This window comes from Rhamphochromis sp. 'chilingali', assembly GCF_963969265.1.
Source record: "Rhamphochromis sp. 'chilingali' genome assembly, chromosome: 20".
Classification (NCBI taxonomy): Eukaryota; Metazoa; Chordata; class Actinopteri; order Cichliformes; family Cichlidae; genus Rhamphochromis; species Rhamphochromis sp. 'chilingali'.
Window position 1 is genome coordinate 30,122,625 of NC_137947.1, and position 68,297 is coordinate 30,190,921.

The 68,297-nt window shown below is 44.0% G+C and overlaps 9 protein-coding genes and 1 long non-coding RNA gene across 17 annotated transcripts in view; all 10 read right to left on the reverse strand.

The window, feature by feature from the left end:
• The window catches only part of LOC308388615 (centrosomal protein of 170 kDa protein B-like), a 12,142-nt gene extending 10,385 nt beyond the window's left edge, over positions 1-1,757 (reverse strand). For all 3 annotated transcript variants that reach the window (XM_080869451.1, XM_080869453.1, XM_080869452.1), the window contains exon 1: positions 1-1,757. This exon is cut by the window's left edge. The gene's annotated coding sequence lies outside the window, so the exon portion shown is untranslated.
• Positions 1,758-11,845: 10,088 nt separating this feature from the next.
• LOC308388696 (uncharacterized protein) lies at positions 11,846-14,731 on the reverse strand. Its single transcript, XM_080869551.1, has 10 exons — positions 14,610-14,731; positions 14,457-14,527; positions 14,220-14,340; positions 13,921-14,085; positions 13,594-13,684; positions 13,097-13,219; positions 12,681-13,025; positions 12,512-12,580; positions 12,210-12,266; positions 11,846-12,050 (listed from the first exon to the last, which is right to left on the reverse strand). The coding sequence occupies exons 3-9, from the start codon at positions 14,247-14,249 to the stop codon at positions 12,211-12,213; spliced, it is 879 nt and encodes a 292-aa protein (XP_080725677.1). The 5' UTR covers positions 14,250-14,340; positions 14,457-14,527; positions 14,610-14,731; the 3' UTR covers positions 11,846-12,050; position 12,210.
• Positions 14,732-15,123: 392 nt separating this feature from the next.
• LOC308388801 (inverted formin-2-like) lies at positions 15,124-18,566 on the reverse strand (the record flags this gene model as incomplete). The annotated part of the gene is made up of 11 exons (XM_080869727.1): positions 15,124-15,323; positions 15,483-15,539; positions 15,785-15,853; positions 15,954-16,298; positions 16,370-16,492; positions 16,867-16,957; positions 17,194-17,358; positions 17,493-17,613; positions 17,730-17,800; positions 17,883-17,963; positions 18,549-18,566. 10 exons carry the CDS (start codon positions 18,564-18,566, stop codon positions 15,484-15,486), a joined length of 1,140 nt encoding a protein of 379 aa, XP_080725853.1. The 3' UTR covers positions 15,124-15,323; position 15,483.
• Positions 18,361-21,112, reverse strand: LOC308388802 (inverted formin-2-like; the record flags this gene model as incomplete). The annotated part of the gene is made up of 11 exons (XM_080869728.1): positions 18,361-18,556; positions 18,716-18,772; positions 19,018-19,086; positions 19,187-19,531; positions 19,603-19,725; positions 19,979-20,043; positions 20,096-20,190; positions 20,427-20,591; positions 20,726-20,846; positions 20,963-21,033; positions 21,077-21,112. The coding sequence occupies 10 exons, from the start codon at positions 21,110-21,112 to the stop codon at positions 18,717-18,719; spliced, it is 1,146 nt and encodes a 381-aa protein (XP_080725854.1). The 3' UTR covers positions 18,361-18,556; position 18,716.
• Positions 21,113-21,459: 347 nt separating this feature from the next.
• Positions 21,460-22,334, reverse strand: LOC308388445. The gene is made up of 3 exons (XR_013970094.1): positions 22,283-22,334; positions 21,812-21,868; positions 21,460-21,652 (listed from the first exon to the last, which is right to left on the reverse strand). It is a non-coding gene; the product is annotated as an uncharacterized lncRNA (long non-coding RNA).
• Positions 22,335-22,336: 2 nt separating this feature from the next.
• LOC308388444 (inverted formin-2-like) lies at positions 22,337-24,328 on the reverse strand. 4 transcript variants are annotated; one of them, XM_080869199.1, is made up of 7 exons: positions 24,212-24,328; positions 24,059-24,129; positions 23,822-23,942; positions 23,523-23,687; positions 23,075-23,286; positions 22,699-22,821; positions 22,337-22,627 (listed from the first exon to the last, which is right to left on the reverse strand). In XM_080869199.1, the coding sequence occupies exons 3-5, from the start codon at positions 23,849-23,851 to the stop codon at positions 23,167-23,169; spliced, it is 315 nt and encodes a 104-aa protein (XP_080725325.1). In that variant the 5' UTR covers positions 23,852-23,942; positions 24,059-24,129; positions 24,212-24,328; the 3' UTR covers positions 22,337-22,627; positions 22,699-22,821; positions 23,075-23,166. The 4 variants fall into 4 exon arrangements, with proteins under 4 accessions (XP_080725325.1, XP_080725324.1, XP_080725322.1 ...); XM_080869198.1 differs by having other exon boundaries at positions 22,337-22,607; positions 23,822-24,129; XM_080869196.1 differs by having other exon boundaries at positions 23,822-24,129.
• A 223-nt stretch (positions 24,329-24,551) lies between these two features.
• LOC308388803 (inverted formin-2-like) lies at positions 24,552-27,856 on the reverse strand (the record flags this gene model as incomplete). The annotated part of the gene is made up of 11 exons (XM_080869729.1): positions 24,552-24,749; positions 24,909-24,965; positions 25,211-25,279; positions 25,380-25,724; positions 25,796-25,918; positions 26,172-26,236; positions 26,289-26,383; positions 26,620-26,784; positions 26,919-27,039; positions 27,156-27,226; positions 27,839-27,856. The coding sequence occupies 10 exons, from the start codon at positions 27,854-27,856 to the stop codon at positions 24,910-24,912; spliced, it is 1,128 nt and encodes a 375-aa protein (XP_080725855.1). The 3' UTR covers positions 24,552-24,749; position 24,909.
• On the reverse strand, positions 27,648-31,031 carry LOC308388804 (inverted formin-2-like; the record flags this gene model as incomplete). The annotated part of the gene is made up of 11 exons (XM_080869730.1): positions 27,648-27,846; positions 28,006-28,062; positions 28,308-28,376; positions 28,477-28,821; positions 28,893-29,015; positions 29,269-29,333; positions 29,386-29,480; positions 29,717-29,881; positions 30,016-30,136; positions 30,253-30,323; positions 31,014-31,031. The coding sequence occupies 10 exons, from the start codon at positions 31,029-31,031 to the stop codon at positions 28,007-28,009; spliced, it is 1,128 nt and encodes a 375-aa protein (XP_080725856.1). The 3' UTR covers positions 27,648-27,846; position 28,006.
• Positions 31,032-34,002: 2,971 nt separating this feature from the next.
• LOC308388805 (protein diaphanous homolog 3-like) lies at positions 34,003-38,571 on the reverse strand (the record flags this gene model as incomplete). The annotated part of the gene is made up of 11 exons (XM_080869731.1): positions 34,003-34,196; positions 34,356-34,412; positions 34,827-35,171; positions 35,243-35,365; positions 35,619-35,830; positions 36,067-36,231; positions 36,366-36,486; positions 36,603-36,673; positions 36,756-36,847; positions 38,044-38,388; positions 38,460-38,571. The coding sequence occupies 7 exons, from the start codon at positions 38,569-38,571 to the stop codon at positions 35,711-35,713; spliced, it is 1,026 nt and encodes a 341-aa protein (XP_080725857.1). The 3' UTR covers positions 34,003-34,196; positions 34,356-34,412; positions 34,827-35,171; positions 35,243-35,365; positions 35,619-35,710.
• On the reverse strand, positions 37,201-43,522 carry LOC308387886 (inverted formin-2-like). 3 transcript variants are annotated; one of them, XM_080868230.1, is made up of 12 exons: positions 43,474-43,522; positions 43,251-43,308; positions 39,973-40,080; positions 39,820-39,890; positions 39,583-39,703; positions 39,284-39,448; positions 38,836-39,047; positions 38,460-38,582; positions 38,044-38,388; positions 37,875-37,943; positions 37,573-37,629; positions 37,211-37,413 (listed from the first exon to the last, which is right to left on the reverse strand). In XM_080868230.1, the coding sequence occupies exons 2-7, from the start codon at positions 43,278-43,280 to the stop codon at positions 38,928-38,930; spliced, it is 615 nt and encodes a 204-aa protein (XP_080724356.1). In that variant the 5' UTR covers positions 43,281-43,308; positions 43,474-43,522; the 3' UTR covers positions 37,211-37,413; positions 37,573-37,629; positions 37,875-37,943; positions 38,044-38,388; positions 38,460-38,582; positions 38,836-38,927. The 3 variants fall into 3 exon arrangements, with proteins under 3 accessions (XP_080724357.1, XP_080724356.1, XP_080724355.1); XM_080868231.1 differs by lacking the exon at positions 37,875-37,943 and having other exon boundaries at positions 37,201-37,413; positions 38,044-38,368; XM_080868229.1 differs by lacking the exon at positions 37,875-37,943 and having other exon boundaries at positions 37,213-37,413.
• Positions 43,523-68,297: the final 24,775 nt, after the last annotated feature.

A 68,297-nucleotide genomic window follows, 5' to 3' on the forward strand; every position in this document is an offset into this window, starting at 1 on the left:
TTTCTTTTTTTGAAATGATACATATGAAATTATCTGGCCTCTAAGATAGGCCTTTAATGCCTCCCATACAACAGTCATTTTCATCCCTTGGGTTTGATTTGTCTCTAAGAAAAACTGTATTTGCTCAGAGACCTTTTTTTTTTAAAATGAGTCTTTAGTTAGGAGTAAAGGATCAAGTCGCCAGGCCGGTTTTTGACTTAAGCGTTCATAAAAATTTACATCTAATTGTACTGGACTGTGGTCTGAGATAACAATAGAGTTGTATTGGCAATCTAAAACCTTGGGAAGAATTCTACTATCTACAACAAAAAAAATCGATCCGTGAGTATGACCGGTGCACTGGTGAGAAAAATGAGAATTGTTTAGATGTAGGATTTTTGTCCCTCCAGGGGTCAAAAAAAGCATAAGATTGCATAAAGGATTTAAGAACATTACCCGCTTTTGAAATTTTGCTATCAGGTTTTGGGTTTGATCTGTCAAGTTGAGGATTAAGTACGCAGTTAAAGTCACCACCCAGTATCAAATGGGACTCTGTTAAATCTGGCAGGTGTTTTAAAAAGGTACAATAAAAATTTGGGTCGTCCCAGTTTGGTCCATATACATTAGCAAGAATGACTTGTTTCCCATACAACCTGCCCTGTATAATAATATATCTCCCTCTGGTATCCGCCACAGTTGATAGTGGAATAAATGGAATCCCCTTCCTAATTAGAATAGCCACACCCCGTGATCTATCCTCAAATTTTGAGCTAAATATTTGGCTTACCCATGTTTTTTTTAGTTTAATTTGTTCACTTGATCGGAGGTGTGTTTCCTGCAGATATACAACATCGGATCTCAATGATTTTAAATGAGTAAAAACCCTTGTGCGTTTAACCGGATTATTTATACCTTTAACATTCCATGTTATAAAACGAAGAGGCAGATGACTTTGCGAGCTTGCCATTCAGGTACCAAAATGCAGGTGCAGAAAAAATATGTCCCAACCTCTGGAACCCCCCCCAAAAGAAAGAGGGGGAGAAGGAAAAAAAAAAAAGGGAAAAAAAAAAATAAATAAAACGAGCCTCAAAACCCCATGCTGATCTACTATTATCCCTGAGATCGCAACCCTCCAGGCTAGGATAGCACAGTGACTAAACGTACTGTTAACCCTCAAACAGCCCCTCAACTGGGCAAATATATAACATTTAATAACTAAACAAAACTCCAAAACTTATATTTTCCACTTTCCCCGTGTTTATTCTAATCAAATGCCCCAGAATAACAGCAATATCTCGAACATATCAAAAATCGGAACGAAGAAGGAAGGCAGAGTATTCATAATCAATTAAATCAAAAATCATTCTACCTTCCGGCCTTTTATGACTATGGCCCAATTATTTACTTGACATCTCCCCAGCACCGACGTATAACTATGTCCCTTGAGTTCAAGCAATCACACATGTGGAGTCCAACTTATCTTTTCTCACACGGCTGTACCTCTCACGGCCGTCGTAAGTCTTTTTTGATAAAGTCTATTGCAGCCGCTGGGTCGGTGAAACGATTGTCCTGTCCCGTCGGTGAAGTGATGCGGAGAACAGCTGGAAACAAAAGTCCAAACTTAACGCCAGCCTCGGAGCAAACGTTTAGCCTCCATAAAAGCAGCTCGTTTCTTTGCCACCATTGCTGTAAAATCAGGAAAAATGCTTATCTTCATGTCCTGCAGCAGCAACGGCTGCAACTTGGCGGCCCTTCGGAACACCTCTTCCTTGTCTTGGTCAGTGTTGGTCAAGTTACTTGAAAAAAGTAATTAGTTACTGATTACTGATTACTTCTCAAAAAAAGTAATCCCGTTACTTTACTGATTACTTGTTTTCAAAAGTAATTAATTACTTAGTTACTTAGTTACTTTTAAAAAACATGATACACTACCTGAATGCTTGATAAAGCAATAGACCTTTTGGGCCAATGCTATTTTTTCTGCATAATCCATCATATAAAAGTGAATCAAATGGAAAAGTGTCTTTTTAAAAAATTGTTTATTACTTTTAATCTTAACTTTATAAACAGTGCATCAAACAAAAATTAAATTAAATTCAACAGTCTTTGACTTTAATAAATTTGTTTAACATTTGTTAATTTGTTTAACAAATGTTTGTTAAACATATTTCTGCACATTACACCATATTTTAAGAAAATAAAGGCTTAAACTGTATTTCTGCATACTCCAGCATATAACATAAATTATTTTTGTGTCTACACACATCTTTTCATATAAATAAAGCAAAAAATAAATAAATAAAATAAATAAAATTAACAAAAACATCTTTTAACAGTTGGTAAAGTGCAGAGAGGCATAATATTGAGATTACAAAAACAGAAAATGCTATTGCATGCTACATTCAGGCTGTTAATCCAGTCTCAGTTTGTGGCAACCCTGAAAAAGACCTATGTTTTATTGTTTTCTTTTGGACTGAAACAGTGGTTATATCGCATCAGCAGAAGCTTCTCAAACCTTCTATCAGACATTCTGTTCCTTTTTGGGGAAAGCACCAATCCACCTAAACTGAACAGCCGTTCCACTGGTGCACTGGATGGAGTTGGACTGTTGTATTTCATGTACATCTTTTTGAGATTTGGGAACTGATTCAGAATCTCAAGCTCATAGCCTGACCTTAAAAAGTCAGTTATTTCTTTTTCTGCTGAGAAGCTTTCTGTGGGCTGATTCTGAAATTCAAAAAAGTCCATTTCGGCTGGGCTGGCTGGGATTTGGGACACATTAGTGTTCTCAGTTGCAGGAGCAGCTTTACGACACTCTGTTATCAGGAGCTCCTTCACATACTCTCTCCTACGCTCATCTCTCAGCCAACGAAGTTTAAACTTGGGACAAGTGGCCGCTGCGAGAAGTACTTCTTGGCTGTCCAGAACAGCATCAAAACGAGTCTTGATGGCCTGTAACATACAATATGATGCAACTAAGAATAAAATTATTTTACTGTATAATTACCTATTGTCAATATTTTGTGGGCTTTACAGCTCTAAACCATCTATATTTTCTATTATCAATACTGTATGAGATTTAATTTTGGCTGAGGCTTTTGTTGATATTATGATTAATATTCATGATTAATGATGATCAATGTCCCTGATATTTAACAAGGGGTGAATACTTGGTCTTTTATTCTATCATTTTAATAATTGTACCCACTGCTTAAAACAAAGTATAACATCCACCCACTGTGAATGGTATAATAAATTTAACAAATCCACCCAAAGCAATTAATAATAATCTTACCTTTACAATGACATCTGGAAGGCTGGCTGTCATTCTAGAGAGGTCATCTTTCAGGGCAAGGGTCTTTGACATCAGGCTTGTGAGTGTTGGCAGTAAAGCCCAGTAGGTGCACTCATCCCCTTGTAAGATGTCCAGAGCCACTGTCAGGGGCTTCATCACAGTACAGTACTCTTTCAAGAACTGGTACTCCCTTTCATTAAGGCACTTGATTCCCAGTTTTACACACAGGGGATTAAGTTCATTCAAGGGAATTGTGATGATTCTAGAAATGGCCTCATACAGGGAATTCCACCTTGTGGATGTCGGTACCATTAGTTTCCTCCGACTGACTTCCTCCACCTGTTCAGAGGCTAATGTTGATCGACTTGCTTTAGTCCAAAGAGCAGAACATTTTGCAATGCTACTCCTATATACAGCCTTGGTGTCTGCACATGAATTTAGATGTTTGTCAACATCGCTTGTTGAAATCAAGTTAATTGTGTGCGATGCACATCTGTAGTGTGGAGGGAGGCTGAACTGTGCATCACCAGATGCAGCTGAAAGAGCTTCTATGACATCAGTAAAGGTCGGTTCCTCGTCATCACCTTCTTCATTTTCAGATTCAGACTCCAAATGACAGGGCTGACATACTCTGAATGCTTTGGCAAAATTGGATGCATTATCCGTTACAGTGGCAATAACTTTGCCTTGTAGTCCATATGATGAATGGATTTCTTCAATCTCTGCTCCAATTACATCATAGGTATGGCTGCCTCTAATTCTCTTGCATGCTAGAGCGGCCTTGTTGTGTTGTAATGTGGAATTAATCCAGTGAACTGTTACACCCATAAAACTTTTATTATTTACCGTCCAGATGTCAGCAGTGGTGGAAACAAACTCTGCCTCTTCGAGTGTAGCCTTCAAGTTAGAGTTCATTTTGTCATATTCTCTCTCAAGGTATCCTACAAATGACTTTCTCTGGGGCAGCTTGACACCACTTTTAGTTGGTATTTTTTCTACGATGCGTCGGAATGATTCAGAGTCAACAGTGGAAATCGGCAACATGTCCTCGACGATATAGGCAGCGACAAGCTTCTTCAGTTCAGCGGCACTAAGTCCTGTCGCTCTTACGTCTAGTTTAACCTGTTTAGCAGGAGTGGGTCCATCTCAGGTTTGCCCGGTGGAAGTAGATGTGGTAGCCAAAGCGGTCACGTCAGTGAGGGGATCCTGGGGGTTTTCTGTCAATTTAACATTCTTGTGGCAGCGTGCTAGGTGCTTGCTCAGGTTGGAAGTGGAATTTTTCGACGTAGAAAGAAGTTTTCTTCCGATGCAGAGTGTACAACGTACGCTTATGTTTTTGTCGCTTTTTAAAGAGTCAAATTCAAAATAATGTCGGTATTTCCAAGTATTAAATGCTGCACGATCGTACTCTATCCCTCGCTCCATGTTTTCTATTGTTGACACACGAGCTACCATAGCCGTCGCACTCGCTTGCGTCATTGTCATGAGACATTCTCGCAAAAAGTTCACGGTTTTAGTAACGCAGTAACGCAGCGTTCCTACGGGAAAGTAAAGGTAATCTAATTACCATTTTTGCAATAGTAATCCCTTACATTACTCGTTACTTGAAAAAAGTAATCCGATTACAGTAACGCGTTACAAGTAACGCGTTACTGCCCATCTCTGGTCTTGGTAATAGTGAAACTTCACCACGATTGCCCTGGGGGAGTTTCCCTGTTGACCCAAGCTTCGATGAGCGCGGTCCAGCATCGGAGTAAAGTCGAGGCCCAGTATGTCTTTCAGCATTGTAGCAATAGCTGCCGTAGGTTTCCCGGTGTTTTCAAAGCCCTCCTTCACCCCTACAATGCGTGCATTGCACCGGCGTTGTCGCCCCTCGATGTCGTCCAACTTGCTGGTCAACTTAGCAACGTCCGATTTCAGCTTGCTAACCTCGTTTTCCAACTCCACTGAAGAAGTATTCAAGTCAAGTCAAGTCAACTTTATTTGTCAATTCTGCCACATGTACAGGACATACAGAGAATAGAAATTTCGTTACTCTCAAACCCTAGTGATTAAAAAATGCAAATAAAATAATTAAAAAGTAAAAATTTAAATAAATACAATACAATTTTACGTATAACAAAAAAAAAGCTATACAATATACAACATTCAAAGCAAACTCAACACTTTCCAAACGGGTCTCTTGCTTCTCCAGATCTTCTTTGATTGTGTCTATTTTATCATTTAAATCTTTCGTGCTTGAATCGATACGGTCCAATATCCTCTTTTCAGAGCTAGCAATAGCTCTCATAATCTCACTCATGTCATGGGGTGGTGCCTCCGGTCTGTCCTCAGCATGGTCCGAGGCTTTTGCGGCCTGCTCTTTCCCCGATCTAGTTTTGCTCATATTTCGTACACCGTAGCCTTGAAGATGTAAAAAGTGCCTCAGAGCAGCACACGGGCGTGTTATCGTACTGTTGTTAAAAGTTCGTTAGTTTTGGAGCAATGGAATTATGAAAAAAGTTAGTCCATTGAGGAGCCCTGTACAACACGTCTTCACATGGCTACCAGACACGCCCCCCGTCATTTTGTTATTATTCAATTCAGAACTGCCCAGACCAGACACAGTGACGTTTCACCAGAATCCCTTTGATCTCTGATCTTCTTTATGACATCAGCACCCGAAAACCTATAAATAGGGGAGAGGTTCTCACTCTTGTCAGTCTTTCAAAGAGAGTGGAAGAATTCACTAGGCAGGAAAACACTTAAACTACTCGAAACTTCCGTTTCTGACACAGTTGACCGTCTTTTTAAAAAATCTTTTAGTTAGTACAGAGATTTAGCATCAACTTCAATTTGAAATATGAGTCTGTCAAATCCTGTTGTATGCAACATGAGAGCCGAGAACGAAAAACTTCAACAGCAAATCAAAGAGCTGAAAAATGAGAATAAAACTCTCAAACAACAAAACTCTACCATACGTGACCTTAAAGTCGAGAACGCCGACCTTAAGGAGCAAAAAAGAGAGCTCATAAATGAGAACAAGATTCTCCAAAAAAACATTGAAGTTCTCTTCAAACGAAGTGGGTTCTCTAAAAACAAGAGGAAAAGAGACCTGCAACTAGAGAATGAAACAATTCACTTCAAAATTCAAGAGCTGGAATATTGTAACCAAATTCTAAAGGATTTAAACAGCTCCAAAACCAAAGAGATCCAGCAACAGAAAGAGGTGATGCAGGAAATGGAGGCAGAAATCAGAGAGTTGCAAAGCAGCAAGACAGGCTTGGTTATAAAAGTGGGAGACATGGAAAAGGACAACCCGTCTTTAAGAGAGGAAAATGATGTGACGGTAAAACGCATGTGTGAGCTGAAAAGGGACTTTGAAAAGGAAAAAGATGACATGCAACAGGAAATACAGGCTGTTAAAACTGAGCTCCATCAGGCAAACACAGCCTTTAAAGAGTTACAAGAGAGTGAAGAAAGAAAAAGGATCATGAATGAGGAAAACAAAACAACGGACAGTGAACAGCTCAGACAGACCCTGGAACTCCAATGCTTTGCACATGAAATTGACATATTGAGGCATAACGAACTTCTTGAACAGGACCTCCAGGAGCTTTCCAAAAGGAGTGGTGATTCTCAAAAAGAACTGAAACCACACGATGAGGGTGTGAAAGGAGAATCACGGATCTCCAAAGCCACTGAGAAAGACTCCCAACATGATTTTAACGTGACCAACAGAGAAAAGGAGTTTTTGTACCATCAATTTGAGGCAGTGAAAAGAGAGCTCCTAATTGAGAACAAAATTCTCCAAAGAAACGCTGAAGTTCTCTTCAAACGACGTGGGTTCTCTAAAAACAAGAGGAAAAGAGACCTGCAACAGAAAGAGGTGATGCAGGAAATGGAGGCAGAAATCGGAGAGATGCAAAGCAGCAAGACAGGCTCGGTTATAAAAGTGGGAGACATGGAAAAGGACAACCAACATGATTTTAACAAGACCAACAGAGAAAAGGAGTTGTTGTGCCATGAATGTGAGGCACTGAAAAGAGAGCTTGTCAAGAAAAATCTGTGTAATGTACAGGAAGCCTTGAAAACAAGACATGGCGTTGGGAGTCTGAGCTTGGGTTTGCAAAGTTTCACAGGAAGCACATAACAATCTGATAAACAACTACGATGTCCAAGTTGACATACTCAAACAACAAAATAAGGCCTTAGAAAATACGGTTAGCGACCTTACCAAAAAGATGTGGAATGGACGGGAAGCGATGAGACAAATGGAAAAGAACTTTCAAGAACAAAGGAAGCTACTCGAAAATCTCCGAGGAGAATTCGAGGAAATTTAGCACAACTAGGACTTTGGCCCTCCCTATTAAACCTGGTTAACGCAGGTTCAATAGGGCTATAACTCAGACAATGGAAGTTCATTTGATTTAATTGGCCCAAAATGAGTGACTGCACCCAGACACTCAGTAGCAAAAGAATTACAGAGATTCAAGAGAGAAAACTGTTTCTGCATAGACTCCTATAGTACTGCAAGTTGTGTCATCGCTTGGTGTCCTGCATAGAGTGCAGGTTTAAGGTATCTACGTATCTTTCAGAATTAGAAGCTATGCTGCGTCAGGGGTTATAACAGCTGTGCCCCCCCCCCCCAACCGGTCGAGGCAGATGGCCGCCCCTCACTGAGCCTGGTTCTGCCGAAAGTTTCTTCCTGTTAAAAGGGAGTTTTTCTTTCCCACCGTCACCAATGGCCTTGATGACTGATAACCTTCACAGACACTGTCATCAAGGGTTTGCTCACAGGGGATCATCTGATTGTTGGGGGGTTTTCTCTCTTATATTGTATGGTCTTTACCTTACAATATAAACAGCCGAGAAGCGGCTATTTTTGCGATCCGGTGCTTTAGAAATACATCTTAGCTGAACTGAACTCCATAACATCTGGACCGAAATGCCTACACACAACGGTAGGCATTTCAATCAAGAGCTCTGTCCAAAACGTTCAGTGACAAGCATCAGCACCAGGATTGTTTTTTTAGCTCACCAACAGTTCATGTTCCATACCCAGTTTTTATTGTGACTGCAACTTTGTAAGACTGGGTTGGGAGATGTTCTTGTGGTGAGCTTTTATTCACATAATTGGTTTCTTTAATAGTGAAATAAAATATATTTGTATAACTGGAAACAGCGTTCTCATGTGTGATTATCACATTGTATTCTTTAAACCATGTAACAGAATATATAATATATATATAATTTACTCATAGTAATATTAATATCTAATGTGACTGAGTTTCCTCATCTCTACTTATGTGCCGATGTGTTCACTGAGGCCATTGTATGGTCCATTTTGGCTGCATTTCCATGTTTTAAACATGAAATTTGCTTATTTAAAGGGTGTCTCATGTATCTCTTATGCAGAAATATGTGTTGCCTAGCTGGACAAATGTAGCACAGGTCTACTATTATTGGCCTAATGTATTTTACCAATCATTTCAGCATCCAGATAATCTCTTTCATACTCCCTTAGATGAATTTAGCCTGGTTGTCATGAAATAGGCATTTGAAACAATAACTACCAGTATCTTCGAATGTGTGTGATTTCACTAATCCTACACATTCTTTGCAAGACAACTGGGTGCTTTTATGTAAAGAATGATCTGAGAACACTGAGGCTAATGAAGTAACAAGAGAAACATAGTAAGTAGTCTTTCAGTTTGCATGATCAATTTGGATTATTGTTCATTTTCATTTACCATGTCAACATGTTTTAGAGCAACGTTTTCTGATTTTGAGCTCTTTTAGGTGTAAGTCATCGTCAGTGATTACCCTAAGCCCAAAGCAACACCAAACATGGGCAACCAAAATGCATCATTTTGTTAGCATGTAATTGTTCTCCCAATTCTTAGAAATCAGGAAACAACAAAAATAACAATTTTAACTTACAGACATGAAACACTCCCCCACCCTGGAAAAAAGTCCATTTTGCCTTTTACAAAAATATAAGGTTAGTGTAATGTTAGATTTTGCATTAATACCTATGACTGAGACCTCAAAGGTAATTCCTCGACTGCTTCAGTAACAGCCTGGTTGATTTTAACAAGTTAAGTAAATTTGCGGTCAATTTAGACTCAATTCAAAATCTCCTACTTGGGACGAACACTAAATGTAAATAGCTGACTTTCTAAATAAACCTATCCATCTTTGCAAGGTCCATTTTTGCTTTCACTAAATTCCAAATGTTTAGCCATAATTAGCTTAGCTGTCCTACTCTTGTTACTGCTCTTTCCTACTGCTGTTACAATCAAATGAACATCTCTGCAAAGATAAATTAGCTGAGACCTTAGGTTGATGGTAGTTACTAGCAAACATACAAACTTACATACACTATATAGTACAGTTCTATGATACATCACCAAATAGAACAATTTGTGGCAATGCAGACAAGCAGAGAAACATGCACAACATTGCTTCAGTCTCATAGCTACATGCAGCACAGTCAGTCCACCAAATCATCAAGCACTTAAAGTACCATTACTCATTAAAGACAGAAGGAAAATCACACTGCAACTCGATACACCTGGACAAGAAGCAAACTGGTAAGAGGGCTGATTTTACATTGACAGTTTACATTCAGGACTACGCTGCTATTGCTTTTCTTTGTTGTAACTTTTAAACTTTTTAAAATTTCTCTTCCCATTCAAATGAATGGCAAAATCTTCAAATCTCTTCAAACCTACCCTACTCTGAAACTTAACTACTTCAGAGTATGCAATAAGGTTGATTGTGTTCATCTGGACGTTGTGTTTTCAGTGGGAGAAACGCTACGTCATTCATCCAAGTGACTTCTTCACTTTTAGTCTCATTCACATTGCATTTTTGCTCGCAAATAATTTTCTAGTTCATGTTAGTATGTTATGTTTACAATGTCCACTGCCTTTTTTAAGCAAGCTACTGGAAAGCACACAAAATATTCATGAATTGTATGTAAAATTATTTTGTGAAAAATAATTATTGTTTTTTCCATCTCCCTTCACTCTTTGGCTCACCTTGTTCTTCCTGATCTTGTACAATCTCTTTGTCCTCTCCCTCTGATTTGAATTGATTAGGTAAATTAATAGTGAATTTAGACAAAATTAAACATCTGCTACTCTAACAGCCATCTTTCTATACACACACATCCCTCTTTACAATTTAGTCACAACAAAAAGTTACTTTGACGAGATTTAAGCATTAAAAGCTCGCTGGTCAGTCATCTCCATGTGTTCTGTCCTTGGTCTTTCTCCCATTGCTCATCTTCTTAGCTTGGCCTGGATTTACTGAAGGGCTCCTAAATGTGGATTCCATTTATGTAAAATCATACTAACTCTTCACCACAATTATATATTTTAACTGTAGGCAACACTAACTAACTGTCAGAGAGCCTGACAGATGCTTACGGCACATCAGTTGACCAATCTAGTATTTGCCAAAGCTTCACAATGACATGTTTTTGTTTTTTTTGGTTTGTTTGTATAAAAGTCAACCCGACACACTGTTATGTTGATCACTCTGGACGAGTGTTTGTTGAAGCACCACACATATGGCTTTCATGGTTTGCCAACCTGTTCACCAACTCTCCGGTTGGTCTTCTGCACATGCTCCTGCTCTCCAGGCGGCAAATGCTGCTCCTCTAGGCCGAAAAAAGTGCATCTTCCCGGGGTACGATCACCGGGGACTCCTTTTTCCAGCACACACGTGACAACAAATACGTCATTTCCTGTTGACTAAAAAAAAAAAAAAAAAAAAAAAAATGCACCCTCTCACGGTCCTAGGGACCGAAAATGGTCCCGCCCGATCAGCGGGCGAAGCCGCTGCTGCACGCCGGGAATCAGGCTTCCTTTCCCGCAGGTCTGTTTAAGCAGCCCGCTGTTTTCCAGCAGGGGTCAAATGTGAAGCAAGGGCGCCACCCGGTGGACAAATAAAAAAATTACAACTCTAAGGCCTCCTCCAAAATGAAAATGAAACTTAAACATCGACGATCCCTTTGACCGTAATTAATTTGCAGTGAAAAATAGCGTTTATAATGGGTTTCAAGGGGCAGAAATCGGCCACGAGGTTCGATAGTGGATGTATGCCTTTTATTCAGCCATTTAAGCTCATTTAAAAAACTCAGACTGAAATTTTAAAATAAAATGGGAAAAAAAATACATGTTTGAAAATTTGGCTATACTCCATTAAACACTACGGAAGAGGATTAGGGCCACTGGAAAAAAACCAAACAATTCTGACTTTAATCTCAGAATTCTGAGATTAAAGTCAGAATTCTGAGAAAAAAGTCAGAATTCTGAGATTAAAGTCAGAATTCTGAGAAAAAAGTCAGAATTCTGAGAAAAAAGTCAGAATTCTGAGATTAAAGTCAGAATTCTGAGATTAAAGTCAGAATTCTGACTTTTTTTTTTTTCTGAGATTAAAGTCAGAATTCTGACTTTAATCTCAGAATTCTGACTTTAATCTCAGAATTCTGACTTTTTTCTCAGAATTCTGAAAAAAGTCAGAATTCTGACTTTAATCTCAGAATTCTGACTTCTTTTTTTCAGAATTCTGAGATTAAAGTCAGAATTCTGACTTTAAAGTCAGAATTCTTTCCTTTTTTTTTTCCCAGTGGCCCTAATCCTCTTCCGTAAAACACAGTGGAAATGGTGTGGAATTAAAAAACGCAAAGGCCACGAAATGGTCCCAGGTTCTACAGAGGGTTAAACACTTTGTTCTCCTGCAGGTCCAGTCCTGTCGCCACAGAAACAAGTCCTGACCCATGTACCTGGAACCATAGAAGAAGAATAAAATAATAAATGATATTTAAAAAAAGACCTTAAATCCCACAACATAAAAACATTTCGACCAATGAAATGCTTTAGAGTGAAGGACAGCAGTGAATCGCCGCTGACGTGGATTTATGCACAGCTGCAGGTGAGCTCACCTCACTGAAGGATGCATTTTTTCTTTTTCTTCAAACGCTTTCTTCCTGTGTGGCCTTCTGGAGATCAAAGAGAGGATACGATTGGTCGGTTTCTAGATATAAAGCTTATTTCATCATCAACACTAAAGGATGTTCTATCATCGTCTTGATGAGACCTTACAGCCTGAGCCTCAGCTCACCATGTCACAGGAAACACTAATGTTCAGGAACAGGAAGTGACCTCATAGACTCAGAGCTACATCACAACAGCCAGACTGACCCGGCTACATCACCATGGTATGGCAATCTCGACTCCACTCAACTGTAATCTGCGGCCGAGTCTCCGTCACTCTGCTGCAAACACTGAACACAACTTGATCTGTGTGGGTGGGCTGTGGGACAGGAAGCATTAAAATTTCCATGTTTCAGAAACAAACAGCAGCACTGAGCGTGCTCAAAGCCTGAAGCAGAGAGCACAGCGCCTCACTCTACCTGCTGGGCTGGTGTCTAAGGTGTTTGATGCGTTCCGGGGAGCAGAATCTTCCGGGTTAGGATCTTTGCTCCTGTTGACCTGGGTCACATCCTGCTGACTAGCTGTGTGCTGGACTTCCTGCTGCGCCGGTCTGGTGTCCACTTCAGACTCCGGACCCTGGACCTCAGCTGCGGGGCGTTCACAGAGGGCCTGGAGCTCTGAGGCAGCTCTGTCTGGCTCTGCTGGCTCCGGTTCTGGTCTGGTTCCAGCAGGTGGATGTGTGGGAGTCCGGACCTCCTCCCGAGGCTTCTCGGGAAAATCTGGCTTATCTTGGGCCGGTGACATCTGCGTGACCCCGGGGTGACCTGAAAAGGAGAACTTGATCAAACGAGCAGTAGTGACAAGAAAGTCTGCAGAAGTCCTGCCGGGCTCTCACCTTCGACCCCACCGTCCGGCTCTGCCCGTGGGCTTGTCTTCCTCAGCCTGCAGCCCTTCCTGATCTCGGCCAGCAGGTTGTCGACGGTGCATCCTTCGTCCCAATTGGCCATGTCTGTCCTAACTGCAGCACAGACACACGTTCCCCTGTGAGCTTAGCGCACGTGTCACAAACAACAGGTGAAAGCTGTCACTGCATCACCTGACAGCCTCACAGGTACAGCAGCATTTAATCTTTACAAACTTTCTTCTCGTCCTGATGCTGTCACATCATTTCCTTTAAATATTCAGCTGCTGATAAACTGTTGCAGAAAAATGTTGCTGATGTCAGCTATTGATTCTCGACCTGTCCGTCACCGGCCCTTCACATGTCTCACCTGTTCTCCACTTGCACTTGACCTGTCCTTCACCTGCCACACCTGGAGAGACAGGTGAGGGACACCTGTCTCTCCATTTAAGGAGGGAGGATTTAAGGTGAAATAATGGTGTCTGACTTGCTGATCTTTCTGGTGGGGGCTTCTTCTCTCAGTTTCCTCCCTTCCTCCAACCTCTTCCTCCTCTTCTCCTGCTCCCTGTGACCTTCGTTCTCCTGATCGAAGAATAAAAGGAACACACAGTTCAAACTTCAGCAGGCTAACCGGCCCCCCAGAGAGGGCGGAGCTTAACATTTACAGGGAAACAGGACTAATGTGTGGCAGCTACCACACTTTGTCACGGTTCAAGTCAGAGCCGATTGGCTGGCTGAGACATAGTTTAAATGACACATGCAAACGTGCGGCAGGGTATGAGTCCTGCAGACTGAGCCGCACTGCGATTGGCGCTGACCTTGAGGGTTCGAAGGAAGAGGTCTCTGAATGCCTTGATGGTGCTGAAGAGCTCTTCGAGGGAGAAGCTGCTGCTGTCCTCACAGAGGTAGGCGGACAGGTGCTTCCTCTGCTCCTCCACAGATGACAGCAGGAGTTGCAGCTGCTCAACAGCCTGCAGGCTCTCCTGGTAACACCACATAAGAACAACAGGTAAGTTCACCTGGAACAGCAGGTCTGTCCCACTAAAACGGTGTCAGTGAGTGTACAGACTGGATTTATCTGCCCGTAAAGGTGACAGCCTCATCCTGAGTGACTCACCTGTATGGTGGACAGGTACTGCTCCTTCATGTCGTCAGATGAGGAGGAAACGCTCCTCTCTGAGTTTTTCAGCCGTTTGTTTAGAGTCTTTGTTTCAGACTGAATAGAGTCCAAGCTGAGCCTGCAGGTGGAGTCAGAGGGCAACATTTAACACCGCTGCAGGCGAAACACCTGAGCTACCACGTCACAGACTCCACCCAGCAGTCTGTACGTGACTGAACTCCTATATGTGTTTACCCAGCAGTCTTTGCACAGATCTCCAGGTCATCGGGCAGGTTGAGCAGGTCGGGGTGATTCTCTTCAGCCTCCTAAGGGTCACAAACAGCAGCAACTGAATTATTATGAGAATACTGCAGTATTCCCCAGTATTCGTAGTATTCCCAGCATTACCTGCAGGATGTGGTGCAGCAGCGTGACTCTCGACTTGTTGGCTTTGGTTTCGGTCAGAATTCTGACTTTAATCTCAGAATTCTGACTTTTTTTTTTTCTGAGATTAAAGTCAGAATTCTGAATTTAATCTCAGAATTCTGACTTTTTTCTCAGAATTCTGAAAAAAGTCAGAATTCTGACTTTAATCTCAGAATTCTGACTTCTTTTTTTCAGAATTCTGAGATTAAAGTCAGAATTCTGACTTTAATCTCAGAATTCTGACTTTTTTCTCAGAATTCTGAAAAAAGTCAGAATTCTGACTTTAATCTCAGAATTCTGACTTCTTTTTTTCAGAATTCTGAGATTAAAGTCAGAATTCTGACTTTAATCTCAGAATTCTGACTTTAATCTCAGAATTCTGACTTTTTTCTCAGAATTCTGAAAAAAGTCAGAATTCTGACTTTAATCTCAGAATTCTGACTTCTTTTTTTCAGGATTCTGACTTTAATCTCAGAATTCTGACTTCTTTTTTTCAGAATTCTGAGATTAAAGTCAGAATTCTTTCCTTTTTTTTTCCAGTGGCCCTAATCCTCTTCCGTAAAACACAGTGGAAATGGTGTGGAATTAAAAAACGCAAAGGCCACGAAATGGTCCCAGGTTCTACAGAGGGTTAAACACTTTGTTCTCCTGCAGGTCCAGTCCTGTCGCCACAGAAACAAGTCCTGACCCATGTACCTGGAACCATAGAAGAAGAATAAAATAATAAATGATATTTAAAAAAAGACCTTAAATCCCACAACATAAAAACATTTCGACCAATGAAATGCTTTAGAGTGAAGGACAGCAGTGAATCGCCGCTGACGTGGATTTATGCACAGCTGCAGGTGAGCTCACCTCACTGAAGGATGCATTTTTTCTTTTTCTTCAAACGCTTTCTTCCTGTGTGGCCTTCTGGAGATCAAAGAGAGGATACGATTGGTCGGTTTCTAGATATAAAGCTTATTTCATCATCAACACTAAAGGATGTTCTATCATCGTCTTGATGAGACCTTACAGCCTGAGCCTCAGCTCACCATGTCACAGGAAACACTAATGTTCAGGAACAGGAAGTGACCTCATAGACTCAGAGCTACATCACAACAGCCAGACTGACCCGGCTACATCACCATGGTATGGCAATCTCGACTCCACTCAACTGTAATCTGCGGCCGAGTCTCCGTCACTCTGCTGCAAACACTGAACACAACTTGATCTGTGTGGGTGGGCTGTGGGACAGGAAGCATTAAAATTTCCATGTTTCAGAAACAAACAGCAGCACTGAGCGTGCTCAAAGCCTGAAGCAGAGAGCACAGCGCCTCACTCTACCTGCTGGGCTGGTGTCTAAGGTGTTTGATGCGTTCCGGGGAGCAGAATCTTCCGGGTTAGGATCTTTGCTCCTGTTGACCTGGGTCACATCCTGCTGACTAGCTGTGTGCTGGACTTCCTGCTGCGCCGGTCTGGTGTCCACTTCAGACTCCGGACCCTGGACCTCAGCTGCGGGGCGTTCACAGAGGGCCTGGAGCTCTGAGGCAGCTCTGTCTGGCTCTGCTGGCTCCGGTTCTGGTCTGGTTCCAGCAGGTGGATGTGTGGGAGTCCGGACCTCCTCCCGAGGCTTCTCGGGAAAATCTGGCTTATCTTGGGCCGGTGACATCTGCGTGACCCCGGGGTGACCTGAAAAGGAGAACTTGATCAAACGAGCAGTAGTGACAAGAAAGTCTGCAGAAGTCCTGCCGGGCTCTCACCTTCGACCCCACCGTCCGGCTCTGCCCGTGGGCTTGTCTTCCTCAGCCTGCAGCCCTTCCTGATCTCGGCCAGCAGGTTGTCGACGGTGCATCCTTCGTCCCAATTGGCCATGTCTGTCCTAACTGCAGCACAGACACACGTTCCCCTGTGAGCTTAGCGCACGTGTCACAAACAACAGGTGAAAGCTGTCACTGCATCACCTGACAGCCTCACAGGTACAGCAGCATTTAATCTTTACAAACTTTCTTCTCGTCCTGATGCTGTCACATCATTTCCTTTAAATATTCAGCTGCTGATAAACTGTTGCAGAAAAATGTTGCTGATGTCAGCTATTGATTCTCGACCTGTCCGTCACCGGCCCTTCACATGTCTCACCTGTTCTCCACTTGCACTTGACCTGTCCTTCACCTGCCACACCTGGAGAGACAGGTGAGGGACACCTGTCTCTCCATTTAAGGAGGGAGGATTTAAGGTGAAATAATGGTGTCTGACTTGCTGATCTTTCTGGTGGGGGCTTCTTCTCTCAGTTTCCTCCCTTCCTCCAACCTCTTCCTCCTCTTCTCCTGCTCCCTGTGACCTTCGTTCTCCTGATCGAAGAATAAAAGGAACACACAGTTCAAACTTCAGCAGGCTAACCGGCCCCCCAGAGAGGGCGGAGCTTAACATTTACAGGGAAACAGGACTAATGTGTGGCAGCTACCACACTTTGTCACGGTTCAAGTCAGAGCCGATTGGCTGGCTGAGACATAGTTTAAATGACACATGCAAACGTGCGGCAGGGTATGAGTCCTGCAGACTGAGCCGCACTGCGATTGGCGCTGACCTTGAGGGTTCGAAGGAAGAGGTCTCTGAATGCCTTGATGGTGCTGAAGAGCTCTTCGAGGGAGAAGCTGCTGCTGTCCTCACAGAGGTAGGCGGACAGGTGCTTCCTCTGCTCCTCCACAGATGACAGCAGGAGTTGCAGCTGCTCAACAGCCTGCAGGCTCTCCTGGTAACACCACATAAGAACAACAGGTAAGTTCACCTGGAACAGCAGGTCTGTCCCACTAAAACGGTGTCAGTGAGTGTACAGACTGGATTTATCTGCCCGTAAAGGTGACAGCCTCATCCTGAGTGACTCACCTGTATGGTGGACAGGTACTGCTCCTTCATGTCGTCAGATGAGGAGGAAACGCTCCTCTCTGAGTTTTTCAGCCGTTTGTTTAGAGTCTTTGTTTCAGACTGAATAGAGTCCAAGCTGAGCCTGCAGGTGGAGTCAGAGGGCAACATTTAACACCGCTGCAGGCGAAACACCTGAGCTACCACGTCACAGACTCCACCCAGCAGTCTGTACGTGACTGAACTCCTATATGTGTTTACCCAGCAGTCTTTGCACAGATCTCCAGGTCATCGGGCAGGTTGAGCAGGTCGGGGTGATTCTCTTCAGCCTCCTAAGGGTCACAAACAGCAGCAACTGAATTATTATGAGAATACTGCAGTATTCCCCAGTATTCGTAGTATTCCCAGCATTACCTGCAGGATGTGGTGCAGCAGCGTGACTCTCGACTTGTTGGCTTTGGTTTCGGTCAGAATTCTGACTTTAATCTCAGAATTCTGACTTTAATCTCAGAATTCTGACTTTTTTCTCAGAATTCTGAAAAAAGTCAGAATTCTGACTTTAATCTCAGAATTCTGACTTCTTTTTTTCAGAATTCTGAGATTAAAGTCAGAATTCTGACTTTAATCTCAGAATTCTGACTTTAATCTCAGAATTCTGACTTTAATCTCAGAATTCTGAAAAAAGTCAGAATTCTGACTTTAATCTCAGAATTCTGACTTTTTTCTCAGAATTCTGAAAAAAGTCAGAATTCTGACTTTAATCTCAGAATTCTGACTTTTTTCTCAGAATTCTGAAAAAAGTCAGAATTCTGACTTTAATCTCAGAATTCTGACTTCTTTTTTTCAGGATTCTGACTTTAATCTCAGAATTCTGACTTCTTTTTTTCAGAATTCTGAGATTAAAGTCAGAATTCTTTCCTTTTTTTTTCCAGTGGCCCTAATCCTCTTCCGTAAAACACAGTGGAAATGGTGTGGAATTAAAAAACGCAAAGGCCACGAAATGGTCCCAGGTTCTACAGAGGGTTAAACACTTTGTTCTCCTGCAGGTCCAGTCCTGTCGCCACAGAAACAAGTCCTGACCCATGTACCTGGAACCATAGAAGAAGAATAAAATAATAAATGATATTTAAAAAAAGACCTTAAATCCCACAACATAAAAACATTTCGACCAATGAAATGCTTTAGAGTGAAGGACAGCAGTGAATCGCCGCTGACGTGGATTTATGCACAGCTGCAGGTGAGCTCACCTCACTGAAGGATGCATTTTTTCTTTTTCTTCAAACGCTTTCTTCCTGTGTGGCCTTCTGGAGATCAAAGAGAGGATACGATTGGTCGGTTTCTAGATATAAAGCTTATTTCATCATCAACACTAAAGGATGTTCTATCATCGTCTTGATGAGACCTTACAGCCTGAGCCTCAGCTCACCATGTCACAGGAAACACTAATGTTCAGGAACAGGAAGTGACCTCATAGACTCAGAGCTACATCACAACAGCCAGACTGACCCGGCTACATCACCATGGTATGGCAATCTCGACTCCACTCAACTGTAATCTGCGGCCGAGTCTCCGTCACTCTGCTGCAAACACTGAACACAACTTGATCTGTGTGGGTGGGCTGTGGGACAGGAAGCATTAAAATTTCCATGTTTCAGAAACAAACAGCAGCACTGAGCGTGCTCAAAGCCTGAAGCAGAGAGCACAGCGCCTCACTCTACCTGCTGGGCTGGTGTCTAAGGTGTTTGATGCGTTCCGGGGAGCAGAATCTTCCGGGTTAGGATCTTTGCTCCTGTTGACCTGGGTCACATCCTGCTGACTAGCTGTGTGCTGGACTTCCTGCTGCGCCGGTCTGGTGTCCACTTCAGACTCCGGACCCTGGACCTCAGCTGCGGGGCGTTCACAGAGGGCCTGGAGCTCTGAGGCAGCTCTGTCTGGCTCTGCTGGCTCCGGTTCTGGTCTGGTTCCAGCAGGTGGATGTGTGGGAGTCCGGACCTCCTCCCGAGGCTTCTCGGGAAAATCTGGCTTATCTTGGGCCGGTGACATCTGCGTGACCCCGGGGTGACCTGAAAAGGAGAACTTGATCAAACGAGCAGTAGTGACAAGAAAGTCTGCAGAAGTCCTGCCGGGCTCTCACCTTCGACCCCACCGTCCGGCTCTGCCCGTGGGCTTGTCTTCCTCAGCCTGCAGCCCTTCCTGATCTCGGCCAGCAGGTTGTCGACGGTGCATCCTTCGTCCCAATTGGCCATGTCTGTCCTAACTGCAGCACAGACACACGTTCCCCTGTGAGCTTAGCGCACGTGTCACAAACAACAGGTGAAAGCTGTCACTGCATCACCTGACAGCCTCACAGGTACAGCAGCATTTAATCTTTACAAACTTTCTTCTCGTCCTGATGCTGTCACATCATTTCCTTTAAATATTCAGCTGCTGATAAACTGTTGCAGAAAAATGTTGCTGATGTCAGCTATTGATTCTCGACCTGTCCGTCACCGGCCCTTCACATGTCTCACCTGTTCTCCACTTGCACTTGACCTGTCCTTCACCTGCCACACCTGGAGAGACAGGTGAGGGACACCTGTCTCTCCATTTAAGGAGGGAGGATTTAAGGTGAAATAATGGTGTCTGACTTGCTGATCTTTCTGGTGGGGGCTTCTTCTCTCAGTTTCCTCCCTTCCTCCAACCTCTTCCTCCTCTTCTCCTGCTCCCTGTGACCTTCGTTCTCCTGATCGAAGAATAAAAGGAACACACAGTTCAAACTTCAGCAGGCTAACCGGCCCCCCAGAGAGGGCGGAGCTTAACATTTACAGGGAAACAGGACTAATGTGTGGCAGCTACCACACTTTGTCACGGTTCAAGTCAGAGCCGATTGGCTGGCTGAGACATAGTTTAAATGACACATGCAAACGTGCGGCAGGGTATGAGTCCTGCAGACTGAGCCGCACTGCGATTGGCGCTGACCTTGAGGGTTCGAAGGAAGAGGTCTCTGAATGCCTTGATGGTGCTGAAGAGCTCTTCGAGGGAGAAGCTGCTGCTGTCCTCACAGAGGTAGGCGGACAGGTGCTTCCTCTGCTCCTCCACAGATGACAGCAGGAGTTGCAGCTGCTCAACAGCCTGCAGGCTCTCCTGGTAACACCACATAAGAACAACAGGTAAGTTCACCTGGAACAGCAGGTCTGTCCCACTAAAACGATGTCAGTGAGTGTACAGACTGGATTTATCTGCCCGTAAAGGTGACAGCCTCATCCTGAGTGACTCACCTGTATGGTGGACAGGTAATGCTCCTTCATGTCGTCAGATGAGGAGGAAACGCTCCTCTCTGAGTTTTTCAGCCGTTTGTTTAGAGTCTTTGTTTCAGACTGAATAGAGTCCAAGCTGAGCCTGCAGGTGGAGTCAGAGGGTAACATTTAACACCGCTGCAGGCGAAACACCTGAGCTACCACGTCACAGACTCCACCCAGCAGTCTGTACGTGACTGAACTCCTATATGTGTTTACCCAGCAGCCTTTGCACAGATCTCCAGGTCATCGGGCAGGTTGAGCAGGTCGGGGTGATTCTCTTCAGCCTCCTAAGGGTCACAAACAGCAGCAACTGAATTATTATGAGAATACTGCAGTATTCCCCAGTATTCGTAGTATTCCCAGCATTACCTGCAGGATGTGGTGCAGCAGCGTGACTCTCGACTTGTTGGCTTTGGTTTCGGTCAGAATTCTGACTTTAATCTCAGAATTCTGACTTTAATCTCAGAATTCTGACTTTTTTCTCAGAATTCTGACTTTTTTCTCAGAATTCTGAAAAAAGTCAGAATTCTGACTTTAATCTCAGAATTCTGACTTCTTTTTTTTCAGAATTCTGAGATTAAAGTCAGAATTCTGACTTTAATCTCAGAATTCTGACTTTAATCTCAGAATTCTGACTTTTTTCTCAGAATTCTGAAAAAAGTCAGAATTCTGACTTTAATCTCAGAATTCTGACTTCTTTTTTTCAGAATTCTGAGATTAAAGTCAGAATTCTTTCCTTTTTTTTTCCAGTGGCCCTAATCCTCTTCCGTAAAACACAGTGGAAATGGTGTGGAATTAAAAAACGCAAAGGCCACGAAATGGTCCCAGGTTCTACAGAGGGTTAAACACTTTGTTCTCCTGCAGGTCCAGTCCTGTCGCCACAGAAACAAGTCCTGACCCATGTACCTGGAACCATAGAAGAAGAATAAAATAATAAATGATATTTAAAAAAAGACCTTAAATCCCACAACATAAAAACATTTCGACCAATGAAATGCTTTAGAGTGAAGGACAGCAGTGAATCGCCGCTGACGTGGATTTATGCACAGCTGCAGGTGAGCTCACCTCACTGAAGGATGCATTTTTTCTTTTTCTTCAAACGCTTTCTTCCTGTGTGGCCTTCTGGAGATCAAAGAGAGGATACGATTGGTCGGTTTCTAGATATAAAGCTTATTTCATCATCAACACTAAAGGATGTTCTATCATCGTCTTGATGAGACCTTACAGCCTGAGCCTCAGCTCACCATGTCACAGGAAACACTAATGTTCAGGAACAGGAAGTGACCTCATAGACTCAGAGCTACATCACAACAGCCAGACTGACCCGGCTACATCACCATGGTATGGCAATCTCGACTCCACTCAACTGTAATCTGCGGCCGAGTCTCCGTCACTCTGCTGCAAACACTGAACACAACTTGATCTGTGTGGGTGGGCTGTGGGACAGGAAGCATTAAAATTTCCATGTTTCAGAAACAAACAGCAGCACTGAGCGTGCTCAAAGCCTGAAGCAGAGAGCACAGCGCCTCACTCTACCTGCTGGGCTGGTGTCTAAGGTGTTTGATGCGTTCCGGGGAGCAGAATCTTCTGGGTTAGGATCTTTGCTCCTGTTGACCTGGGTCACATCCTGCTGACTAGCTGTGTGCTGGACTTCCTGCTGCGCCGGTCTGGTGTCCACTTCAGACTCCGGACCCTGGACCTCAGCTGCGGGGCGTTCACAGAGGGCCTGGAGCTCTGAGGCAGCTCTGTCTGGCTCTGCTGGCTCCGGTTCTGGTCTGGTTCCAGCAGGTGGATGTGTGGGAGTCCGGACCTCCTCCCGAGGCTTCTCGGGAAAATCTGGCTTATCTTGGGCCGGTGACATCTGCGTGACCCCGGGGTGACCTGAAAAGGAGAACTTGATCAAACGAGCAGTAGTGACAAGAAAGTCTGCAGAAGTCCTGCCGGGCTCTCACCTTCGACCCCACCGTCCGGCTCTGCCCGTGGGCTTGTCTTCCTCAGCCTGCAGCCCTTCCTGATCTCGGCCAGCAGGTTGTCGACGGTGCATCCTTCGTCCCAATTGGCCATGTCTGTCCTAACTGCAGCACAGACACACGTTCCCCTGTGAGCTTAGCGCACGTGTCACAAACAACAGGTGAAAGCTGTCACTGCATCACCTGACAGCCTCACAGGTACAGCAGCATTTAATCTTTACAAACTTTCTTCTCGTCCTGATGCTGTCACATCATTTCCTTTAAATATTCAGCTGCTGATAAACTGTTGCAGAAAAATGTTGCTGATGTCAGCTATTGATTCTCGACCTGTCCGTCACCGGCCCTTCACATGTCTCACCTGTTCTCCACTTGCACTTGACCTGTCCTTCACCTGCCACACCTGGAGAGACAGGTGAGGGACACCTGTCTCTCCATTTAAGGAGGGAGGATTTAAGGTGAAATAATGGTGTCTGACTTGCTGATCTTTCTGGTGGGGGCTTCTTCTCTCAGTTTCCTCCCTTCCTCCAACCTCTTCCTCCTCTTCTCCTGCTCCCTGTGACCTTCGTTCTCCTGATCGAAGAATAAAAGGAACACACAGTTCAAACTTCAGCAGGCTAACCGGCCCCCCAGAGAGGGCGGAGCTTAACATTTACAGGGAAACAGGACTAATGTGTGGCAGCTACCACACTTTGTCACGGTTCAAGTCAGAGCCGATTGGCTGGCTGAGACATAGTTTAAATGACACATGCAAACGTGCGGCAGGGTATGAGTCCTGCAGACTGAGCCGCACTGCGATTGGCGCTGACCTTGAGGGTTCGAAGGAAGAGGTCTCTGAATGCCTTGATGGTGCTGAAGAGCTCTTCGAGGGAGAAGCTGCTGCTGTCCTCACAGAGGTAGGCGGACAGGTGCTTCCTCTGCTCCTCCACAGATGACAGCAGGAGTTGCAGCTGCTCAACAGCCTGCAGGCTCTCCTGGTAACACCACATAAGAACAACAGGTAAGTTCACCTGGAACAGCAGGTCTGTCCCACTAAAACGGTGTCAGTGAGTGTACAGACTGGATTTATCTGCCCGTAAAGGTGACAGCCTCATCCTGAGTGACTCACCTGTATGGTGGACAGGTAATGCTCCTTCATGTCGTCAGATGAGGAGGAAACGCTCCTCTCTGAGTTTTTCAGCCGTTTGTTTAGAGTCTTTGTTTCAGACTGAATAGAGTCCAAGCTGAGCCTGCAGGTGGAGTCAGAGGGCAACATTTAACACCGCTGCAGGCGAAACACCTGAGCTACCACGTCACAGACTCCACCCAGCAGTCTGTACGTGACTGAACTCCTATATGTGTTTACCCAGCAGCCTTTGCACAGATCTCCAGGTCATCGGGCAGGTTGAGCAGGTCGGGGTGATTCTCTTCAGCCTCCTAAGGGTCACAAACAGCAGCAACTGAATTATTATGAGAATACTGCAGTATTCCCCAGTATTCGTAGTATTCCCAGCATTACCTGCAGGATGTGGTGCAGCAGCGTGACTCTCGACTTGTTGGCTTTGGTTTCGGTCAGAATTCTGACTTTAATCTCAGAATTCTGACTTTTTTCTCAGAATTCTGAAAAAAGTCAGAATTCTGACTTTAATCTCAGAATTCTGACTTCTTTTTTTCAGAATTCTGAGATTAAAGTCAGAATTCTGACTTTAATCTCAGAATTCTGACTTTAATCTCAGAATTCTGACTTTAATCTCAGAATTCTGAAAAAAGTCAGAATTCTGACTTTAATCTCAGAATTCTGACTTCTTTTTTTCAGGATTCTGACTTTAATCTCAGAATTCTGACTTCTTTTTTTCAGAATTCTGAGATTAAAGTCAGAATTCTTTCCTTTTTTTTTCCAGTGGCCCTAATCCTCTTCCGTAAAACACAGTGGAAATGGTGTGGAATTAAAAAACGCAAAGGCCACGAAATGGTCCCAGGTTCTACAGAGGGTTAAACACTTTGTTCTCCTGCAGGTCCAGTCCTGTCGCCACAGAAACAAGTCCTGACCCATGTACCTGGAACCATAGAAGAAGAATAAAATAATAAATGATATTTAAAAAAAGACCTTAAATCCCACAACATAAAAACATTTCGACCAATGAAATGCTTTAGAGTGAAGGACAGCAGTGAATCGCCGCTGACGTGGATTTATGCACAGCTGCAGGTGAGCTCACCTCACTGAAGGATGCATTTTTTCTTTTTCTTCAAACGCTTTCTTCCTGTGTGGCCTTCTGGAGATCAAAGAGAGGATACGATTGGTCGGTTTCTAGATATAAAGCTTATTTCATCATCAACACTAAAGGATGTTCTATCATCGTCTTGATGAGACCTTACAGCCTGAGCCTCAGCTCACCATGTCACAGGAAACACTAATGTTCAGGAACAGGAAGTGACCTCATAGACTCAGAGCTACATCACAACAGCCAGACTGACCCGGCTACATCACCATGGTATGGCAATCTCGACTCCACTCAACTGTAATCTGCGGCCGAGTCTCCGTCACTCTGCTGCAAACACTGAACACAACTTGATCTGTGTGGGTGGGCTGTGGGACAGGAAGCATTAAAATTTCCATGTTTCAGAAACAAACAGCAGCACTGAGCGTGCTCAAAGCCTGAAGCAGAGAGCACAGCGCCTCACTCTACCTGCTGGGCTGGTGTCTAAGGTGTTTGATGCGTTCCGGGGAGCAGAATCTTCCGGGTTAGGATCTTTGCTCCTGTTGACCTGGGTCACATCCTGCTGACTAGCTGTGTGCTGGACTTCCTGCTGCGCCGGTCTGGTGTCCACTTCAGACTCCGGACCCTGGACCTCAGCTGCGGGGCGTTCACAGAGGGCCTGGAGCTCTGAGGCAGCTCTGTCTGGCTCTGCTGGCTCCGGTTCTGGTCTGGTTCCAGCAGGTGGATGTGTGGGAGTCCGGACCTCCTCCCGAGGCTTCTCGGGAAAATCTGGCTTATCTTGGGCCGGTGACATCTGCGTGACCCCGGGGTGACCTGAAAAGGAGAACTTGATCAAACGAGCAGTAGTGACAAGAAAGTCTGCAGAAGTCCTGCCGGGCTCTCACCTTCGACCCCACCGTCCGGCTCTGCCCGTGGGCTTGTCTTCCTCAGCCTGCAGCCCTTCCTGATCTCGGCCAGCAGGTTGTCGACGGTGCATCCTTCGTCCCAATTGGCCATGTCTGTCCTAACTGCAGCACAGACACACGTTCCCCTGTGAGCTTAGCGCACGTGTCACAAACAACAGGTGAAAGCTGTCACTGCATCACCTGACAGCCTCACAGGTACAGCAGCATTTAATCTTTACAAACTTTCTTCTCGTCCTGATGCTGTCACATCATTTCCTTTAAATATTCAGCTGCTGATAAACTGTTGCAGAAAAATGTTGCTGATGTCAGCTATTGATTCTCGACCTGTCCGTCACCGGCCCTTCACATGTCTCACCTGTTCTCCACTTGCACTTGACCTGTCCTTCACCTGCCACACCTGGAGAGACAGGTGAGGGACACCTGTCTCTCCATTTAAGGAGGGAGGATTTAAGGTGAAATAATGGTGTCTGACTTGCTGATCTTTCTGGTGGGGGCTTCTTCTCTCAGTTTCCTCCCTTCCTCCAACCTCTTCCTCCTCTTCTCCTGCTCCCTGTGACCTTCGTTCTCCTGATCGAAGAATAAAAGGAACACACAGTTCAAACTTCAGCAGGCTAACCGGCCCCCCAGAGAGGGCGGAGCTTAACATTTACAGGGAAACAGGACTAATGTGTGGCAGCTACCACACTTTGTCACGGTTCAAGTCAGAGCCGATTGGCTGGCTGAGACATAGTTTAAATGACACATGCAAACGTGCGGCAGGGTATGAGTCCTGCAGACTGAGCCGCACTGCGATTGGCGCTGACCTTGAGGGTTCGAAGGAAGAGGTCTCTGAATGCCTTGATGGTGCTGAAGAGCTCTTCGAGGGAGAAGCTGCTGCTGTCCTCACAGAGGTAGGCGGACAGGTGCTTCCTCTGCTCCTCCACAGATGACAGCAGGAGTTGCAGCTGCTCAACAGCCTGCAGGCTCTCCTGGTAACACCACATAAGAACAACAGGTAAGTTCACCTGGAACAGCAGGTCTGTCCCACTAAAACGATGTCAGTGAGTGTACAGACTGGATTTATCTGCCCGTAAAGGTGACAGCCTCATCCTGAGTGACTCACCTGTATGGTGGACAGGTAATGCTCCTTCATGTCGTCAGATGAGGAGGAAACGCTCCTCTCTGAGTTTTTCAGCCGTTTGTTTAGAGTCTTTGTTTCAGACTGAATAGAGTCCAAGCTGAGCCTGCAGGTGGAGTCAGAGGGTAACATTTAACACCGCTGCAGGCGAAACACCTGAGCTACCACGTCACAGACTCCACCCAGCAGTCTGTACGTGACTGAACTCCTATATGTGTTTACCCAGCAGCCTTTGCACAGATCTCCAGGTCATCGGGCAGGTTGAGCAGGTCGGGGTGATTCTCTTCAGCCTCCTAAGGGTCACAAACAGCAGCAACTGAATTATTATGAGAATACTGCAGTATTCCCCAGTATTCGTAGTATTCCCAGCATTACCTGCAGGATGTGGTGCAGCAGCGTGACTCTCGACTTGTTGGCTTTGGTTTCGGTCAGAATTCTGACTTTAATCTCAGAATTCTGACTTTAATCTCAGAATTCTGACTTTTTTCTCAGAATTCTGACTTTTTTCTCAGAATTCTGAAAAAAGTCAGAATTCTGACTTTAATCTCAGAATTCTGACTTCTTTTTTTTCAGAATTCTGAGATTAAAGTCAGAATTCTGACTTTAATCTCAGAATTCTGACTTTAATCTCAGAATTCTGACTTTTTTCTCAGAATTCTGAAAAAAGTCAGAATTCTGACTTTAATCTCAGAATTCTGACTTCTTTTTTTCAGAATTCTGAGATTAAAGTCAGAATTCTTTCCTTTTTTTTTTCCAGTGGCCCTAATCCTCTTCCGTAAAACACAGTGGAAATGGTGTGGAATTAAAAAACGCAAAGGCCACGAAATGGTCCCAGGTTCTACAGAGGGTTAAACACTTTGTTCTCCTGCAGGTCCAGTCCTGTCGCCACAGAAACAAGTCCTGACCCATGTACCTGGAACCATAGAAGAAGAATAAAATAATAAATGATATTTAAAAAAAGACCTTAAATCCCACAACATAAAAACATTTCGACCAATGAAATGCTTTAGAGTGAAGGACAGCAGTGAATCGCCGCTGACGTGGATTTATGCACAGCTGCAGGTGAGCTCACCTCACTGAAGGATGCATTTTTTCTTTTTCTTCAAACGCTTTCTTCCTGTGTGGCCTTCTGGAGATCAAAGAGAGGATACGATTGGTCGGTTTCTAGATATAAAGCTTATTTCATCATCAACACTAAAGGATGTTCTATCATCGTCTTGATGAGACCTTACAGCCTGAGCCTCAGCTCACCATGTCACAGGAAACACTAATGTTCAGGAACAGGAAGTGACCTCATAGACTCAGAGCTACATCACAACAGCCAGACTGACCCGGCTACATCACCATGGTATGGCAATCTCGACTCCACTCAACTGTAATCTGCGGCCGAGTCTCCGTCACTCTGCTGCAAACACTGAACACAACTTGATCTGTGTGGGTGGGCTGTGGGACAGGAAGCATTAAAATTTCCATGTTTCAGAAACAAACAGCAGCACTGAGCGTGCTCAAAGCCTGAAGCAGAGAGCACAGCGCCTCACTCTACCTGCTGGGCTGGTGTCTAAGGTGTTTGATGCGTTCCGGGGAGCAGAATCTTCCGGGTTAGGATCTTTGCTCCTGTTGACCTGGGTCACATCCTGCTGACTAGCTGTGTGCTGGACTTCCTGCTGCGCCGGTCTGGTGTCCACTTCAGACTCCGGACCCTGGACCTCAGCTGCGGGGCGTTCACAGAGGGCCTGGAGCTCTGAGGCAGCTCTGTCTGGCTCTGCTGGCTCCGGTTCTGGTCTGGTTCCAGCAGGTGGATGTGTGGGAGTCCGGACCTCCTCCCGAGGCTTCTCGGGAAAATCTGGCTTATCTTGGGCCGGTGACATCTGCGTGACCCCGGGGTGACCTGAAAAGGAGAACTTGATCAAACGAGCAGTAGTGACAAGAAAGTCTGCAGAAGTCCTGCCGGGCTCTCACCTTCGACCCCACCGTCCGGCTCTGCCCGTGGGCTTGTCTTCCTCAGCCTGCAGCCCTTCCTGATCTCGGCCAGCAGGTTGTCGACGGTGCATCCTTCGTCCCAATTGGCCATGTCTGTCCTAACTGCAGCACAGACACACGTTCCCCTGTGAGCTTAGCGCACGTGTCACAAACAACAGGTGAAAGCTGTCACTGCATCACCTGACAGCCTCACAGGTACAGCAGCATTTAATCTTTACAAACTTTCTTCTCGTCCTGATGCTGTCACATCATTTCCTTTAAATATTCAGCTGCTGATAAACTGTTGCAGAAAAATGTTGCTGATGTCAGCTATTGATTCTCGACCTGTCCGTCACCGGCCCTTCACATGTCTCACCTGTTCTCCACTTGCACTTGACCTGTCCTTCACCTGCCACACCTGGAGAGACAGGTGAGGGACACCTGTCTCTCCATTTAAGGAGGGAGGATTTAAGGTGAAATAATGGTGTCTGACTTGCTGATCTTTCTGGTGGGGGCTTCTTCTCTCAGTTTCCTCCCTTCCTCCAACCTCTTCCTCCTCTTCTCCTGCTCCCTGTGACCTTCGTTCTCCTGATCGAAGAATAAAAGGAACACACAGTTCAAACTTCAGCAGGCTAACCGGCCCCCCAGAGAGGGCGGAGCTTAACATTTACAGGGAAACAGGACTAATGTGTGGCAGCTACCACACTTTGTCACGGTTCAAGTCAGAGCCGATTGGCTGGCTGAGACATAGTTTAAATGACACATGCAAACGTGCGGCAGGGTATGAGTCCTGCAGACTGAGCCGCACTGCGATTGGCGCTGACCTTGAGGGTTCGAAGGAAGAGGTCTCTGAATGCCTTGATGGTGCTGAAGAGCTCTTCGAGGGAGAAGCTGCTGCTGTCCTCACAGAGGTAGGCGGACAGGTGCTTCCTCTGCTCCTCCACAGATGACAGCAGGAGTTGCAGCTGCTCAACAGCCTGCAGGCTCTCCTGGTAACACCACATAAGAACAACAGGTAAGTTCACCTGGAACAGCAGGTCTGTCCCACTAAAACGGTGTCAGTGAGTGTACAGACTGGATTTATCTGCCCGTAAAGGTGACAGCCTCATCCTGAGTGACTCACCTGTATGGTGGACAGGTAATGCTCCTTCATGTCGTCAGATGAGGAGGAAACGCTCCTCTCTGAGTTTTTCAGCCGTTTGTTTAGAGTCTTTGTTTCAGACTGAATAGAGTCCAAGCTGAGCCTGCAGGTGGAGTCAGAGGGCAACATTTAACACCGCTGCAGGCGAAACACCTGAGCTACCACGTCACAGACTCCACCCAGCAGTCTGTACGTGACTGAACTCCTATATGTGTTTACCCAGCAGCCTTTGCACAGATCTCCAGGTCATCGGGCAGGTTGAGCAGGTCGGGGTGATTCTCTTCAGCCTCCTAAGGGTCACAAACAGCAGCAACTGAATTATTATGAGAATACTGCAGTATTCCCCAGTATTCGTAGTATTCCCAGCATTACCTGCAGGATGTGGTGCAGCAGCGTGACTCTCGACTTGTTGGCTTTGGTTTCGGTCAGAATTCTGACTTTAATCTCAGAATTCTGACTTTAATCTCAGAATTCTGACTTTTTTCTCAGAATTCTGAAAAAAGTCAGAATTCTGACTTTAATCTCAGAATTCTGACTTCTTTTTTTCAGAATTCTGAGATTAAAGTCAGAATTCTGACTTTAATCTCAGAATTCTGACTTTAATCTCAGAATTCTGACTTTAATCTCAGAATTCTGAAAAAAGTCAGAATTCTGACTTTAATCTCAGAATTCTGACTTTTTTCTCAGAATTCTGAAAAAAGTCAGAATTCTGACTTTAATCTCAGAATTCTGACTTCTTTTTTTCAGGATTCTGACTTTAATCTCAGAATTCTGACTTCTTTTTTTCAGAATTCTGAGATTAAAGTCAGAATTCTTTCCTTTTTTTTTCCAGTGGCCCTAATCCTCTTCCGTAAAACACAGTGGAAATGGTGTGGAATTAAAAAACGCAAAGGCCACGAAATGGTCCCAGGTTCTACAGAGGGTTAAACACTTTGTTCTCCTGCAGGTCCAGTCCTGTCGCCACAGAAACAAGTCCTGACCCATGTACCTGGAACCATAGAAGAAGAATAAAATAATAAATGATATTTAAAAAAAGACCTTAAATCCCACAACATAAAAACATTTCGACCAATGAAATGCTTTAGAGTGAAGGACAGCAGTGAATCGCCGCTGACGTGGATTTATGCACAGCTGCAGGTGAGCTCACCTCACTGAAGGATGCATTTTTTCTTTTTCTTCAAACGCTTTCTTCCTGTGTGGCCTTCTGGAGATCAAAGAGAGGATACGATTGGTCGGTTTCTAGATATAAAGCTTATTTCATCATCAACACTAAAGGATGTTCTATCATCGTCTTGATGAGACCTTACAGCCTGAGCCTCAGCTCACCATGTCACAGGAAACACTAATGTTCAGGAACAGGAAGTGACCTCATAGACTCAGAGCTACATCACAACAGCCAGACTGACCCGGCTACATCACCATGGTATGGCAATCTCGACTCCACTCAACTGTAATCTGCGGCCGAGTCTCCGTCACTCTGCTGCAAACACTGAACACAACTTGATCTGTGTGGGTGGGCTGTGGGACAGGAAGCATTAAAATTTCCATGTTTCAGAAACAAACAGCAGCACTGAGCGTGCTCAAAGCCTGAAGCAGAGAGCACAGCGCCTCACTCTACCTGCTGGGCTGGTGTCTAAGGTGTTTGATGCGTTCCGGGGAGCAGAATCTTCCGGGTTAGGATCTTTGCTCCTGTTGACCTGGGTCACATCCTGCTGACTAGCTGTGTGCTGGACTTCCTGCTGCGCCGGTCTGGTGTCCACTTCAGACTCCGGACCCTGGACCTCAGCTGCGGGGCGTTCACAGAGGGCCTGGAGCTCTGAGGCAGCTCTGTCTGGCTCTGCTGGCTCCGGTTCTGGTCTGGTTCCAGCAGGTGGATGTGTGGGAGTCCGGACCTCCTCCCGAGGCTTCTCGGGAAAATCTGGCTTATCTTGGGCCGGTGACATCTGCGTGACCCCGGGGTGACCTGAAAAGGAGAACTTGATCAAACGAGCAGTAGTGACAAGAAAGTCTGCAGAAGTCCTGCCGGGCTCTCACCTTCGACCCCACCGTCCGGCTCTGCCCGTGGGCTTGTCTTCCTCAGCCTGCAGCCCTTCCTGATCTCGGCCAGCAGGTTGTCGACGGTGCATCCTTCGTCCCAATTGGCCATGTCTGTCCTAACTGCAGCACAGACACACGTTCCCCTGTGAGCTTAGCGCACGTGTCACAAACAACAGGTGAAAGCTGTCACTGCATCACCTGACAGCCTCACAGGTACAGCAGCATTTAATCTTTACAAACTTTCTTCTCGTCCTGATGCTGTCACATCATTTCCTTTAAATATTCAGCTGCTGATAAACTGTTGCAGAAAAATGTTGCTGATGTCAGCTATTGATTCTCGACCTGTCCGTCACCGGCCCTTCACATGTCTCACCTGTTCTCCACTTGCACTTGACCTGTCCTTCACCTGCCACACCTGGAGAGACAGGTGAGGGACACCTGTCTCTCCATTTAAGGAGGGAGGATTTAAGGTGAAATAATGGTGTCTGACTTGCTGATCTTTCTGGTGGGGGCTTCTTCTCTCAGTTTCCTCCCTTCCTCCAACCTCTTCCTCCTCTTCTCCTGCTCCCTGTGACCTTCGTTCTCCTGATCGAAGAATAAAAGGAACACACAGTTCAAACTTCAGCAGGCTAACCGGCCCCCCAGAGAGGGCGGAGCTTAACATTTACAGGGAAACAGGACTAATGTGTGGCAGCTACCACACTTTGTCACGGTTCAAGTCAGAGCCGATTGGCTGGCTGAGACATAGTTTAAATGACACATGCAAACGTGCGGCAGGGTATGAGTCCTGCAGACTGAGCCGCACTGCGATTGGCGCTGACCTTGAGGGTTCGAAGGAAGAGGTCTCTGAATGCCTTGATGGTGCTGAAGAGCTCTTCGAGGGAGAAGCTGCTGCTGTCCTCACAGAGGTAGGCGGACAGGTGCTTCCTCTGCTCCTCCACAGATGACAGCAGGAGTTGCAGCTGCTCAACAGCCTGCAGGCTCTCCTGGTAACACCACATAAGAACAACAGGTAAGTTCACCTGGAACAGCAGGTCTGTCCCACTAAAACGGTGTCAGTGAGTGTACAGACTGGATTTATCTGCCCGTAAAGGTGACAGCCTCATCCTGAGTGACTCACCTGTATGGTGGACAGGTAATGCTCCTTCATGTCGTCAGATGAGGAGGAAACGCTCCTCTCTGAGTTTTTCAGCCGTTTGTTTAGAGTCTTTGTTTCAGACTGAATAGAGTCCAAGCTGAGCCTGCAGGTGGAGTCAGAGGGCAACATTTAACACCGCTGCAGGCGAAACACCTGAGCTACCACGTCACAGACTCCACCCAGCAGTCTGTACGTGACTGAACTCCTATATGTGTTTACCCAGCAGCCTTTGCACAGATCTCCAGGTCATCGGGCAGGTTGAGCAGGTCGGGGTGATTCTCTTCAGCCTCCTAAGGGTCACAAACAGCAGCAACTGAATTATTATGAGAATACTGCAGTATTCCCCAGTATTCGTAGTATTCCCAGCATTACCTGCAGGATGTGGTGCAGCAGCGTGACTCTCGACTTGTTGGCTTTGGTTTCGGTCAGAATTCTGACTTTAATCTCAGAATTCTGACTTTAATCTCAGAATTCTGACTTTTTTCTCAGAATTCTGAAAAAAGTCAGAATTCTGACTTTAATCTCAGAATTCTGACTTCTTTTTTTCAGAATTCTGAGATTAAAGTCAGAATTCTGACTTTAATCTCAGAATTCTGACTTTAATCTCAGAATTCTGACTTTAATCTCAGAATTCTGAAAAAAGTCAGAATTCTGACTTTAATCTCAGAATTCTGACTTTTTTCTCAGAATTCTGAAAAAAGTCAGAATTCTGACTTTAATCTCAGAATTCTGACTTCTTTTTTTCAGGATTCTGACTTTAATCTCAGAATTCTGACTTCTTTTTTTCAGAATTCTGAGATTAAAGTCAGAATTCTTTCCTTTTTTTTTCCAGTGGCCCTAATCCTCTTCCGTAAAACACAGTGGAAATGGTGTGGAATTAAAAAACGCAAAGGCCACGAAATGGTCCCAGGTTCTACAGAGGGTTAAACACTTTGTTCTCCTGCAGGTCCAGTCCTGTCGCCACAGAAACAAGTCCTGACCCATGTACCTGGAACCATAGAAGAAGAATAAAATAATAAATGATATTTAAAAAAAGACCTTAAATCCCACAACATAAAAACATTTCGACCAATGAAATGCTTTAGAGTGAAGGACAGCAGTGAATCGCCGCTGACGTGGATTTATGCACAGCTGCAGGTGAGCTCACCTCACTGAAGGATGCATTTTTTCTTTTTCTTCAAACGCTTTCTTCCTGTGTGGCCTTCTGGAGATCAAAGAGAGGATACGATTGGTCGGTTTCTAGATATAAAGCTTATTTCATCATCAACACTAAAGGATGTTCTATCATCGTCTTGATGAGACCTTACAGCCTGAGCCTCAGCTCACCATGTCACAGGAAACACTAATGTTCAGGAACAGGAAGTGACCTCATAGACTCAGAGCTACATCACAACAGCCAGACTGACCCGGCTACATCACCATGGTATGGCAATCTCGACTCCACTCAACTGTAATCTGCGGCCGAGTCTCCGTCACTCTGCTGCAAACACTGAACACAACTTGATCTGTGTGGGTGGGCTGTGGGACAGGAAGCATTAAAATTTCCATGTTTCAGAAACAAACAGCAGCACTGAGCGTGCTCAAAGCCTGAAGCAGAGAGCACAGCGCCTCACTCTACCTGCTGGGCTGGTGTCTAAGGTGTTTGATGCGTTCCGGGGAGCAGAATCTTCCGGGTTAGGATCTTTGCTCCTGTTGACCTGGGTCACATCCTGCTGACTAGCTGTGTGCTGGACTTCCTGCTGCGCCGGTCTGGTGTCCACTTCAGACTCCGGACCCTGGACCTCAGCTGCGGGGCGTTCACAGAGGGCCTGGAGCTCTGAGGCAGCTCTGTCTGGCTCTGCTGGCTCCGGTTCTGGTCTGGTTCCAGCAGGTGGATGTGTGGGAGTCCGGACCTCCTCCCGAGGCTTCTCGGGAAAATCTGGCTTATCTTGGGCCGGTGACATCTGCGTGACCCCGGGGTGACCTGAAAAGGAGAACTTGATCAAACGAGCAGTAGTGACAAGAAAGTCTGCAGAAGTCCTGCCGGGCTCTCACCTTCGACCCCACCGTCCGGCTCTGCCCGTGGGCTTGTCTTCCTCAGCCTGCAGCCCTTCCTGATCTCGGCCAGCAGGTTGTCGACGGTGCATCCTTCGTCCCAATTGGCCATGTCTGTCCTAACTGCAGCACAGACACACGTTCCCCTGTGAGCTTAGCGCACGTGTCACAAACAACAGGTGAAAGCTGTCACTGCATCACCTGACAGCCTCACAGGTACAGCAGCATTTAATCTTTACAAACTTTCTTCTCGTCCTGATGCTGTCACATCATTTCCTTTAAATATTCAGCTGCTGATAAACTGTTGCAGAAAAATGTTGCTGATGTCAGCTATTGATTCTCGACCTGTCCGTCACCGGCCCTTCACATGTCTCACCTGTTCTCCACTTGCACTTGACCTGTCCTTCACCTGCCACACCTGGAGAGACAGGTGAGGGACACCTGTCTCTCCATTTAAGGAGGGAGGATTTAAGGTGAAATAATGGTGTCTGACTTGCTGATCTTTCTGGTGGGGGCTTCTTCTCTCAGTTTCCTCCCTTCCTCCAACCTCTTCCTCCTCTTCTCCTGCTCCCTGTGACCTTCGTTCTCCTGATCGAAGAATAAAAGGAACACACAGTTCAAACTTCAGCAGGCTAACCGGCCCCCCAGAGAGGGCGGAGCTTAACATTTACAGGGAAACAGGACTAATGTGTGGCAGCTACCACACTTTGTCACGGTTCAAGTCAGAGCCGATTGGCTGGCTGAGACATAGTTTAAATGACACATGCAAACGTGCGGCAGGGTATGAGTCCTGCAGACTGAGCCGCACTGCGATTGGCGCTGACCTTGAGGGTTCGAAGGAAGAGGTCTCTGAATGCCTTGATGGTGCTGAAGAGCTCTTCGAGGGAGAAGCTGCTGCTGTCCTCACAGAGGTAGGCGGACAGGTGCTTCCTCTGCTCCTCCACAGATGACAGCAGGAGTTGCAGCTGCTCAACAGCCTGCAGGCTCTCCTGGTAACACCACATAAGAACAACAGGTAAGTTCACCTGGAACAGCAGGTCTGTCCCACTAAAACGGTGTCAGTGAGTGTACAGACTGGATTTATCTGCCCGTAAAGGTGACAGCCTCATCCTGAGTGACTCACCTGTATGGTGGACAGGTAATGCTCCTTCATGTCGTCAGATGAGGAGGAAACGCTCCTCTCTGAGTTTTTCAGCCGTTTGTTTAGAGTCTTTGTTTCAGACTGAATAGAGTCCAAGCTGAGCCTGCAGGTGGAGTCAGAGGGCAACATTTAACACCGCTGCAGGCGAAACACCTGAGCTACCACGTCACAGACTCCACCCAGCAGTCTGTACGTGACTGAACTCCTATATGTGTTTACCCAGCAGCCTTTGCACAGATCTCCAGGTCATCGGGCAGGTTGAGCAGGTCGGGGTGATTCTCTTCAGCCTCCTAAGGGTCACAAACAGCAGCAACTGAATTATTATGAGAATACTGCAGTATTCCCCAGTATTCGTAGTATTCCCAGCATTACCTGCAGGATGTGGTGCAGCAGCGTGACTCTCGACTTGTTGGCTTTGGTTTCGGTCAGAATTCTGAATTTAATCTCAGAATTCTGACTTTTTTCTCAGAATTCTGAAAAAAGTCAGAATTCTGACTTTAATCTCAGAATTCTGACTTCTTTTTTTCAGAATTCTGAGATTAAAGTCAGAATTCTGACTTTAATCTCAGAATTCTGACTTTTTTCTCAGAATTCTGAAAAAAGTCAGAATTCTGACTTTAATCTCAGAATTCTGACTTCTTTTTTTCAGAATTCTGAGATTAAAGTCAGAATTCTGACTTTAATCTCAGAATTCTGACTTTAATCTCAGAATTCTGACTTTAATCTCAGAATTCTGAAAAAAGTCAGAATTCTGACTTTAATCTCAGAATTCTGACTTCTTTTTTTCAGGATTCTGACTTTAATCTCAGAATTCTGACTTCTTTTTTTCAGAATTCTGAGATTAAAGTCAGAATTCTTTCCTTTTTTTTTCCAGTGGCCCTAATCCTCTTCCGTAAAACACAGTGGAAATGGTGTGGAATTAAAAAACGCAAAGGCCACGAAATGGTCCCAGGTTCTACAGAGGGTTAAACACTTTGTTCTCCTGCAGGTCCAGTCCTGTCGCCACAGAAACAAGTCCTGACCCATGTACCTGGAACCATAGAAGAAGAATAAAATAATAAATGATATTTAAAAAAAGACCTTAAATCCCACAACATAAAAACATTTCGACCAATGAAATGCTTTAGAGTGAAGGACAGCAGTGAATCGCCGCTGACGTGGATTTATGCACAGCTGCAGGTGAGCTCACCTCACTGAAGGATGCATTTTTTCTTTTTCTTCAAACGCTTTCTTCCTGTGTGGCCTTCTGGAGATCAAAGAGAGGATACGATTGGTCGGTTTCTAGATATAAAGCTTATTTCATCATCAACACTAAAGGATGTTCTATCATCGTCTTGATGAGACCTTACAGCCTGAGCCTCAGCTCACCATGTCACAGGAAACACTAATGTTCAGGAACAGGAAGTGACCTCATAGACTCAGAGCTACATCACAACAGCCAGACTGACCCGGCTACATCACCATGGTATGGCAATCTCGACTCCACTCAACTGTAATCTGCGGCCGAGTCTCCGTCACTCTGCTGCAAACACTGAACACAACTTGATCTGTGTGGGTGGGCTGTGGGACAGGAAGCATTAAAATTTCCATGTTTCAGAAACAAACAGCAGCACTGAGCGTGCTCAAAGCCTGAAGCAGAGAGCACAGCGCCTCACTCTACCTGCTGGGCTGGTGTCTAAGGTGTTTGATGCGTTCCGGGGAGCAGAATCTTCCGGGTTAGGATCTTTGCTCCTGTTGACCTGGGTCACATCCTGCTGACTAGCTGTGTGCTGGACTTCCTGCTGCGCCGGTCTGGTGTCCACTTCAGACTCCGGACCCTGGACCTCAGCTGCGGGGCGTTCACAGAGGGCCTGGAGCTCTGAGGCAGCTCTGTCTGGCTCTGCTGGCTCCGGTTCTGGTCTGGTTCCAGCAGGTGGATGTGTGGGAGTCCGGACCTCCTCCCGAGGCTTCTCGGGAAAATCTGGCTTATCTTGGGCCGGTGACATCTGCGTGACCCCGGGGTGACCTGAAAAGGAGAACTTGATCAAACGAGCAGTAGTGACAAGAAAGTCTGCAGAAGTCCTGCCGGGCTCTCACCTTCGACCCCACCGTCCGGCTCTGCCCGTGGGCTTGTCTTCCTCAGCCTGCAGCCCTTCCTGATCTCGGCCAGCAGGTTGTCGACGGTGCATCCTTCGTCCCAATTGGCCATGTCTGTCCTAACTGCAGCACAGACACACGTTCCCCTGTGAGCTTAGCGCACGTGTCACAAACAACAGGTGAAAGCTGTCACTGCATCACCTGACAGCCTCACAGGTACAGCAGCATTTAATCTTTACAAACTTTCTTCTCGTCCTGATGCTGTCACATCATTTCCTTTAAATATTCAGCTGCTGATAAACTGTTGCAGAAAAATGTTGCTGATGTCAGCTATTGATTCTCGACCTGTCCGTCACCGGCCCTTCACATGTCTCACCTGTTCTCCACTTGCACTTGACCTGTCCTTCACCTGCCACACCTGGAGAGACAGGTGAGGGACACCTGTCTCTCCATTTAAGGAGGGAGGATTTAAGGTGAAATAATGGTGTCTGACTTGCTGATCTTTCTGGTGGGGGCTTCTTCTCTCAGTTTCCTCCCTTCCTCCAACCTCTTCCTCCTCTTCTCCTGCTCCCTGTGACCTTCGTTCTCCTGATCGAAGAATAAAAGGAACACACAGTTCAAACTTCAGCAGGCTAACCGGCCCCCCAGAGAGGGCGGAGCTTAACATTTACAGGGAAACAGGACTAATGTGTGGCAGCTACCACACTTTGTCACGGTTCAAGTCAGAGCCGATTGGCTGGCTGAGACATAGTTTAAATGACACATGCAAACGTGCGGCAGGGTATGAGTCCTGCAGACTGAGCCGCACTGCGATTGGCGCTGACCTTGAGGGTTCGAAGGAAGAGGTCTCTGAATGCCTTGATGGTGCTGAAGAGCTCTTCGAGGGAGAAGCTGCTGCTGTCCTCACAGAGGTAGGCGGACAGGTGCTTCCTCTGCTCCTCCACAGATGACAGCAGGAGTTGCAGCTGCTCAACAGCCTGCAGGCTCTCCTGGTAACACCACATAAGAACAACAGGTAAGTTCACCTGGAACAGCAGGTCTGTCCCACTAAAACGGTGTCAGTGAGTGTACAGACTGGATTTATCTGCCCGTAAAGGTGACAGCCTCATCCTGAGTGACTCACCTGTATGGTGGACAGGTAATGCTCCTTCATGTCGTCAGATGAGGAGGAAACGCTCCTCTCTGAGTTTTTCAGCCGTTTGTTTAGAGTCTTTGTTTCAGACTGAATAGAGTCCAAGCTGAGCCTGCAGGTGGAGTCAGAGGGCAACATTTAACACCGCTGCAGGCGAAACACCTGAGCTACCACGTCACAGACTCCACCCAGCAGTCTGTACGTGACTGAACTCCTATATGTGTTTACCCAGCAGCCTTTGCACAGATCTCCAGGTCATCGGGCAGGTTGAGCAGGTCGGGGTGATTCTCTTCAGCCTCCTAAGGGTCACAAACAGCAGCAACTGAATTATTATGAGAATACTGCAGTATTCCCCAGTATTCGTAGTATTCCCAGCATTACCTGCAGGATGTGGTGCAGCAGCGTGACTCTCGACTTGTTGGCTTTGGTTTCGGTCAGTTTGAGCAGAGTGCTGATCTTAAAGCCTTCAGCATTCCCCGTGTGAGTTCCCTGATGGACCATACATCACATGACTAAATCAGACTACCAGCCTTTACATTTTATTTCAGCTAAATAACAGACTGATTTATGATTTGGCAACTAAATGAACTGTCTTGGTAGACAGTCTGTTGGTAATTTAAGTCATATAATTTTTGTCTGAAGATGAAAGTTTATAGTTTATATACAAAAGATATACAATATATATGATATACACACACACACACACACACACACACACACACACACACACACACACATATATATATATATAGAGAGAGAGCAAGAGAGAGAACATATAAACATTCTTTCTCTCATCCGCTCTCTCTCGCACTTTTTTCCCGCTTCACTCAGCATGCAAGCCTTGTGCTTTACACTGGGAAGAGGGGGGAGGGGCGGTAGTTACACTCGCAGTAGCACAGGAACAGAGCAGGAGGGAGAGACAGAGAAAGAGCCAGGGACAACAACGTCACATTAGAAAGGTATATAATCATCCACAACTATTTTCGGTTGCAGATGATAAAGGATTCAGAAAGTTTATTCATGCAGGTCCATATGACAGAGAATGTGCATCTTCTGTTTGTTTTCATATTATAATTTATATTTAATTGTGTTGTGGTTTGCAGTGTTTTGTGTTCTTTTCACTTTAAATTTGTAAAAGGAAAAAGCTGAAAATTTAAATAGTTAAAACTTGAAATGTGAATAGCTGATTTTTGTATTATGTGATTTATTTATTACATTTTATGTGGAGTGAATAAATAAAAGTATATTTACGGTGGCCCCTAGAGACAAAGCACATACAAACTTCAAATCACGTACGAACTGTGAAGCGTGTACAAACTCCAAAACACGTAAAAACTCCAAAGCACGTAAAAACTCCAAAGCACGTAAAAACTCCAAAGCACGTAAAAACTCCAAAGCACGTAAAAACACGTACAAACTCCGAAGCACGTAAAAACTCAGAAGCATATAAAAACTCAGAAGCACATAAAAACTCAGAAGCACATAAAAACTCAGAAGCACATAAAAACTCAAAACACGTACAAAAGACAACAGAAGTGCTCCAGGATGCTGGGCACAGTGTTGAGCCTTTGTTATCTTGTGGCTACACAAGCCAGCAAGTACCAACGACTGGATTTGGTGTGTGGTAATAACAGGTAAATGAACTTTTTTTTTTAAATTATTTGAATATATATGAGTGCCTGTGTATAAATACACAAACAATACACACATGCTTTCAATTGTGTAATTTAAGTGATCTAGTAGCTCTGCTTTGGAAGTTCAGTTCATGCTAGAAATGTGTTTTGGAGTTTGTACGTGTTTTGTCTCTAGGGGCCACCGCATATATCTATATATAAACATATATAAATAAAACCACTTTTTTTTACGTTAGTAATTCCTTTTGTGCATAATTTTATATTATTGTTAATAATAAATTAATTAAAGCAACAAAACAACCTGAAGAGCCGGTTCGGAGCCGAAAGAGCCGGATCTCTAAAAAGAGCCGGACATCCCATCACTACTGACCGTTAGTGATGGGATTTCCGGCTCTTTTTAGAGATCCGGCTCTTTCGGTTCGGCTCACTAAAAAGAGCCGGCTCTTTCGGCTCCGAACCGGCTCTTCGGGTTGTTTTGTTGCTTTAATTAATTTATTATTAACAATAATATAAAATTATGCACAAAAGGAATTACTAACGTAAAAACAAGTGGTTTTATTTATATATGTTTATATATAAATATATGCGGTGGCCCCTAGAGACAAAACACGTACAAACTCCAAAACACATTTCTAGCATGAACTGAACTTCCAAAGCAGAGCTACTAGATCACTTAAATTACACAATTGAAAGCATGTGTGTATTGTTTGTGTATTTATACACAGGCACTCATATATATATTCAAATAATTTTAAAAAAAGTTCATTTACCTCTTATTACCACACATCAAATCCGGTCGTTGGTACTTGCTGGCTTGTGTAGCCACAAGATAACAAAGGCTCAACACTGCACCCAGCATCCTGGAGCACTTCTGTTGTCTTTTGTACATGTTTTGAGTTTTTACGTGCTTCGGAGTTTGTACGCGTTTTTACGTGTTTTGGAGTTTTTACGTGTTTTGGAGTTTGTACGTGTTTTTACGTGTTTTGGAGTTTGTACATGCTTCAGAGTTCGTACGTGATTTGAAGTTTGTATGTGCTTTGTCTCTAGGGGCCACCGTAAATATACTTTTATTTATTCACTCCACATAAAATGTAATAAATAAATCATATAATACAAAAATCAACTACTCACATTTCAAGTTTTAACTATTTAAATTTTCAGCTTTTTCCTTTCACAAATTTAAAGTGAAAAGAACACAAAACACTGCAAACCACAACACAATTAAATATAAATTATAATATGAAAACTAAAAGAACATGCATATTCTCTGTCATATGGACCTGCATGAATAAACTTTCTCAATCCTTTATCATCTGCAACCGAAAATAGTTGTGGATGATTACTATACCTTTCTAATGTTGTTGTCCCTGCCTCTCTTTCTCTCTCTCTGGATCTGTTCCTGTGCTACTGAGTGTAACTACCGCCCCTCCCCCCTCTGCCCAGCGTAAAGCACAAGGCTCGCGTGCAGAGTGAAGCGGGAAAAAAGTGCGAGAGAGAGGCTGAGAGAAAAAAAAAAAAAAACCCACGTGACGGCTCGCGATAAGGAGCCGGCTCGCGTCGTTCACGTCAAAGAGTCGGCTCTAAGAGCCATTTCGTTCGCGAACGACCCATCACTACTGACCGTGTTGTGTGGCTTTGGTTCACTTCACCTCACTCTTCCCCAGTCTTGTCATTAAATCAGGCCGTTCTGCAACCATGGCAGCCATTCATTCTATAGCTTTATTCATGGTGTATTTTACCCCTTCACTAAATGCCGTTCTCGTTTCCAACATTATATTTGCAGCGTTCGTCTATCTACCAATATCTGCGGAGTATGGTTTTGTACAGAGTATCCTATTTTCTAAAGCACAGCATGTAAAGGTTAGCTTGGTTAGCAGGATGCTAGCATGTAGCGCTTAGTGAGACACGCCTCAGACGAGTTGCGCAAAGACCCCTTCTGTGTACTTTATACGTGAGCAACGGATTTAAATAAAATTAATGTTTCAAAAGACAAACTTGAAGATAAAAAAAACCCAATATACTTACTGGAGAACCGCCAGGGTTTGCCGCTGCCATCTTTCCGCTCCTAAATTCAAAACTGCCTCTGCAGACAGGTCAGGCAGGGGAGGCGTGGAAATTGTCTTTGAGTTAGTCAAACGTTCTCTTCAGTTCGAGTAGATAATAAAATAAAATAAAAATGAATGGGATTTTAAGTAGGACTAGGCGTTATGTAATGATCTCTATTTAGGAGAAAATCTTAATCACTCACCTTTAACCAGCTCTCTTTTAGGAGACACACTGCTGGCTAACAGTGTCATGTGATCAAACAGTGTAATTTAATTGGCTGAGAGCCGCTCGACTCGATCTAGTGCTGATTGCTCTGGCTTGTGTCATTTAAGTTCATTACTTTTGCAGGTGAAATTTTGCAGGTGAATTTTTTGCAGGTGAATTTTTGCAGGGAAATTTGGAGGATAAAAATTCAGTGTTATAAATTCAATGTCTAAAAATAGTTGAATTTTGATGATACTATATTTCTTCCATAGCTAACCTATAATTTCCTTTGGGATTAACAAAGTATTCTGCTTCTGATTCTATCATTTCATTTGTGCCTTTTCCAGCGGATTTTTCAGCTACTGCAGTAAATCTTGTCGATATTCAGTTTGTGGGTAATCTATTATTTTATTTCGCAACTTCTAAAAGTTTGACTTAAGGGAGCAGAATATCAGAAAACCCTCTCTATAGTTTTTATTCCTTTTTGGCCTTCATTAATAGAAGATTATATTAGCTAAGTGTCCCTATAAAAGTGTCCCTAACAGAAAATTTAGACAGCTGTATTTAGGGCTGCACGATTTTGCATAAAATGATCACGATTCTTTGGCTTAGAATTGAGATCACGATTTTCTTTTCCAATATAAATATTTCTTGCACTTATTAACTGCACATCAACTTCATAACAGTTGAGACTGAACATAAACAATAAATAAACATAAAAACAATAAATGTCTCACATTTTGTCGTTGCCGCAAAATGTTGTACTGCTTGTAATTCTGTCTCCACCGTTGCTCGACATTGCGAGCAGGTAGTGGAACCTGGAAAAATAGTTGAGGGACGGCACTGTGTAGCGTTTGTCTAGGGTGTTGATCATTTTCCTAAATCCCTCGTTTTGCACAGTGTTGATGGGAGCCATTGATAAGTAATAGCCTCCGTAATTTCTTTGTGCCTGCGGGAGTTCGACAGGTATGGGGAGGCGCTGTATAAGGTTCCCGTCATTGATGTTTGGGTGGTTGACAAGGACGGATTTTCTCCTGTCACTTTCTTGGCTTTTACAGCTTCGTCATCTCTCACGTGCTCTCTGTTTTTTCCCTGCCAGCTGGCTTCTGTATCACGTGGTATAAGGCTCCGCCCTTGTCATTTGTTGAGCAGGAAGAGCGAGCGCTTGTTTTCATGCAGATTATGTCCTGGATGAAAATGCGGTACAATCATCGTTTTTTGTTTTTTTTTTTAAATCGTTGTCCTTTGGAAATGAGATCGCACATAAGTACAGGCACCACACCCGCAGTAGATGCGCTCGGTGTGAGGTCTCGCAGCAAGCTATCAAATACGGCGCATTTCTCGGCTTTTAAAAAAAACGCTATGCGTCGCCAGGTGTTTCATCGGATTCGAGGTGTTACCTCCTTTGACAGTATCACAGTATCAGCTTAAAGCACTTGTTGCAGGCTGCTGAGTTTGCATATTTTGCTGTGAAGTACAGCCAGACTTTTGACCACTTCGCCTTGGGCATTTTAATCTGTAGCTCTGCTCTAAAAGAACGCACGTACCTGGACCCGCCTACTATCCTCGGAAACGTAAAATGATTGGCTAGAAGTGTATCACAGCTCAGGGAAAAAAAGCACCGAAATAAAGCACCGAAATGTGCGCTGCTTTTCGGTCTGGTTACTACCGTTTATGTCAGAACACCGGTACCCATCCCTAATATACACATTTACAAGTTTAAGGACATACTGTTAAGACTTTATATTAATAATTGTATGCATTTACCTTACTGGGCTCAGTGCTGATCTACTGAACTAGTCACTGAAATCCGCAGGAGGATGTTTTCAGAGCTCGTCTTGAAAGGAAGTTGTGGAAACTCGCTCCGCACCCCAACCCCCGACTTACAAGCATTCACAGTCAAGTCAGTAATATCTGCATTCTGTTTATCATTGTATGTTGTAGACCGACATACACACACTCATGCAGTCACACTCAAAATGTAGAGTGGTTTAGTGATTTTCAGTAGTTTCAGGCTGTACAATACTATGTACAAATTTAAAGGTAAATAATTCAACTTCATCTCTTTCTTACAGGTATCCTTGAGCAGACGTCACTCTTCCAGCTCAGGAAGCTTATGACTTCTTAATAATCCAAAATGGCGCCTGTATATTTGACACGCCGTCTATCACTCTTTTATTTGTTTTATTTTATTGTTTTTAGTTGATTTTGTGCAACATGTCAGCCCAACATTGTCTTATGATCGCCAGACATTATTGGAAATATGTTTATTCACCCAACTTTTAGCTCGGTTTGAAAATGACAATCAAGGTTCTCTGCCTCCCTATTTGGAAGTAACACCACAGCACTGGCGTTCCTTACTACTGCCACTGGATTAACAGCGACGCAGGAGGCGGGGTAACCGTGGAGGTCACCTCGTCAAGCTGAGAATCCGGATTTCTTGTTTTCCCCATGAGCTTCACTCCATTCATTGATCCTGTCTGCAACTCCTGGTGCCACTGGGTGCTTTGGACCCGGTGGACTCCTGGTTGGTTCCTGTTGTGGGATCTCTTGAGAAGAGAATCCCCTCCTCTTCAACGTCTGTGTTGGCGTGGAGTGGAGCGAACAAACCTCCGACCGGTGGATCTAGTTGTCACTGCCTTGGAAGTTCCTGACCCAGTTCCTCTCAGGTTGGGTTTAATTAATGCCAGATCGGTGAAAATAAGACATTCATGTAGAAGGAATTTTTCTCTTCCCATGTGTTGGATTTTCTTTGTTTGAGTGAAACTTGGATTCTTCTTCTTGGATTCTTTTCTGAATTACTGGCTGTGCCTTTTTTAGTGTTCCGAGAGTTTCTGGCCACGGTGGAGGGCTAGTTGTTATTTTTAAGGCACATCTTGACTTTAAGCAGCTATCCCCATCGATACACCACAGCAGTTTTGAACGTCCAGAATCTGGGGACGAGGGGGGCGACTTGCCTCCCCTTTAAAGACAACTGAATTGTTGTCTTTAAATGTTTTTAAAACTAAACTCAAAGGCCTACAGGCTGCCTCAATAATGTGTAATTGTTTTGTGTAATTTTAACTTTGTTTGTTCGTATGTATTTGTCTTGAAATGTGCTGCCTCTTGGCCAGGACTCCCTTGAAAAAGAGGTCTTTGATCTCAACGGGACATTCCTGGTTAAATAAAGGTTAAATTAAAAAAAAATTTAAAAAAAAAACTCTGTTTGTGCAAACTTGGCCACTCACCTTCTCTGTTGTGTGCGATTGTTTATCGGTTATGCAGTAATTTTTCTAACAGACACATCCTTTTTTTTTTTTTTTTTTTTTTTTTTTTTCTAAATGACATCAGAAACAGCAGTATGCGACATTACGTGATGGCAGAGCTTCAGTTCATCCTTTGTCATTTTTTTTTTTTTTTTTTTTTTTTTTTTTTAATAAATAGGACAGGGGGAATGAATGAGAGAGAGAGGGGGAGAGAAAGAAAGAAAACCAAAGGGGAGAAGAGACGGTGAGAAGGGGGGGGAAGAGAGACCAAAAAAAAAAAAACTCCTGGGTCACCTGTATGGAGAAAAAAAAAAAAACAAACAAACAAACAAACAGAGGAGACAGCAAACAACAAAGAGCAACATAATAATAGAGAAAACAAAGCACCATCACAATAAACTAGCTAGTCATAGATATCAATATTTACTAAGTAATAAACAATATTGTGCAGCACGCAAGATAGACAGCGCACAGTGTGCTTTGAGGCAGCAGCCAAGAAAGCTTTAGTCCGCGTCTGTGAATACCCATGTGTGCATACCTGTGTGGATCAGCATGCTTGCATTCCAAAGGTTTCTCCATGTAATGATCTGCTAGGGAGTGTGGGGGGGCCTCAGCCCCGTCCTCCAGGGTGTGAAGCGGGTATGGAGGAGATCAAAACTCCAGACATCCAGAGGCCCCCAGAACACAAGAGACCATGGAAGACCAACAGAGGGGCAGCCGCGCCACTGTTCCAGTAAGAGCTGAGGAGAGTCCCAGATGAGGGCTCACTCAGCAGCCGCGGAGCAGAAGCCAGGGGGGGTTGCAGTGACGCGCCCGTGAGCTCCGCCGGCCCCCAGCTGCGCCTGAGTGACCGAGCCCTAGGCCGAGAGGCCGGGGGCACCCCACCTCCAAAGGGGGCCCGAGCGAGCCCCAGGCCCCAGGCCCCGACAAGCGGCCGCCAAGGAGTGAGCCGGTGTGTACCCGGACGCCCACCCCCAGACACAAAGAACCACCAACACACCGACACCTGAGGGAGTCCGCCACCGGCAGGGGAAGTGGTGGTGGGTGGAGATAGGCCTCCAAACCTTGGAGGGCCTGAGGTGTCCCCAGAGAGGTGGCGTCTGATACCCAACCTGACATATAGACACAGACATACAGGCACACACAGACACAAACATCCATTCCCACCCTCATGCTCTCATATGCACTCACTCCACACTCAACCAACGTGGAGACAGACATAAAGAGACGCTGTACACACAATCACACTCCCCAAGCGTACTCTACAATCCGGGTCTAGGTACCCTTGCCCCTGGAGGGGGGAATTGCACCCAGACCCAGGTGGTGTTACCCTTTTCCCTGCGGTGGGGAGAGGCAGACCACCCCGACTCTGTTGTGTGCGATTGTTTATCGGTTATGCAGTAATTTTTCTAACAGACACATCCTGAAGTTTGCTGATGACACACTGATCGTCAGTCTTTATGTGGGGGATGAGTCAGGCCATGGGCTGGTTGTAGATGATTTTGTGGATTGGTATGATGAGTCCTTCCTTTCACTAAATGTGTCAAAAACTAAAGATATGGTTATTGATTTTAAGAAGTCCTCTTGCTCATCACCTACTATCAATAAAGATGCTGATATTGGAATTGTGGAGAGTTACAAATATCTAGGTGTGGTACTTGACCATAAACTGTGTTTTGAATCTCATGCTGATGCCACTACTAAAAAAGTTAAACAAAGACTGTTCTTTTTAAGGAAAATTAGATCTTTTAATATCTCATCTGAGATGTTGTCTTTGTTTTATAGAAGTTTTATTGAATCTGTGATGGCTTTTTGTATAGCTGCCTGGGTCGGTAACCTAGAGGTGAAGAATAAGAATTGGCTGGTAGCACAATTTCAGGGCGCTGGCAAGATGGACTTTTGGCCATTTACAACAAAAATGGGCCTGGGAAGGCTCATTCTATTTTTAATTGTTTGAACCATCCACCTCACAGTGAGTTTGAGTTGTTGCCTTCTGGCCGCCGTTTTAGAGAACCTTTGAGGAAGACCAAAAGACTCCAGGTTTCTTTTATCCCCACTGCATCCCATCTCCTTAATGGCAAATAACCATCCTGTGACTTTCTATTACTATTATTGTCATTACTATACACAAGCTCTCAATTTACCGGTGGATCTACGTCTCTACCCTCACCTATGGCCACGAGCTGTGGGTAGTGACCGAAAGACCAAGATCGCGGATACAAGCGGCGGAAATGAGCAACCTCCAAAGGGTGGCTGGCCTCTCCCTTAGAGATAGGGTGAGAAGTTTAGCCACCCGGGAGGGGCTCAGAGTAGAGCCGCTGCTCCTCCACATGGAAATGAGCCAGTTGAGGTGGTTCTGACAAGGATGCCTCCTGGGCGAGGTGTCCCACCGGGAGGAGGCCCCAGGGCAGACCCAGGACACACTGGAGAGATTATATCTCTTGGCCTTGGCCTTCCCGGATAAGCTGGAGGAGGTGGCTGGGGAGAGGGAGGTTCTGGGTTTCTCTGCTTAGGCTGCTGCCCCTGCGACCCGGCCCCGGATAAAGCGGATGAAGATGGATGGACTATATACAATAGAATAAAAGAATATATACACAATAGGATAAAAATAGAATACAAATGCTATATACAACTGAGTAAAAATACAACTTTGTCATTAAAAGAGTATTGTACGTGTCATGAAACATGAATATAAAATATACAAGAATCAAATTATGCGTGTGGTAATTTTTTGCATAGTTAAACATTAGAATTACAAATGCATTTTGTTATAAAGTTTAAGATTTAAATTTTACCTTTCCTTTTGTAAAATCGTATGTCTACTGGATAGACCCAACCCCTATTATCAATTGTATACAACATATTGATGTAGTAACAATGACATGATTTATTGGCCTTTTTACAGACATTTTTTTTTTTACTCTGGTCCAAGTCAGTTGACACCCGTAAACTTGTAGCTTTTTTTCAGTGGTTTGATTTGTTTTCACAAAGATAAAATTCTAAGTGACACCAAGCTAACCAAAAAGCTAACAACAAACCATGTGAGATGGTTCAGTCTACTTATTGGTCAGATGCGTCTGCAGCAGGAGCAACAAAAGTAAATACAGGAAGAAGGTGCTGTGTCCTGGACTGTTGGGGAACATGGAGAATTTATGTTCATTCCAGGGTTAGTTGCTAGCCCATGCAGACATGTTTGCACATTTGTGGTACTTTCCCGTACTGAAAACCCAAAGCATACAAGGCTACAGGACAAGGCTGGATGAATTAATGTATTTTTTTGTTTGTTTGTTTTACACCAAAGCCATGACGTATTCCCAACTAAACTCTGACTATTACTAAGCATCAGCAGGATATATTTATCTATCCCTCTGTTCCTCTGTGCAGTGGTGTCTATGCTTTTGAATATTTAGCAATTGAGATGTTTTTTCTTTTATCCCTCAACCCTTTAGAGAGAAGTAAATTTCCACTCAGCTGTGTGTGTTAGAAATAGAAATACTTGTGGTGAGTAATAAACCACAAGTAAATTTAGTCTTTAGTGGTTGAAGTAGTCGAAAGCCCCAGTGAGTAAGCCTTTTCTGAGAAAAAGTAGGAGGATGTAGTGATCTAAACTAAAAGTTTAACTACACTTGTAGCACCTTTGCTAGTTCAAAACTCGTTATTTACATTTATTTTCATTTTGAAAGTGTGAATATGAATGATGCATGAGTCAATTATACTATGGTTTGCCTTTTTTGTGGAGTTAAATAAAGAATTATACCTGAAAGGTCAATACCTTTCTATAGACTTTAATGCCATCATATTTGTTATTGAAAACAGAGTCCTGTTTAGTGCCTCTGTGTTTCCTGTGTGATCCAGATAGTTCCTGCTTCAAGCAATGTTCTGAAAATCCAGAATCTGGGGACGAGGGGGGCGACTTGCCTCCCCTTTCGGTTAGTGATTACAGTTAGATTTAAATCTTCATGTCTTTTGTGCCCTGCCTTAAGTCTCACTTCCACCTGTCTAGTTGTCAAAGAAGATAATTTGTCTCAGCTGTGTCTTATTGCCCGCATGTCTCTCCTCTACCCTAATGACTTTTCTCTGCATCTTCATGGTGTGTTCCTGCATGAGTCAAAAGTCCAAATTTCTGAGTTCCCAATCTGAATTTGAATCTGGAAGGCCCCTTCTATTTGGATTTTATACTAACTAATAACAATCCAATATAAATAACAGTAAAACTGTAATTTTTCTTTTTAAATCTATGCTGCCCTTTTGTGTATTTGTGATTTGTTAAATAAGCCACACAGAGTACCAGCAGGCTCCATTCATGGATGTGTTGCAGCTGCATTTTTAAGCGCAAAAAGAAAAGTACTATGTTGTATTTCTAGTGATACCTGAATAGCTCTACCTTGTCTCTTACTTTTTTTCAACTTAACTACTGGGATGTAAAGAACTTTAAACTCAGGAATTACATTACTCCCAAGTTCGGTGTTCAGACTTTGAGGTATCTGAAACTCGGCAATAGTCATACTCGTCATTTGTCTTCTGTCAGTTTTGTTTATGGTGCCTTGTGTGTCTGGAAGGCTTTCTACTTTTAAATTCTGCTGTTTGCTCCCTGTTTCTGAAGTTTCATAGAATTCTTCTACTTCACCTAAATAAAAGTTTCCTTTTTTAAAAAATTCCATTTTGCTTTGAGAGCACTTAGCTCAGAACAAACTGGCCGATTGCAGCACTGAAGACTGTGATTATTGACTGTATATAAAAGACAGGAGTTTATCTAACTAATATGAAAGTAAATTAACTTGTATTCCATGTAAGGGTCAACAGGGGACGACTTTCCTGGTTTCAAAGAGTAGTCTGATCATGAATAAATTCCTTTATGACCTAGTTTGACCCAGTTTAGCCTCAGTAAACACATTCCTAATGAATTTATTGTCTCAGTTGATAGTTGCACGTCTTATTAAATACAATATGATGTGTATTTTATAAAAAGTATTAGGAAACATTTTTTGAAAATTTGTTTTCAAAATTATAATTATATTATAAAAACATTATCATAGTTAGGCCACAGAGGCCAGCTCAAGGCTGGATCCAGGGCTCTTGGAAATAGTTTTAAACATGAATAAAGGGCACTAGACCCTGAAAATAAAAAACTGTCTATTCTTTAAAGATAAACGTCGCTCCAGTCTGAAAGCGAATGTATTTAAGTGGAGGGTGGAGTGTAAATTATGTTGCGCCAGCTTCCTTGTTCAAAACAGGAACAAGGAAGCTGTATACAATCTGCTGTATACAAGCAGTCCTCTATAAGCAGTCCTGAGGCAAGTAAATGTGATTTTTTTTCCTTTCATATGCATATTTTTTCTATTTGAAGAGGAAAACATTAATAAGGAAAGTGTTTCATAATCAGGACAAGTCTGTGTCATCAGATATCCTACTGAAATTAAGGAACTGTCACGATCCTGGGTCTTTTGACCCAGCGTTTTGAGTTTTCATTTATTTTCATGTTATGGTTGTTTAAGTTCGTTAGCTTATCTAAGTTCATTTACTTATTAGTTTCCCTTTTGTTTTCAACCCCTGTGAAGTCTCCCTTACCCTTCATGTGTTTCATGTCTGTGTGTCTGATGTTGTCAAGTTCATGTTGTCATGTCTGTCATACAGTCGGCCTCTGCCAGAGGAATATCAGTAACTGATATTTTCATCTCACTAGAAATGGTTTTGATGCAATGTTTGATCTACGAAGATATTAAGGTTTATTTTATCCTCTGTTACACGCAAGTACAGATGGCTAACATTCAACTCTAATGACTAACTTTTGGTTTAATAAACCATTCTCCAAACATTTGTATCTATTCATGGAGAAGTCACTTGGATGAGTGATGAAATGCTTCTCCCACTAAGAACGTTACGTCCAGATGAACAGAATCAACTTTTTGCGATTCCATTACCTGGATGATTGCGCATGCATCAAGACATTTGTATCTCTAATTTCACCTCTGCTCAAGAGCAGTACTAACTTTGTCCCTTTTTTAGTCTTATTTATTTTATAAGATAAATAATGGACAATTTATTTATAGCATCTCCATCACTGAAGAGTGAACACAGATGGAGCCTGTTGAAGTGATAATGTGGATTGACGTCTGTGTCTGCCTTCCTTTGACCTTACTGATCATCTATTGTATGTGCTGTGCGGTATGTTTGTATGTATGTATGTAATTACGTCCATCTCTATCAGTATTTGAAGATTTAACAAATCAACTAACCTGTCCTGCTAGTTAAGTATTCACTGTGCTTTTTGGATTTAGCCAACCGCATTTAGCAAGATATAAAGAGCTATTGCACACATAAGGATTCCCAAACCCCTAGACACTATAGTGAGTGAATGTAATCAGAATCATGAGTTTAAACATAAATTAATGTTGCCTACCTTGGCTGTAACCCATCATTACTAGAAATCATTACAAATACTACAAAGTCTAGCAGACCTAGAATGACAATAAAATCAGACAAGGTTGTCTGGGGGAAAAGAAAGCTGATGCATCTGCATCACTGGCTTTTTCCTTGGGGTGGCACTGACTTCCTGTTGCAACACACAGTTGTGTTTTTGTGTATCTTGTCTGTTTAATTAAAAACTTTGATAATGTCTCATTTCATAGTCCAGTCTTTATGTGCTTTAGCCAAGCATGCTCTGTTGATTCACTCATGAATTATATTCACAGTATTCACTCACTGTGTCTTTAGCTTAGCTTAGCTTGTAGCCAACTCACTAGCAGCATGTGCTCTTCAGCTGCCCTTCCCTCACTTTCCTGCTCATTGTGTAAGATATTTGGTGCAGCCTCATTAGCTCTGATTCTATCCAGAGTTGCAGTCAATGACCCACAATAATTATTTTATTGTGGGTGATTTTAACATTTATGTAGATCAGGGCTGGGCAACTGCAAGCCTCAAGGGCCGGTATCCTCCACGTTTTAGATCTCACCTTGGGTCAACACACCTGAATCAAATGATTAGTTCATTACCAGGCCTCTGGAGAACGTCAGGACATGTTGAGGAGGTAATTTATCTATTTAAATCAGCTGTGTTGGATCAAAAACACATCTTGATGCAGGACACTGGCTATTGAGGCTTGGAGCTGCCCACCACTGATGTAGATGCTAAAAATGACAGCCTCAACATGGCATTTAATCTATTATTACAGCGGTCCCCAACCTTTTTTGCGCCACGGACCGGTTTATGCCCGACAATATTTACATGGACCGGCCTTTAAGGTGTCGCGGATAAATACAACATAATAAAACTAGTACCGGTACCGAAAAAAAGATTTATTCATAACACACGTGAAAAGACCCAGGAAAACCGAGTTAACGATAAAAACGATAACAAAATAACGCTGAAAACCGATAAAAACCCTGAAAACTATACATTTCACACCTGAGCCTCAACTCTCGTGGCCCGGTACCGGTCTGAGGCCCGGGGGTTGGGGACCGCTGTATTATTAGACTCAGTTGGCTTTGTTGAAAATAAAAGAACCTACCCAGCACATTCTCGATTTAGTTTTAAAGGTCTGTTGAGCCAGTGGTTATGATTTGGTTATCGATATTCTTTGATTTAAGGTTTCTATTATTTAGTTCCACCTTGTGTTCTGTCTGCTAGCCTGCCTGTCTATTTTACTTTATTTGTATTCCCAGTTTAGATAGTGTTGGTTTTTCAGGTGTTCAGCAAGAAAGCTGTTTTTTTAGTTTACAGTTTGCCTCCTGGAGTCTGCATTTTGGGTCCTCCATTCCTGCCTGCTGCACACAGCCCTGGACAGTAACCTTTAAATCCTTAAACCTTATATAGTGTTTAGTTATATGTCCTTATTAATGAGTAGGAAGGGGGAAATATAAAAAAGCCTTTGGAACAAAAAATTTTATTTATCAAGGTAAAAAGGACTCTTGGTCCACTTTCCTTTGCAGAGACACTAGACACTGAATACAGTAAGGCAAAATATATAGTTATATAAAAAATGGCTTAATATTGTAAATGTCATATTTTCTGCAGAGACGAAGGGATCCAGGCCCTGCCCCCTATTACATATACATCCTGGTTTCCAATCTAATCCAGCTCTGTGCTCCAGTTCTTTGGCTGGCTAAACTGGAAGACCATCATCAGCCCACCGGTGTCTCTGCAGTGTTTGTCTTCTTCGGTGTTACAACTAGTCTCAACTTCAAAACCTGCATTGTTCTGGAAAGGTATTTATCTTTCATATATCTTTCAATGCAAGTATACTACATTTTATTGTGACTTGAAGCATCCTTACAGTCAAACTATTGTCTACCACATCAATCAGAATACTGTTTTGTGTTGCAGGTATTTTTTCGTCACCTGTCCAATGTTGAACTTCATAAGACAAACTAAAGGTTCTATTTTGGTCTCTGTTCTGATCTGGACCGTGTGTGTTATCACTATCTCTGTTATAATATTACTACACCAACATGAACGCATTTTTGTTTTTACCTTCTACCCTGCCCCTCTGTTCATTCTTTGTTTAGCTGGGACCCTCAAAGCTCTGCCTGCTGCCACCTCAGTTCCTGCTGAGGAAAAACGAAGAATTATAGGAACTTTGTTTCTGTTGCACCTGAATTACTTTGTGTTGGTCTTGCCTGCAGTAATTCTATTATCTTTTGTCAGAAATGTAAGTTTGGCCATGATCCTGCTCAGTCCTTTTGTGGACTTGATGCTATTTTGTTTCATGCAGAAAGGACCTGTTGACAGTTTGCTGTCATGTCTGTGCTGCTGCAGTATGAACAACACTGCAGCAGATGTTAGCAGCAGATCACCAGTTTAACTGATTTTAGCAGAAACAGGTGGGCTTGTGTTGGCAAAAACAAAGTGAGAATGAAGAGGGGAACATGTGATGGGACAGATGCAGAGAAATTTAAAAATAAAGATGGACTATGTGCACATAAACACACAGAGGAATGCAAACACAGAGTGTGTAAACAGTTGATGGAAATGTCATGTATATGTTTTATATGATATTTTTGGCTTATTTCATTAAATCTTTAAATGTCCACAGCATCTATACATATCTGCACAATTTCTTTTACAATTTCTGAATTTGATTCAAGAATCTTTTACAATCTCTACATAATTTTAGTTTTACTTTTATGATAGTTTGTTTCTGTCAAACCCTTTTTTTTCTCATTTTGCACATTTGTGACTTGACCAAATCCAGTAGCTCCTTTAGAACCCCCCCTGAACAGCAAGTAAATATTTGTGTCAGCTACAAACAATAATTTGAATACATCTTTTACTACTTTATCTAAATTCATGGTCACATGGTAAGAGAAGATAAAGAGTTCTAAAATCCTGTAAAGAAATGTGGCTTAGTTTTCTGTACTGACAATGTGGCACATTATAACATGATCCTTGTCCAATACATTTTTACATGACCTTCATGTATGCTTTTTATTCATACAAACATATTTATTAAAAGGTACAAAAATGAGTTATGTTTGTCTATTTGCTGCTGTGATGTACATGGATATCAAGGTTTTTTTAAGTGCTGTATAAGTCACCTAATAATAACAATAACAGTAATGGAGCTTTTCCATGCATCCCAACACAGTGGTTGTATTTCATTTCACTCTAAATTGGGATATAAATATTGAAACATTTGAACATTTATTTTAATCAGGTTTTCATAAATGATGAGTTCAGAGGGTCATGGTATGATAGTAACTACCTTTCCAGTATCATTTAATCTTTGAAATTGTCATGTCTGCAGTGGCAGACGAGTGGAGATTGAAAGTAGGACCCAAGATGCAGGCAGCTTCTGATGTGGGCGAGCTTTATTAATATGTTAGGTGATACAAACAGGAACATAATGGGCATGAAACAAAACAAAATGAAAGGATAACTTAAACTGTGAAAAATTAACCAAACAAAACTGAAACCTTAAATGGAGGCGCAGGGATGATGATGCAGGGAAATAACACAGACAAACCAGCAATGCACACGAAAAAACACAGGGCTTAAATACACACAGGGCAATCAGGGAATGGAAGACAGGAGGGAGACAAGGCTGGGATTAATGGGACGAAAAGGGGAAGCAAAACTAGAAACATTGACAAGAGAAACAAACCTTAAAAAACACCAAACCTCTAAACACGCAAACTTAACACAGACTGGGGAGACAGAACATAGGAACTTGAAACGTGGAACAGAAGAGCACAGAGGACACAAAGCACTAGGGATAATCACAAACAACCCAACAGAATATTAATACACTCAAGCATAAACACCAAGTCCACAGACTCTGGACCATAACATAACCAGAATATTGCTACTATAGTAAGGCTACTACTAGAATCAAACTTAAAAAGTTTGAATTAAAGAACAGGGTCTGTAACAAAACAATTTCCCAGTTTGGAGTGAATAAATTACTCTTAATTCTGAACATTATGTGTACTAAAAAGGTGGACTGAAGCTTACATTCCAGAGTTCTGTGTCATTGTTCCCTTTGTTCCCTTCATGTCCACTCTGTCCAAGTCTCATCTTTGTGTTTTGCTCTTTCATTTCCCTCAGTTATGTAACTGTGGCTGTCTCCAGCTTGTTCCACCAACAGTTCCCACCTACTGCCATCCTCTCGTTACCTAGTGTGTTCTTAATTCCTTAGTGAGGAGCAAGTTTGGGAACCAAACTCAGGACTCCAAAAGCACAAAGGTTGAATAAAAAAAACAAACAGATTTATTGCTGGCCCCTCTCAAAATGCCAGGAATCCTGGTCGAGAGTAAATAATCCTGAACACGGGAAACACTCTTGAGGAAGAACACAGCCATCAGAAGATGACGAAACAAGGAACAGAGGGACACTGGGACATAGCAGACATGGATACGTGACAGACTGGGGGATAAGAGAAAGAATACAAAGACATGTACATGACGAGGAATAGGACTGCAGATGTAGACAGCCACTGCCCGTTCCTGAGCCTGTTCTGCTACTATTTTGTTTTTTCTGTTATATAGGAATTTTATAACAGGGTTTTCCATCCCATTGTCACCAAGTGCTTGCTAGAGTCTTTGCTTTACAATATTAAACACCTTGAGCCTACTGCTGTTGTGATTTGGTGCAATATAAATAAAACTGAACTGAAAATTTAATTGAAAGCTCCGCCATGTCGAAACTAGTGTGAGGGCACAGCAATGTTCAGATCTCTCCAGAGATATTCAATCAAGTTTAATTCAGGGCTCTGGCTCAGCCACTCAAAGAGATGACAATACCTACAGACCTGCTGTTAAGGCACAACAACACCTTTACTTCCTAAGGAGGCTAAAGACAGCCTAAATCCCCTCAAACTGCTCATCAACAGATGCACAATAGAAAGCATGCTCACAATCAACATGTCAGCTGCACCAAAGGTGACAAAAAGGCACTCCAACATGTAGTGGAAACAGCACAAAACACCAGTGATGCACAGTGAGCATCTCTGGGTCTTCTCTACAACACTTGCTGTGTATAGACGACCAGACAAACTGAGTCATCTGCTCAAGCTATTTCCATCAGACAGGTACTTCAGAACAGACTGAAACATAGTTTCTTCCCCAGAGCTGTATCAGCTGTATAATTTATTTCAAATGAAGAAAATCTAGATTTGAATGAAGGAAATTCATTGCTGCGTGCAAAATTATGTTTTTAACATGTTTTAATGCTGTGTATCTTGTTCTATTTAATCTGAACAAGCCCCTAAAAACAGTCAGTGATCATTGTCTGCCAACTTCAGTAACCCTATGAACGTCACTGCTATTTACTTTCCTATCTTCATTTATGTTGGAAGTGATAGGAGGTAGCAGATAGCAGAGCTGTACATTTTAATTTTTTTCAGAAATCCCTAAGTCAGACCATGGTATATTATATTTAGATGGAAGCTAGCGCCCTGCTAACTTCTAACTCCATTAAATATAATAAATTCTGTTTTCATGGATGCCTGGATGTCAAACTTAACTGTTACACCTAGTAGAGCAGCCACAGTGATCATTTTATTACAGATGAAAGAATTTATACAGTTTTTCAACTCTCAGTAATGCTGCAGTAATCATTTGACTTAGGGATCTGCAGTGGAGTTTGGGCCCACACATGGCTAATGACGTCAGACTTAAAGACCGGACTGTGTGTGTATATGGATAATAGCAAACACTGAAATAAATTTTTTACACGCAGCAATTAATTTTGTTCGCTCAAATTGAACTTTTCTTCGCTCAAAATAAATTTCTCCTCAAAATTCAACACTTGTACTTGCAATTGTTTTTTTCACATAAACCTTTATCGAGTGGAAAAAAAGTTAGCGTTCATCCTCCAGCTTCACTGTGTTTATATTATGCTAACTATAGCTGTGTAGCTAGCCACCACACAGAACATCATTAAATATACCAGCTAGCCCAACTTCAGACAGTAACCCTACAGTAACTTGCTGGATCCGCTGTCCACCAGCCATGTGATGACCCTCCTTCCCCCCAGCCAAGGGAAATACACTGCTCTCAATAGAACAGTGCTACAGCAGTAGAGTGTCTCGTGAAACTCCTCTCTCTTTTGGGCCTGGGTGATGGTACCGCTCTCGAGCTCATGGAGAGCACGCTGTCCTTGCTAGGAACAGATGATGGTGGATTCCGCTTCGCTCATGTCTTCCTCCGACAGTTGCTGGTGCAAGGTTGACCTCGTCAACTCCCTGCTGCTGGCTGCAAAGGATTACCACCCTCTCGCAGAAGAAATGGGTCGCAATCTCCTGGCTACCAGGAGCTTTGAGATCCGGGCCATAGTTCGCGACTCACTGACAGTATCTCCCGCGCCCCCACCGAGCCTCAGACTCATAGTGGCTGGGATCGGGGCACCACAGAAAAGGACAGTGTTCTTACCATCAGCTTTGCAGTTTTAAGCCCCAGGGAAACGAGCCCGCCAACGCTCTGTAGTGGCCGCGACCAATGGCAATGAGGAAAGGCTGCTCTTCATAGAGGATTCAAGCTCGGGGACATGTTTTCTTGTTTTACTCCGGCTCCCAGAAAAGCCTCGGGAACTCTTGTATCGTCTTTGCATACCTCCCCAATGGTATATTAGTTGATTGGAGATTTCCTGCGTATCACCAGAGAGAGCCCAAATACCAGTAGTGGTACGCATGCCACCGTTTGAGAAAGACTGGAATAGAGAATGTGTTCAGGCACCTTTAATCGCTAGCAGTATGACTCTGAAGTGCTGTACTGTATGTTTGTAAGTTTTCTCCCCAACAAACACAGCAATATCAGTGAAACATTTTGCTGTAACCCACATAATTTCCTTAAGGATCAATAAAGTATTCTGATTCTGAGAAAAAAAAGAAAAACAAAGAACCTCAAACTACTCAGTTCTGATGAATCGCAGTAGTTTCATCATTCTCCCACTGACATTTTGCTGATATCTGTGAGTCAGTATACTGAGACTAGGGTAGGGCAATATGACCAAAAATATTTATCACGATTATTTGAAAATTTGTGGTAACGATATAACATATGCCGTATGATATGGCCCAGCCCTAACTGAGACTATGCTTTTTATTCCTCATATGCAATGACTGTTACTGTCTAAAAGGAAAAACTCTAGCATTAAAGTATAGGAGGAATCCATTACTCAAAAGGCCAATTACAATAACATTTTATACATAGCTCTGAATATCTTATACATATTTCCATACCATTTTTTTCTATGCATATTTCTGTATATATGAGCTCCAGTTGCGAATGTATATAGGACCACCTTGTGTCTTCCTTTTATATTTTATATTCCCTTTGCTATAAGAGCTGTGTAACACTGAAATTTCTTATCAGTGGGATAATAAAGGTTTATTCTATTCTATTCTATTCTATTCTATTCTATTCTATGCTAATAGTTTTGAAGGGTAAACAAACAGGTGCATGTCAGGTTAAAACCAAAGGATTCATCACAGCATTTCAGAGGGATTTGCAGTTAAGGTATACTGATGTAGATTTAGCACAGGAGTATAAATGTTCTCTTATTAAGCAGCTAAACCACTAACAAAAACTACCCTCTGCTCACACGAGTTTTCTTGTTTCCCTTCATTGGCTTCAAGTTAAATTTAGAAATTAGAAGTTTTATTAATTACATAAAACACTGACTAGGATCCTAAACAGACACAAGACACTACTATATGGTTCTGTAACGGGTTGATAGTTTAAAGTCTTAGGATACAGTCATAAATGCATCAATGTAGGTTTTCCTGCAGTCACTGATCACACCAACAGATTAGTCGTCTTCTTATTGATTTTTATGCTGTCTGACATCTTTATGAAACCAGGGAAATGATGGCCTGTTGGTCTTTAGATTAAATTCTTGTAATTGCAAAAAGTTAAAAAACAAATTGTTTTCTTTTCAAGATATTTTTTTAGTTTCACCAATGCGGCTTCAAAGAAATTTAACCAGCTTGCAAAACACCAAAGACTTTTTTGAACTTAAAAAACACACACAACCTAAACACAACCACGTCAACATTTAACAACAATATTATTAATAATACATTACACACTGTCATAACTGAATCAGAGGAAATTCAAATTCTACTGTAACTGAAAATTCAATTTGTGCAACACTTAAAGTGTCCTTTCAAAAAAATGTAAAGGATAAAATAAAAACTAAATATGATATTTATATAAATTAATGACTGTAATGATACAAAATAAAAATGTTTCAAGAGCTCTTTAGATGATTAATATTTGAGTTTAAGATGTCTTCAGATGAAACTCCATCAATCTTTTCTTGGTGGTGACTGGAGTTGATCCCAGCTGTCATATGACATCCTGGACAGTCTTCACACCTACAGGCAGTTTAGCATCACAAATATATCGAACTGCATGTTTTGGTCTGCAGGAGGAAGTCAAAGAGGAGAACCGTTCATGGAGATCATGCTGTGGTCTTTCTGCTTTTTTCTTCTTCTTTTAGTCATCACTGTTTTTCTCCCTCTGTTCCTCTTCTTCTCCTCTCTTTCTCTCTCTCCCCTGCTGTTAACTTTCTCCCAATCATTACTTTCTTTCTTTTTTCTTTTCTGTCCCAGGCCCTTGTCTCTTTTGGTTATAATAACCTAAAATAAAAATTCCTAATACAGTTTTAATTTGACTATCAAGTGAACCACTATAGCAAAGTGTGTCTCATTTGCAGGCGTTGGAGAGGCGGAGGTGGAGTTAGGATCAGTGTCACTAGCAAGACCTGGGCCAGTGTGCCAGGACTCTATATAAAAATCCTTTAGGGCAGTTTTTTTTTGGGGGGGCTTTGAACTTTGCTTTTAACAGAATTACATGCACACGCTCCACCCATCCACTCGCTTACACTACTGATGGTACTGACTACACACACCACAGTTTTTCTTTTTAGACAGTGCGTTTTCTTTTCTGCTTTATTTATTTAAAAAATATCTCTTGGAAGACATTCCTATCCATGTCTGGGTTTTTTGTCATGGCCGTGCGGCCCGGTTCATGACAGTTTAGTTCTTTTTCTCCTTCAGACAATTCTGACTGCTACACTGTCGGACAGGACAGGGAAAGAATGTAATAAAAGTCCCCATACTTCCTGTTGTGAGGTGACATAATCACTGCACCACCTTCATGCTATTTAGAAGAAATTACAAAATAATTTGTACATTTTCGTTTACAACATTCAACTACTCAAGCAAACAATATTTCCTGTTACTCACAGTTGGTGCAAAGAACAGGATTTTAGGTGATTGACAGTCTGAGGGGACAGCTAAAAATATTTGGAAAGGATGGTGTTTACTTATCTCACTCTTGCTAACTCCTCATCATCTCTCCTGTCGTGTGACCCTGTTTCCTCTTTCCCTTCATCTCTGACTACATGATCTGACCTGTCTGTGCTAACATCAGTCACATCTCCTGTGTTGTTTCTCTCCATAATGCAGCAGCACAGATGTACCAGCAGCCTGTCAATGGGTCCTTTACGCATGAAAATACACAGAATGAAGTCCAACAATGAACTAAAAAGAAACAAGATCATAATGATAAAATCAATAGTTTTTACAGGGAAGCGTCTCTCAAAGTTCAAAGTTAACAGAGTGACTGCAGGAAGGTTTATGAGAAAGTAATTAAGCAGCAACAGAACCAAGGTTCCTACAGTTCTTCGTTTTTCTTCAGTGGGCACTGAGGTGGCAGCAGGCAGAGCTTTAAGTGTCCCAGCGAGACAGAAGATGAACAGGGGGGCAGGGAGGGCGGCATAAATAATTAAACGTACAAATTCATATGAAAATACAGCAAGAGCAACACTAACACTACAAAAGACCCAGACCAGAACACAGACCAGCACAGAACTCCTAGTTTGTCTGAGGCAGTCCAACAGTGGGCAGGCGATGAAACAATACCTGCAACACAAAAGAGAAACAAATGATGCTTCAGAGTAAAAGATAATGTTCAGAGACATGAAAGTGAACTCACTGAAACACAGAGAGGTACCTTTCCAGAGCAATGCAGGATTTGAAGTAAAGATTGGCCGTCACAGCAAAATAGTAAAAGAAGCATGCAATGACATCATGCATTATTATCCTCCAAAAGAATGTCATGCTGTGATGGATCAGAACGGAGATGATGAGGTTTGTGTAATAGATGACAGGAACCTGATATCTGTGACCCTGCAGGAAATATTAATAATTGAAACCATATTAATACAATAAGAAATTTGACATATTGCACATATTGCAGGTGTAGATTAATAAAAAAATTAAAAAAAACACCTAGCACGCCCCTGCGGGCGGTTTATCCTTCAAGCTCGGGTCCTCTACCAGAGGCCTGGGAGCTTGAGGGTCCTGCGCAGTATCTTAGCTGTTCCCAGGACTGCGCTCTTCTGGACAGAGATCTCCGATGTTGTTCCCGGGATCTGCTGGAGCCACTCGCCTAGCTTGGGAGTCACCGCACCTAGTGCTCCGATTACCATGGGGACCACCGTTACCTTCACCCTCCACATCCTCTCGAGCTCTTCTCTGAGCCCTTGGTATTTCTCCAGCTTCTCGTGTTCCTTCTTCCTGATATTGCTGTCATTCGGAACCGCTACATCGATCACTACGGCCGTCTTCTTCTGTTTGTCTACCACCACTATGTCCGGTTGGTTAGCCACCACCATTTTGTGCATCTGTATCTGGAAGTCCCACAGGATCTTAGCTCGGTCATTCTCCACCACCCTTGGGGGCATCTCCCATTTTGACCTCGGGACTTCCAGGTTATACTCGGCACAGACGTTCCTGTACACTATGCCGGCCACTTGGTTATGGCGTTCCATGTATGCCTTGCCTGCTAGCATCTTGCACCCTGCTGTTATGTGCTGGATTGTCTCTGGGGCATCTTTACACAGCCTGCACCTGGGGTCTTGCCTGGTGTGATAGACCCCAGCCTCTATGGATTTTGTGCTCAGAGCTTGTTCTTGTGCTGCCATGATTAGTGCCTCTGTGCTGTCTTTCAGTCCAGCTTTGTCCAGCCACTGGTAGGATTTCTGGATATCAGCCACCTCCTCTATCTGCCGGTGGTACATACCGTGCAGGGGCCTGTCCTTCCATGATGGTTCCTCGTCTCCCTCCTCTTTCTTGGGTTTCTGCTGCCTGAGGTATTCACTGAGCACTCGGTCAGTTGGGGCCATCTTCCCAATGTATTCTTGGATGTTCGTTGTCTCATCCTGGACTGTGGTGCTGACACTCACCAGTCCCCGGCCCCCTTCCTTCCGCTTAGCGTACAGCCTCAGGGTGCTGGACTTGGGGTGAAACCCTCCATGCATGGTAAGGAGCTTTCTTGTCTTTATGTCAGTGGCTTCTATCTCCTCCTTTGGCCAGCCTATTACCCCAGCAGGGTACCTGATCACGGGCAGGGCGTACGTGTTGATGGCCCGGATCTTGTTCTTACCATTCAGCTGACTCCTCAGGACTTGCCTGACCCTCTGCAGGTACTTGGTGGTTGCAGCTTTTCTAGCGGCCTCTTCATGGTTCCCATTCGCCTGCGGGATCCCCAAGTACTTGTAACTGTCCTCTATGTCTGCAATGTTTCCTTCTGGTAGTTCAATCCCCTCAGTTCTGACTACCTTCCCTCTCTTTGATTCCGTCGTCGGTATCCGTAGCCAGTCTTGTTAATGATCTCACTGAGGGGGTTCAGGCCTATGCAGAACAGCAGTGGGGACAGAGCATCTCCTTGGTAGATCCCGCACTTGATGGTGACTTGTGCTATGGGCTTGGAGTTGGCCTCTAGTGTTGTACGCCACATCCCCATTGAGTTCCTGATGAAGGCTCTTAGGGTCCCATTGATCTTGTACAATTCTAGGCATTCCAGTATCCAGCTGTGGGGCATTGAGTCATAGGCCTTCTTGTAATCAATCCAGGCAGTGCACAGGTTGGTCAGTCTGGTCTTGCAGTCTCGGCTGATTGTTCTGTCTACCAGTAGCTGGTGTTTTGCGCCTCTGGTATTCTTGCCAATTCCTTTCTGTGTCCCGCTCATGTATTGACCCATGTGCCTGTTCATCTTAGCCGATATGATGCCTGACAGGAGCTTCCATGTAGTACTGAGGCAGGTTATTGGTCGGTAGTTGGAGGGGACCGGTCCCTTCTTGGGGTCCTTGGGGATCAGGACCGTCCGGCCTTCAGTTAGCCATTCCGGGTGTCTCTCGTTAACTAGCAGCTGGTTCATTTGTGCTGCCAGACGCTCGTGGAGTGCAGTCAGCTTCTTCAGCCAGTAGGCGTGAACCATGTCGGGCCCTGGTGCTGTCCAACTCTTCATACTGGAGACCCTTTCTTGGATATTTGCCACTGTGATGGTTACTGGACCCTGTTCAGGGAGGTCGCTGTGGTCTGCCCTCAGATCCTCTAGCCACTGAGCATTGCCGTTATGGGTTGCATCCTTCTCCCATATGCTCTTCCAGTATTGCTCCGTCTCCAGCCTTGGTGGTGCTGTTCTCTTATTGTTCCCTTGCCACTGAGAGTACACCTTTGCTATGTTCCAAAGGCGTGTAGTCTAACCACTACGCTATCCAGCTGCTATGTATATATATATGTATATATATATATATATATATATATATATATATATATATAAAAACACCCAGCACGCCCCTGCGGGCGGTTTATCCTTCAAGCTCGGGTCCTCTACCAGAGGCCTGGGAGCTTGAGGGTCCTGCGCAGTATCTTAGCTGTTCCCAGGACTGCGCTCTTCTGGACAGAGATCTCCAATGTTGTTCCCGGGATCTGCTGGAGCCACTCGCCTAGCTTGGGAGTCACCGCACCTAGTGCTCCGATTACCACGGGGACCACCGTTACCTTCACCCTCCACATCCTCTCGAGCTCTTCTCTGAGCCCTTGGTATTTCTCCAGCTTCTCGTGTTCCTTCTTCCTGATATTGCTGTCATTCGGAACCGCTACATCGATCACTACGGCCGTCTTCTTCTGTTTGTCTACCACCACTATGTCCGGTTGGTTAGCCACCACCATTTTGTCCGTCTGTATCTGGAAGTCCCACAGGATCTTAGCTCGGTCATTCTCCACCACCCTTGGGGGCATCTCCCATTTTGACCTCGGGACTTCCAGGTTATACTCGGCACAGACGTTCCTGTACACTATGCCGGCCACTTGGTTATGGCGTTCCATGTATGCCTTGCCTGCTAGCATCTTGCACCCTGCTGTTATGTGCTGGATTGTCTCTGGGGCATCTTTACACAGCCTGCACCTGGGGTCTTGCCTGGTGTGATAGACCCCAGCCTCTATGGATTTTGTGCTCAGAGCTTGTTCTTGTGCTGCCATGATTAGTGCCTCTGTGCTGTCTTTCAGTCCAGCTTTGTCCAGCCACTGGTAGGATTTCTGGATATCAGCCACCTCCTCTCTCTGCCGGTGGTACATACCGTGCAGGGGCCTGTCCTTCCATGATGGTTCCTCGTCTCCCTCCTCTTTCTTGGGTTTCTGCTGCCTGAGGTATTCACTGAGCACTCGGTCAGTTGGGGCCATCTTCCCAATGTATTCTTGGATGTTCGTTGTCTCATCCTGGACTGTGGTGCTGACACTCACCAGTCCCCGGCCCCCTTCCTTCCGCTTAGCGTACAGCCTCAGGGTGCTGGACTTGGGGTGAAACCCTCCATGCATGGTAAGGAGCTTTCTTGTCTTTATGTCAGTGGCTTCTATCTCCTCCTTTGGCCAGCCTATTACCCCAGCAGGGTACCTGATCATGGGCAGGGCGTACGTGTTGATGGCCCGGATCTTGTTCTTACCATTCAGCTGACTCCTCAGGACTTGCCTGACCCTCTGCAGGTACTTGGTGGTTGCAGCTTTTCTAGCGGCCTCTTCATGGTTCCCATTCGCCTGCGGGATCCCCAAGTACTTGTAACTGTCCTCTATGTCTGCAATGTTGCCTTCTGGTAGTTCAATCCCCTCAGTTCTGACTACCTTCCCTCTCTTTGATTCCGTCGTCGGTATCCGTAGCCAGTCTTGTTAATGATCTCACTGAGGGGGTTCAGGCCTATGCAGAACAGCAGTGGGGACAGAGCATCTCCTTGGTAGATCCCGCACTTGATGGTGACTTGTGCTATGGGCTTGGAGTTGGCCTCTAGTGTTGTACGCCACATCCCCATTGAGTTCCTGATGAAGGCTCTTAGGGTCCCATTGATCTTGTACAATTCTAGGCATTCCAGTATCCAGCTGTGGGGCATTGAGTCATAGGCCTTCTTGTAATCAATCCAGGCAGTGCACAGGTTGGTCAGTCTGGTCTTGCAGTCTCGGCTGATTGTTCTGTCTACCAGTAGCTGGTGTTTTGCGCCTCTGGTATTCTTGCCAATTCCTTTCTGTGTCCCGCTCATGTATTGACCCATGTGCCTGTTCATCTTAGCCGATATGATGCCTGACAGGAGCTTCCATGTAGTACTGAGGCAGGTTATTGGTCGGTAGTTGGAGGGGACCGGTCCCTTCTTGGGGTCCTTGGGGATCAGGACCGTCCGGCCTTCAGTTAGCCATTCCGGGTGTCTCTCGTTAACTAGCAGCTGGTTCATTTGTGCTGCCAGACGCTCGTGGAGTGCAGTCAGCTTCTTCAGCCAGTAGGCGTGAACCATGTCGGGCCCTGGTGCTGTCCAACTCTTCATACTGGAGACCCTTTCTTGGATATTTGCCACTGTGATGGTTACTGGACCCTGTTCAGGGAGGTCGCTGTGGTCTGCCCTCAGATCCTCTAGCCACTGAGCATTGCCGTTATGGGTTGCATCCTTCTCCCATATGCTCTTCCAGTATTGCTCCGTCTCCAGCCTTGGTGGTGCTGTTCTCTTATTGTTCCCTTGCCACTGAGAGTACACCTTTGCTATGTTCCAAAGGCGTGTAGTCTAACCACTACGCTATCCAGCTGCTATGTATATATATATATATATATATATATATATATATATATATATATATATATATATATAAAAACACCCAGCACGCCCCTGCGGGCGGTTTATCCTTCAAGCTCGGGTCCTCTACCAGAGGCCTGGGAGCTTGAGGGTCCTGCGCAGTATCTTAGCTGTTCCCAGGACTGCGCTCTTCTGGACAGAGATCTCCAATGTTGTTCCCGGGATCTGCTGGAGCCACTCG

Excerpts from the sequence above, each read along its gene's own strand:
- LOC308388696 (XM_080869551.1), bottom strand. The coding sequence starts at position 14,249 with ATGAAGGAGCAGTACCTGTCCACCATACAG. Across the intron at positions 14,086-14,219 it reads AGTACCTGTCCACCATACAG|GAGAGCCTGCAGGCTGTTGA; the intron begins GTGAGTCACTCA and ends TGGTGTTACCAG. Across the intron at positions 12,581-12,680 it reads CTTAGACACCAGCCCAGCAG|CCCACCCACACAGATCAAGT; the intron begins GTAGAGTGAGGC and ends CCTGTCCCACAG.
- LOC308387886 (XM_080868231.1), bottom strand. The coding sequence starts at position 43,280 with ATGGCAGCGGCAAACCCTGGCGGTTCTCCA. Across the intron at positions 40,081-43,250 it reads CAAACCCTGGCGGTTCTCCA|GGAACTCACACGGGGAATGC; the intron begins GTAAGTATATTG and ends ATGGTCCATCAG. Across the intron at positions 39,449-39,582 it reads ATTACCTGTCCACCATACAG|GAGAGCCTGCAGGCTGTTGA; the intron begins GTGAGTCACTCA and ends TGGTGTTACCAG.
- LOC308388444 (XM_080869198.1), bottom strand. The coding sequence starts at position 23,968 with ATGTTGCCCTCTGACTCCACCTGCAGGCTCAGCTTGGACTCTATTCAG. Across the intron at positions 23,688-23,821 it reads ATTACCTGTCCACCATACAG|GAGAGCCTGCAGGCTGTTGA; the intron begins GTGAGTCACTCA and ends TGGTGTTACCAG. Across the intron at positions 23,287-23,522 it reads TCTTCCTTCGAACCCTCAAG|GAGAACGAAGGTCACAGGGA; the intron begins GTCAGCGCCAAT and ends TTCTTCGATCAG.